The sequence below is a fragment of the Rutidosis leptorrhynchoides genome, chromosome 11, assembly GCF_046630445.1.
Source record: "Rutidosis leptorrhynchoides isolate AG116_Rl617_1_P2 chromosome 11, CSIRO_AGI_Rlap_v1, whole genome shotgun sequence".
In the NCBI taxonomy this organism is placed as follows: domain Eukaryota; kingdom Viridiplantae; phylum Streptophyta; class Magnoliopsida; order Asterales; family Asteraceae; genus Rutidosis; species Rutidosis leptorrhynchoides.
Window position 1 is genome coordinate 332,837,253 of NC_092343.1, and position 72,089 is coordinate 332,909,341.

A 72,089-nucleotide genomic window follows, 5' to 3' on the forward strand; every position below is an offset into this window, starting at 1 on the left:
AAAGTGATGATCCCCCCATGATCTTAAAAACGTGAACCATGGGGTATCATGACAAGATTTTAAGTTGTTCTTTTGTGTAATTAGTCAATAAGCTTCCAAATATTAATTACCTTATACATAAGGCATTGAACAAGGGCTGGTTGGTGGTGATTTGATGTGTATATACCAATAGTAAATACATATAGAAGCTAGGTATGATACGACTACATGTACTCTAGATATACGTATAGAAATTTTGTGAAAAATGGAATGAGAATTCAAATATAGCTATCTTTTGTGAATATACTTATATTGTTTTATGTATTTAAGTCCTTAAAAGTGATTAAATACATTACATATACGATATATGTATAAACATTATAGGTCATAAGTATTTATGTCAAATAACGTTACGTATGGTTATCGTTTTGAAAACTTAAGTTAGTAGTTTCAAAATATACTTATAACTTATTGTTATTAATACAAAATGAGGTATTAAAACATCCTTAGATCAAGTTAAATATGTATATATACATATATATACACAAACGTATAATTATCATATGTTATATAGTTCGTGATATCATCGGTCAAACTAGACGGTCAAACGTTGTGTAAAACTCTTTTCAAAAACATAAGTCTCAACAATTTGGATTGCTTATCATGTTGGTAAGGTAAAATGTATGTAAATATTAATCTTATAAGTATATAATGATCGAAAAAGTACGGGTCATTACAGTACCTACCCGTTAAATAAATTTCGTCCCGAAATTTTAAAATTGTACCTATTTTGCGTCATCGAGAAACAAGTGTGGATACTTTTGTTTCATATGATCCTCTCGTTCCCAAGTAAACTCGGGACCTCTTCGAGCATTCCAACGAACCTTAACGATCGGTATGTTGCTCTGCTTGAGCTGTTTAACTTCACGGTCCATGATTTCGATTGGTTCTTCGATGAATTGTAGTTTCTCGTCGACATGGATTTCTTCAAGAGGAATGGTGAGATCTTCCTTTGTAAGACACTTCTTAAGGTTTGAGACGTGAAAGGTATTATGTACTCCGGCGAGTTGTTGCGGTAACTCGAGTTGATAAGCTACCGGTCCAATGCGTTCGATAATCTTGAACGGGCCTACATACCTTGGGTTTAGTTTACCCCTTTTTCCGAAGCGTATTACACCTTTCCATGGTGACACCTTTAGCATAACCATGTCCCCGATCTGAAACTCTAATGGTTTCATTCGGACATCGGCGTAGCTCTTTTGGCGACTACGGGCTGTTTTCAATCTCTCCTTGATTTGTACTATCTTCTCAGTCGTTTCGTGTATGATCTCGGGACCAGTTAACTGTCGATCTCCTACTTCATTCCAACAGATAGGAGATCTACACTTCCTTCCATACAGTGCTTCGAATGGTGCAGCTTTAATGCTCGCATGGTAACTATTATTATACGAGAATTCTGCTAACGGTAAATACTTATCCCATCCGTTTCCAAAATCGATCACACATGCCCTGAGCATGTCTTCAAGAGTCTGAATTGTTCTTTCACTCTGCCCGTCCGTTTGCGGATGATATGCGGTGCTCATATCCAAACGAGTTCCTAGGGCCTCCTGTAGTGATTGCCAGAACTTTGAGGTAAATCTACTATCACGATCAGATATAATGGAAATAGGTATTCCATGCCTTGAAACAATTTCCTTTATATATAATCGTAATAGTTTCTCCATTCTATCCGTTTCCTTTATAGGCAAGAAATGTGCAGACTTGGTGAGACGATCAACAATCACCCAAATGGTGTCGTAACCCCAGGCAGTCTTTGGTAACTTCGTGATGAAATCCATGGTAATACCATCCCATTTCCATTCTGGGATTTCTGGTTGTTGAAGTAACCCTGACGGCTTTTGGTGTTCTGCTTTGACTTTGGAACAAGTTAAACACTCCCCAACATATGTTGCAACGTCTGTCTTTAAATTAGGCCACCAATAATGTGTCTTAAGATCTTGATACATCTTTCCAACTCCAGGATGTATCGATGATAGTGCTCCAAATGAACATATATTTAGTATCAATATCCCTCCGATATGTAAAGATTTCAGTTGCAATTGTTCCATTTTCATGTAATATTCATTTATATTAAATAAGTGCGAAGACAAAAGGCGAAAATAACGAATTGAAGATGCAAAGGTCCAAAAAGCTCAAAAGTACAAGATACAATTAAAAAGGTTCAATTTATTGATAAGGAACGTCTAAAAATGACAAGAGTACAAGTTACGAAACGCAAAGTACAAAATATCTCAGCGTACGCAAGGACGTTCGAAAATCCGGAACCGGTACATGAACCAACTCTCAACGCTCGACGCAACGGAAAAAAAATTACGAGTCTACTATGTATATAAATATAATATAATATATAAATAATTATAAAAATTATTTATATATTATATATATTTAAATAAAAACCGTCGGCAGCCTTGGATCTTGATCTTGTGGGCTGGTTTTGGAACCTCCGCGACTTGCGGAGCTGGAAGGCCAAAATGGCCGCGACTCGCGGAGCAGTGAATTTCAGTTCTGGCTATAAAAGCTCTCGAGTTCTGCATGTAAAATATAAAAAAAAAAAAAAAAATAAATAATAATAATAATACTCCCTAGTATAATATAAATAAATATATATATGTATATATAGTATAGATTAGTGTTATATTAGATTAGTTTGGGTTATGTAAAAGTTATTTTTACGGGTTTTTAAAGTCGAAGCTCTGTCCGTGTAACACTACGCGATAAATAATCAATGTAAGCTATGTTCTCCTTTTTAAATTAATGTCTCGTAACTAAGTTATTATTATGCTTATTTAAAACGAAGTAATCATGATGTTGGGCTAATTACTAAAATTGGGTAATTGGGTTTTGTACCATAATTGGGGTTTGGACAAAAGAACGACACTTGTGGAAATTAGACTATGGGCTATTAATGGGCTTTATATTTGTTTAACTAAATGATAGTTTGTTAATTTTAATATAAAGATTTACAATTGGGCGTCCCTATAAATTACCATATACACTCGATCGGACACGATGGGCGGGGTATTTATATGTACGAATAATCGTTCATTTAACCGGACACGGGAATGGATTAATAGCCACTAGAATAATTAAAACAGGGGTGAAATTACATTCAAGGGTAATTGGTGTAATTGTTAACAAAGTAGTAAAACCTTGGTTTACACGCAGTCGATAACCTGGTGTATTCATTAAACAAAGTATTAAAACCTTGTTACAATTCGAATCCCCAATTAGTTGGAATATTTAACTTCGGGTATAATAATAATTTGACGAGGACACTCGCACTTTATATTTATGACTGATGGACTGTTATGGACAAAAACCAGACGGACATATTAAATAATCCAGGACAAAGGACAATTAACCCATGGGCATAAAACTAAAATCAACACGTCAAACATCATGATTACGGAAGTTTAAATAAGCATAATATATTTTATTTCATTTTTCCTCGTATTTTTATTTATTGTCATTTTAATTATTGTTATTTAATTTATATTGTTATTTAAATATCGTCATTTACTATACGCTTCGCTTAAAATATAAATCGACAAACCGGTCATTAAACGGTAAACCCCCTTTTATATATTATTATATATAATTATATATATTTTGTACAAATATAGTTGTTTAAAAATATAGTGTGCAATAAGCCCGCTCCCTGTGGAACGAACCGGACTTACTAAAAACTATACTACTCTACGATTAGGTACACTGCCTATAGTGTTGTAGCAAGGTTTAGGTATATCCCATTTGTAAATAAATAATTAATATCTTGTGTAAAATTGTATCGTATTTAATAGTATTTTCTGCTAAAATTTAATAGTATTTTATACCCCTCTGCTTTGACATCAAGTTTTTGGCGCCGCTGCCGGGGAACTTGGCGAAACGCTATATTTTTAATATATATTTGTATAAATATATTTTTAGAAAAACAATATCAAATTAAAAAAATAAAAAAATAAAAAAAAAAAAAACCGAAAAAAAAATAAAAAATAAAATATATATATAAATCTAGTTTTACGATTTTTATTTATAAAATTATAAAGTAGTTCTATTTTTATTTTAGTTTTTAAATATAAGTTTTTATTATATAAATATTTAGATTTTAAAACAGAAAACAGAAAATAAAATAAAATAAAAAAAAAAATAAATAAAGAAAAAACGCGTCGAATATTGCAAGCTGTCAACTGAATTTCTGAACCCCGCGACTCGCGGGGTTTAAAGCTTTAATTGCCGCGACTCGCGGAGCCTCTCTGACACGCGACAGAAACCCTAATCCTGCATTAATTACGGGATTTAATTAATTATTATTATTATTTAACCTAATAATTATTATTATTATTATTATTAGTTTTATTTTTACTTTTACTTTTTATTTAATTTATGTATTTAGTATTAATTAGTTTTATTATATGTAAAATTAATAGTTTTAATAAATAAATAATATAAAAATAATATTTTTATAAAAATTGTACTTTTTACAACTTTTTGTATATTTTTATATTTTGTCCCTTTTTAATCGTTTTAGCGTAATATTTCTATTTTTAGCTCATATTTAGTTTTAAACTTAGTTTTTGCCATAGTTATTTTTACTTCTAGATTTTTAGGCTTTGCCGTAAAATCCCTTAAGTGCTTTTTCTTTAGACTGAGATTTAGGTGCTTTAGAATTTTGCGACGCCGTTTTTATATTTTAGTACCTTTTTAAGTTATTACCATTTGGGATATAGTTTTTCTTTTAAGCTTTAATATTTTTAGACGCAACTTTTAATTCTTAGTTTTTAATTCCTTTTTAAGTTACGACGCGCTATTTTCTTATTTTTATTTTTCGACGTTTTTCGACGCGCATTTTTTTTTTTTCTTTCTTATTTCTCGACGCTTTAGTTTTTAGGACTTAGAAATTTTCTCTATTTCTTATCTAATATCTCAAACAGAAAGAAAAATTATTTAAGTGGTTAAATTAATGGACGTTGACAATTTTCTGCTTCGTAGTAATAGTTGGATTTGTTAGTGGCTGAGTTGTGAGCTTCCGATTTAAAGGGTTCTGGCTCCCTGCTGCATCTTTTGGCTATTCGAAACGTGGGCAAAAGCAGAAAAGTCTATTAATTGGACAACTTATATAAGTTTTTCTATTTTTATAACTAATAGGATAATTAGTAAATGCACCACATTGTAGCTAAAAATTTGGCCATCGCAATAAAATGGAAAATTTTGAAAACAGGGCCTTGGAAACTCTTTTTGAACTCCAAAATCAATTAAATCAATACCCTCAAACGAGTGTTGATAACAATTCATTCGGTCAATCTTGGATCGCGAACGACGAAACAATAACTGGTTGTGAAATCTGTGGAGATTATCACTCAACATGGGAATGTTACTATTACGTTCCTATGGAAAATTACGCACCCACGGAACCTGAATGGAACGATTACGAAGAACACAATTCAAATTGGGATTATTCCCAAGAATATATCCAAACTCAACAACCAGTAGACGAGGAAAATTACGTGTCTGAAAATTTATTAGACAATATGAAAATCAAACTCGAAGAACTCAATGCTCAAAATGAACAAATGAGAGAGTTTGTAAACCGGCAAGCTGAAACTCTATCAGACTACACACCTGTTGATCTGAGGAGTCGTGTGCAAGAAAATCTCATATCATCGAATTTTGATGAATTCGAGAGCTCCGAAATCACTAACTATCCCGATGATACTTTTTATTCAGTCTTACCAATTTCACAACATATCGACACATTAGCCTCTACCGACGAAATCATCGATCCATCAATGGATAAAGAAGACGTAAGGGTGACAAATTGGTACTCTTGGGAAAACGATAACGTTGAAAATTTTACCCCCGAGACCAAAATGGTGAGAACAATAAGTACCGTTAATGAAGAAGAATCTACTCCAATCCCAAAATTCACCATTCCACAACCTTCCAACCCAATATTCTCAATAGACGAGTCATCCACCGGAAATGAACTACGAGCTGTAATAGATAATGACACCTCGAATTTCATCCAATTGGGTAATAGAGGTGAAAACTTTGATCCTGAGAATAAAAGGAAAGAAATGTTAGGAATTATCCACCCTATAGAAATATGTATGTCGATGTATATCGATCCATTTGACCAAGAACCAGAAAAGAGACATATCCATTTACTAAAAGCTACACTTAAAAAAGAATTAAGTAGTGACGATTGGGTGAGTCTAAACTTTAAACCCATTGATATATTATACACCACCCGAGATATAAATAACTGGCTCACTATTCTAATTCGTGGAACTTATTCTACCGACTTCACATGTCGTCAGCTAAGTGTGGGGAAGTCTAACCCCACTTAACGTTAAAATAGGGGTTCGGGTTAGTGCATAACTCGTTAATAAACATGCATGATAACTTAGGGTAAAATACGCATTTTCAAAAATTAGCAAACAGTTCAGAAAAGCAACCATTTTTAAAGAAAAACATGTGTGATAAAACAAGAAGGAATGAACGGTGAGGCGCGCCATCTATCATTCGACGAGCTTTGTAAGTACAAACTAGGTATTCTTAATCACTTTTCTACACTAATCACCCTCATGAATTTATAATTAGAGTCTGATTTCATGCAAATGAGGGCATTGCATGATCTTAAGTGTGGGGAAGGGTTATAAATTCTCTCGGATTTTACACTTGGTTTATTTGCCAAATTTTGTGAAAATTTTAAAAATTTTCAAATAAATGAATTCAAAATCATATTTATACATATTTATGAACGGTGAAAACTAGGTGTTAATACCGAAATTATCGTTACCTCGGAAAGGACATAAATTGAGAAACACCCTAAAACGATTGAATTCATTTAAAATGGAATAAAGGAGAATAAAAAGGCAAAGAAAGAAACTAAGTGTGGGGAGAATGTGCCAAGTTATTCAATTAAAAACTATCTATCACATGTTTCTGTAAGGTTTATTGCAGGTGCTTTTGTTTTGGACTAAATTAACTATTTTACCCGATGAAAGAAAAGAAAAGATGGATCTACACGATGAATCAATTCCATCATTAAAAGGAAGTAAAGTCTTCCGAAAAAGACACGCGCTTCTTGATTTAGGTCAGGAAGTTGTCGTCCAGACCAGCTGTAGGTTGACGAAAAATCTAGAAAAGTCATCTCTAAAATCAGCAGGAAATCCACGGACCTCAGCATCAAACAGGGTCGCCAAGTGGTCAGATTTATCCTAACCATAAGAAGGATTTATCTCGTACAATGGGGGGGCACCGTGTAAATTAGCTTGATAAGACTAATGAATCAGATCCCCAGAAAGGATAATCTCCTTAAAGATCAAAAATCAGCTTTTAAGCCTGATATTACTCAATCCTTGAGATTGACCTTAAAGATTGAGAATTACAAACTCATGGAATTCAATGATATCTAAACTCGAGCTTGAACGAGAAAATATTTTGATCAAAAATAAAACCGATTTGTTTTCTGAAAACCCATTTTCAATGCGTTCATTGAACGTAAAATCCTAGGAATTCACCTGGAATTCATTAGGTCACCTGAACCAAATCGGGTGTCAACCGTAAGAACGGTGGTTGCATATTGGTCGAAGACAGGACCTTGTGCCAAGACCGAAAAACTATAGGGTGATCTTTACTATTGCTCCTACAAAGGATAGTATTGCATCCGACACATTAAAGACCATAATCAAAAGCATGTCACGGGACATTGCCTTAACAGTTGCTTGTTCATCGCTTTCCTTTACAACCGGACGGTAGTTTACCGAAAGGTAATATACGGGACAAGTAAACTGGACGTGTTGCTTTCCTAATACAACGTTAGCAAGTGGGTGACACAAAACCATAAGTTTTGAGCTAAAATTTTCAAATCTGAAACCCACCAACCCACAAAAATATTTTGCAAACACCGGTGAAGGGTTATTCCGGAAAACTTATCTAGGGTAAAAACTAGATTGAATTTTCAAAAGATCAAATGTTTTCATAAAGATCCAATTTCCTAACGGATCTAAATTTTCATAGTCATGTGGGACTGTAAACCACAAATGCTACTATCATTGTTTATACCGCCGTATCAAAATCACTGATGTACAAAGTGTGAAGAATAAAGAAGTGATTCTAGTGTGTTTTATTTCAAGACTGTATTGCTTGAGGACAAGCAACGTTCAAGTGTGGGGATATTTGATAGTGCTCCAAATGAACATATATTTAGTATCAATATCCCTCCGATATGTAAAGATTTCAGTTGCAATTGTTCCATTTTCATGTAATATTCATTTATATTAAATAAGTGCGAAGACAAAAGGCGAAAATAACGAATTGAAGATGCAAAGGTCCAAAAAGCTCAAAAGTACAAGATACAATTAAAAAGGTTCAATTTATTGATAAGGAACGTCTAAAAATGACAAGAGTACAAGTTACGAAACGCAAAGTACAAAATATCTCAGCGTACGCAAGGACGTTCGAAAATCCGGAACCGGTACATGAACCAACTCTCAACGCTCGACGCAACGGAAAAAAAATTACGAGTCTACTATGTATATAAATATAATATAATATATAAATAATTATAAAAATTATTTATATATTATATATATTTAAATAAAAACCGTCGGCAGCCTTGGATCTTGATCTTGTGGGCTGGTTTTGGAACCTCCGCGACTTGCGGAGCTGGAAGGCCAAAATGGCCGCGACTCGCGGAGCAGTGAATTTCAGTTCTGGCTATAAAAGCTCTCGAGTTCTGCATGTAAAATATAAAAAAAAAAAAAATAAATAATAATAATAATACTCCCTAGTATAATATAAATAAATATATATATGTATATATAGTATAGATTAGTGTTATATTAGATTAGTTTGGGTTATGTAAAAGTTATTTTTACGGGTTTTTAAAGTCGAAGCTCTGTCCGTGTAACACTACGCGATAAATAATCAATGTAAGCTATGTTCTCCTTTTTAAATTAATGTCTCGTAACTAAGTTATTATTATGCTTATTTAAAACGAAGTAATCATGATGTTGGGCTAATTACTAAAATTGGGTAATTGGGTTTTGTACCATAATTGGGGTTTGGACAAAAGAACGACACTTGTGGAAATTAGACTATGGGCTATTAATGGGCTTTATATTTGTTTAACTAAATGATAGTTTGTTAATGTTAATATAAAGATTTACAATTGGGCGTCCCTATAAATTACCATATACACTCGATCGGACACGATGGGCGGGGTATTTATATGTACGAATAATCGTTCATTTAACCGGACACGGGAATGGATTAATAGCCACTAGAATAATTAAAACAGGGGTGAAATTACATTCAAGGGTAATTGGTGTAATTATTAACAAAGTAGTAAAACCTTGGTTTACACGCAGTCGATAACCTGGTGTATTCATTAAACAAAGTATTAAAACCTTGTTACAATTCGAATCCCCAATTAGTTGGAATATTTAACTTCGGGTATAATAATAATTTGACGAGGACACTCGCACTTTATATTTATGACTGATGGACTGTTATGGACAAAAACCAGACGGACATATTAAATAATCCAGGACAAAGGACAATTAACCCATGGGCATAAAACTAAAATCAACACGTCAAACATCATGATTACGGAAGTTTAAATAAGCATAATATATTTTATTTCATTTTTCCTCGTATTTTTATTTATTGTCATTTTAATTATTGTTATTTAATTTATATTGTTATTTAAATATCGTCATTTACTATACGCTTCGCTTAAAATATAAATCGACAAACCGGTCATTAAACGGTAAACCCCCTTTTATATATTATTATATATAATTATATATATTTTGTACAAATATAGTTGTTTAAAAATATAGTGTGCAATAAGCCCGCTCCCTGTGGAACGAACCGGACTTACTAAAAACTATACTACTCTACGATTAGGTACACTGCCTATAGTGTTGTAGCAAGGTTTAGGTATATCCCATTTGTAAATAAATAATTAATATCTTGTGTAAAATTGTATCGTATTTAATAGTATTTTCTGCTAAAATTTAATAGTATTTTATACCCCTCTGCTTTGACATCAATCGAGTATCTTGTCTTATGTGCCTCGTTCAATATCAACTTCCTTAATCCACCCAACTTTGGTACCCAAATACGATTTGCAAAATATCTAATTCCATCTTCCCGTATAACGAGTTGCTTCTCATATTTCTTCATTATTTCACTTCTTATGTTTTCTTTAGTAAGTGCTTCTCGTTGAACTTCTTTGATTTGTGAGTTAAGGTTCATGCGAATTTTTATGTTCATTGCTCGTACTCGAATTGGTTCTCGTTCCTTTCTGCTTAAAGCATCGGCCACCACGTTCGCCTTCCCGGGATGATAACGAATTTCACAATCGTAGTCATTTATTAACTCGACCCACCTACGTTGCCTCATGTTCAACTGTTTCTGATAAAAAATATGTTGAAGACTTTTATGATCAGTAAACACAGTGAATTTAACCCCCACACAAGTAGTGTCTCCACATCTTCAATGCAAACACGACTGCTCCCAGTTCTAGATCATGCGTCGTATAATTCCGCTCGTGAATCTTCAATTGTCGAGATGTGTATGCAATAACTTTCTTCCGTTGCATAAGAACGCAACCAAAACCTTGTCGCGAAGCGTCACAATATATTTCAAAATCATCGTTCCCTTCTGGTAACGATAATATAGGCGCCGTAGTTAACTTCTTCTTTAGTATTTGAAATGCATTCTCCTGCTCAGAGGTCCATTCATATTTCTTCCCTTTTTGCGTTAACGCTGTCAATGGCTTAGCTATTCGGGAAAAATCTTGAATAAACCTTCTATAATAACCGGCTAAACCCAAAAATTGGCGTATCTGCGTTGGTGTCTTAGGAGTCTCCCATTTTTCAATGGCTTCAGTTTTTGCTGGATCAACCTGAATTCCTTTGCTACTAACAACGTGGCCAAGAAATTGCACTTCTTTCAACCAGAAAGCACATTTAGAATATTTAGCATATAGCTGTTCTTTTCTCAACAATTCTAATATCAACCTTAAATGCTGCTCATGCTCTTGTTCACTCTTGGAATAGATAAGAATATCATCAATGAAAACGATAACAAACTTATCTAAATATGGACTACAAACTCGATTCATGAGGTCCATGAATACAGCTGGCGCATTCGTCAATCCAAACGGCATGACTAAAAATTCGTAATGACCATAACGTGTCCAAAAAGCAGTTTTCGGAATGTCCTCTTCCTTGACACGTAATTGATGATAACCCGATCTTAGGTCGATTTTCGAATAAACACATGATCCTTGCAATTGATCAAATAAGTCATCAATTCTCGGTAGTGGATACCGATTCTTGATAGTTAACTTATTTAATTCACGATAATCTATACACATCCTAAAAGATCCATCTTTCTTTTTAACAAACAAAATTGGAGCTCCCCACGGTGAAGTACTTGGTCGTATGAATCCATGATCCAGTAATTCTTTTAACTGATCTTGAAGTTCTTTTAATTCGGACGGTGCAAGTCTATATGGCGCACGAGCCACTGGTGCAGCTCCTGGTACTAAATCTATTTGAAATTCTACAGATCTAAATGGAGGTAATCCCGGCAACTCTTCCGGAAAAACTTCAGGAAAATCTCTTGCAACAGGCACGTCGTTGATGCACTTCTCTTTTTCTTTCTTTTCAACTTTATTAACATGTGCTAGAATAGCATAACATCCCTTTTCTAAACATTTCTTGGCTTTCAAACAGCTAATGAGTTTTAGCTTTGAATTACCCTTCTCTCCATAAATCATCACCGGCATTTTATCCTTACCAGGAATGCGAATTGCCTTCTTGGCACACACAACTTCAACTCCTACTTTGGACATCCAGTCCATGCCGACTATTACATCAAAACTTCCTAATTCTACGGGTATTAAGTCAATTTTAAACGTTTCTCCGGCTAAATTTATTTCACAATCACGACAAATTTTATCGGCTTTAATTAGTTTACCATTAGCTAACTCAATCATGTACTTAGCATCTAGAGGTAATGATGAACAATTCAATTTAGTGTAAAAATTTCTACACACGTAACTTCTATCGGCACCAGTATCAAATATAATAGATGCTGATAAGTTATTAATGGTAAACGTACCCGTAACAAGCTCTGGGTCTTCACGTGCCTCTCTAGCATTAATAATAAATGCTCTCCCACGTGCAGGTCCGACATTCTTCTCTGGATTTGGGCACTGGCTCTTATAGTGACCTTGTTTTCCACACCCAAAACAAGTAACGGTAGCCAAAGCAGTTCTATTTGCATTGGTGGCAGGAGTCTTGGTACCATTTGTATTTGTAACGAGAGCCCTACAATCTTCAGCAAGATGACCCCGTCGATTACATTTGTTGCATACCACACTACAGTAACCAAAGTGATGTTTGTGGCATCGGTTGCATAAAGGACTTTGTCCTTTGTAACCAAAACCTGAACCACTACCCGCACCTTTCGTGGTTTCTTGTTTCTTAAAAGATTGTTGTTGGTTACCTCGATCATAATTTCCATTCCACTTTCTTTTGTTACCCAATACCTTCACATCAGTATTGAATGCTTTCTTATCCAAGATGACCTGATCCATTAGCTCGTTCACCATGGTTATAGCTTCATGAATTGTCTTAGGTCTTGATGCTGTAACGTTTGCCTTAACCTTTGTGGGCAAACCATCTTTGTACATTTCAATCTTCCGTTCTTCGGTTGGAACCAATTCAGAACATAGCAAAACTAATTCCATGAATCGCTGATTGTAGTTGGTGATTTCAGTACCAACAACCTTCAGATTTCGTAATTCATCTTCCAACTTCCTAACCTCATTCCTTGGACAATATTCGTTGATTAACATTGTTTTGAATTCTTCCCATGGAGTATCATAAGCTACATCTCCTCCTACAGCCTTCACATAATTTTTCCACCACGTGAGTGCACTATCTTGTAAAGTGCACGATGCATACTTGGTCATGTCCTTTTCAACACAACCACTGATTTTAAACACAGTCTCCATTTTTTCTATCCACCGGGTTAAACCGATCGGTCCTTCCGTTCCACTGAATGATGAGGGCTTGCAAGCTTGAAACGTCTTGTAGGTGCATCCTACACGAGGATTTGGGTTAACTGCAGCAGCTCTTGCAGCTTCGACCCATAACATTCTGTCGTTGACTCGCTGGTTGATGAATTCCTCGACTTCTTGTTCCGTCATTCGATTTAATCGCGCCATTTCCTAATGAAAGAAAATAATTATTCACATGGAATATTATAGATGTAGTGTGTATTTATAGTACATTATAGCTTGTTAATAATATGAACCAGGTATTATTATAAAAGCCTTTTCTTCTTATTAGCGTTTTATAATTATATCTAGGGTAGTACCTACCCGTTAATGTTCATACTTAATAGCTTAGTACAGAACCAATTACTACAATCTAAATAATACTTAACCATGGAAAATTATTGCATTTCATACTTCACTATTTTACATATGCTTATCTTACATCGAACATTAAGCAAACCACACAAATAATATTATACAAAACATTATATGATCCCATGGTTTAATACGGCAGCGCATCGTTTGGTCTATTTTCTAGGACGTTTAGGTTCAAGGAATGGCCTAACGCTTATTCTAGTTGTCTGCCTATATTTTGGCGGTGGGGCTGAAGAACTGGATGCCGGGATAGCACTAATAGGAATAGTGGGAATAGGGGTGGTAGTGTTTAGTGGAGTTGGTGCCACATCATCATTACTAAACTCGGGATTTGAATTTTCTAATTCATTAGCCTTTCGTTTCTTTCCTTGTTCGAACTTATCTTTTGTAATTTCCTGTATTTCTTCCTCGGGTTCACTTTCCTCCTCGGGTTCACTTTCCTCCTCGGGTTCACTTTCCGGGTTCCCTATAGTTGGTTCATCCGGAATTTGTGAGTCTTCCCCAAAGATATCATTTTCGTCATCGGATAGGTTAATGACTGGAACACCATCTGAAGATTCTGATTCGGAGTCGCTGAATGTGATAATAAGTTTCGAGCCCGACATCTATCACACAATAACTAACCCATTAGTACTACATAATATTTACATATAAATTTTAACCAACAATGATAAGCAATGGTTTTTAAATCAGACCCGGTCAAAGTCCAGACTTACTAATGTATCCTAACGACTTATCAGTTAGACACACTAATGCAAACCTGGTTCGCTAAGACCACCGCTCTGATACCACATGTAATAACCCGTCCTTAACCATAAGAACGTGTTAGATAACGTATGATTTCATTGCGAGGTATTGACCTCTATATGCGACATTTTTAAAAGATCAACTGCATATATTATACATTACAAACCATGATTCTTATTTTAGTACAAGCTTTAGACAACATAAAGATGATTATCGTTTAGCGATAATCTTAGACTTACAAACTTTACATATGATGATAACAACACGATTTCTAGCATATTTTACAATACAAATCCTTGGATATGCAGTTTTGTTTTTGACACAAATATGAGTACGCAAGATCCTGCTTAAATTCAACATACTGCAGCGGAAGCTTTTAGTAATCACCTGAGAATAGACATGTTTTAAAAGGTCAACATAAAGTTGGTGAGATATTGGTTTAATGCCGGCAGCAATATATATATATATATATAGACCACAAGATTTCATATATAAACGTTTTAATAAAAATATTCTAAGTGGTTGAGCACTTGGTAACCATACTTAACATTTAATCACGTCGCATATTCCCTTTATTATGAAATCTTACTACACCGTACCAAGTGTAGTTACGAAACGAAGTACTGTGCAACCGTTGAATACTGGTCGTCCAGTCCGGTTGGGGTTGTCAGGCCCGATAGATCTATCAACAGGATTCGCGTTTACAATACCGCTGTAAATAACAGTTACCAAGCTACAGGGAAGTATGCCAGTGGTACAACTCAACGTAGAATATATTTTTCAGTTACTTGTGTCCATGACGTAAAACATAAAATACATGTATTCTCATCCCGAAATACTTAGAGTTTAAAAGTGGGACTATATACTCACTTTTGTCTTGAAGATATGTAATTTCGACTTGGTCTCCGATTGATATCACGAACCTATCCATATATAATATATCAATACCTTTTCTTTTTAAACAATCGTCACATATATATACTTGTTATACTTTTAATAATTCCTTAGTCCGTAGTTAGCAGTTCGTTGTTAGTAATTCAATTTTAATGGTTCATATTTAGATTTTTAATAAACCCCCAATGAAATAAATAAAACCCCATCGTATATGTATTGGTCGAGATTAATCTTGACCCACGGTACCGGTGTTGTCAAATGACGTGTTGCGTACATAAAGTACCGGTGTTGTCAAATGACGTGTTGCGTACAATCATGGGATCTTATGATTAATCTTCTCGTGTTGTTTACGGGTGATCCTGAACCATATAAAATTAAATTATGAGTACATATATATAAAATATCATGTTATTTTAGAAAGATGTGATTTATTTAATTTTCTCCAATTATTTTCGTAGCTAAACTAGTCTTAGATATCCGATCTCGTTTTGGTCATAGTTTCTTCGTTACAACTCCGTTTTCGTTGGTTCAACTTGCCATCTCCTTGGATCGAGTTCCTCTTTAAGACTATGAACTGTAAATACCTTAGTTTGTATTCGAAATCACAGGTCATAGGTCAAACTTTAGTGAAACTTATGAAGTTAATCATTTTCCATCATGTAAACAAACTTAAATGATTATTTTTCTAAAAATACTTATACTTTGAGTTAAATCATGAAATTTTTATGTGTTATCATATTCATAGTAAAAATCATTTTTCCAGAAAATAAACCTCCAATTCAAAGTTTAAGATGGTTTTTAATTATCCAACCCAAAACAGCCCCCGGTTGCACTCCGACGTCGTAAAAACAGTTTTTAAGGTGTTCTTTGAAAAACCAAGTTTTACCTTGTTAAGTTAGCATATATTTAAGTTATATTACAGGTCTTGAAGTATTTTAAAAGTTAAGTTAGAAGGATCTATTTAGTTTGCAAACAAGTTTGAAAACATTCAAACTATGTTCTTGTTGTTAAAATTTTATACCACAAAATAAGATAGCTATATATATATGAATCGAATAAGATTATGAACAAAGTTACTACCTCAAGTTACTTGGACAATATTGCTGTAAAAGAGGAGTAAGAACCTAGAACCAAAAGGGTGATGGAATTGGATGAAAGATTGGAAGTAAGTTTGTGTTCTTGGAAGGATTCTTGAAGTGTTTTTGTAAGGTTTTTCTTATGGTGTTTAAGTGATGTTTTTATGGCTAGATCTTCATGGATATTAGCTAAATGGTTATGGAGTTTAAGGCTCTTAAAAGTGTGTGTGTTTTACCTAAGAGAATGGAAGTGAAAATGAAACAAAGTGATGATCCCCCCATGATCTTAAAAACGTGAACCATGGGGTATCATGACAAGATTTTAAGTTGTTCTTTTGTGTAATTAGTCAATAAGCTTCCAAATACCAATTACCTTATACATAAGGCATTGAACAAGGGCTGGTTGGTGGTGATTTGATGTGTATATACCAATAGTAAATACGTATAGAAGCTAGGTATGATACGACTACATGTACTCTAGATATACGTATAGAAATTTTGTGAAAAATGGAATGAGAATTCAAATATAGCTATCTTTTGTGAATATACTTATATTGTTTTATGTATTTAAGTCCTTAAAAGTGATTAAATACATTACATATACGATATATGTATAAACATTATAGGTCATAAGTATTTATGTCAAATAACGTTACGTATGGTTATCGTTTTGAAAACTTAAGTTAGTAGTTTCAAAATATACTTATAACTTATTGTTATTAATACAAAATGAGGTATTAAAACATCCTTAGATCAAGTTAAATATGTATATATACATATATATACACAAACGTATAATTATCATATGTTATATAGTTCGTGATATCATCGGTCAAACTAGACGGTCAAATGTTGTGTAAAACTCTTTTCAAAAACATAAGTCTCAACAATTTGGATTGCTTATCATGTTGGTAAGGTAAAATGTATGTAAATATTAATCTTATAAGTATAGAACGATCGAAAAAGTGCGGGTCATTACAGATTTGATGGCCTCCGTTTGATTGTTAAGTGCAGAGAGTGGGGCAGATGATGAAGTTGTTTCACCACTGTTCCAGTCATGATGATGCATTGTCATGCTCTCGAGAAATTCTCATGCTTCGTCTGCGGTTTGGTTCATCAGATTCCCTTGAGCTGCTGCATCGATCGTCGTCCTATGATTTACCGTAAGACCATTGTAGAAGGTACATATTTGGGCTGACCGTTCTAGCTGGTGTTTAGGGCATTTCTTCAGCAGGGTTTTTTTCATGCCCCGTCCTAATCCATCTGGACGAAGTCCATATTGATTATAAACGAATCACAATAGTTGATTACATCGCGAGGTACTTGACCTCTATATGATACATTTTTACAAACATTGCATTCGTTTTTAAAAGACAACTTTCATTACATCAAAACTTGACAAGTATGCATACCATTTCATAATATCCAACTATAAATGACCTAATCTGTCATATTAATCTTTACTGAACTCAATGACTTGAATGCAATGTCTTTTAAAATATGTCATGAATGACTCCAAGTAATATCCATAAAATGAGCTAATGCACAGCGGCAGATTTCTTTCAACCTGAGAATAAACATGCTTAAAAGTGTCAACCAAAAGGTTGGTGAGTTCATAGGGTTATTGTAAACAATAAAATTCATCATTTTAATAGACCACAAGATTTTCATTTTTCATAACAACTATCTCAAAATCCGGCATTTGCAAATGGCAGAGATAAAAATCATTTTTCATAAACATAATCTCAATTCTGGCATTCGCAAACGGCAGAGATAAAATCATTTTTCATAAACGTAACCTCAAAATCCGGCATTCGCAAACGGCAGAGGTAAAAGTCATTCATACGAACTACAACACCTGGTAATCGAACTTAAAAAGATACATATAGAATATCCCCAATCATTCCGGAACAACCTCGGACCTGATTAAATAACAAGATGCATATAGAATATCCTCAATCATTCCGGAACAACCTCGGACCTGATTAAATAACTCATTCGTAGAATGTTTTTAAGTACTTGTGTCTATTTCGTCAAACATTTATAAAAGTAATTCGTGCATTCGCAGTTCAAAATATATTGCAAAGCATTTAATAAAGCAGTTGTAAAAACAGCGCATGTATTCTCAGTCCCAAAAATGTAAAGAGTGAAAGGGAATCAAATGAACTCACCATACTGTATTTCGTAGTAAAAATACATATAACATCATTGAACAAGTGTAAGGTTGGCCTCGGATTCACGAACCTATATCATTTATATATCTATTAACACATATAATGGAAATCACATAATTTCATTTATTACTATATATTATTTATATATTTGTAGTTATATAGAATTTATACTAAATTCCATTTAAAAACGTATATTTATATTATATCTTAAATTATGTGTTATATATATTTATTTGTTAAAAATGATAGTTTTGATATTAACAGCTCAACTAATAATAACTTTATTAATAACAATAATAATAATAATAATAATAATAATAATAATAATAATAATAATAATAATAATAATAATAATAATAATAGTTTGTGTTATTTTGATAATAATAATAATCCTAATCATAATAATAGTAATAATACATATATTAGTAATAATGATAATGATAAAAAAAATTATAATTTTAGTAACAATAACAATAATAATAATAATAATAATAATTTTGGTAATGAAATCTACCTTCAAAAGCCTTTAAAAAAAAAAAATATGTCCCGAACCAGATTTGAACTCGAGACCTCTCGCTCACCCGCAAACACAATTAACCATTCTTCCATTCAAGTTTTTTTTCTGATTTATATTACAACCCAACTTACTTATCTAGTACTTCTTAATGCCATGTTCATTATCTTCTTCACCATGTCTAACATCAAACGGGGGCAAAAACTTAACAACAATCAAACGGTTTTTCATTTATGACTTATAAACAACATGAAACAAAAAAAATAAAAGTGTTCTTGTGATTAGAAAAATTCAGAAAAAGTTGAAAAAACATACTGCTGAAGCTCGTAACACTTCAAAAAAAAAAAAATTAATGTTTTCAATTTTGAGTTCGTTTTGGACAATCTTTACAACATGAAATATGTTTCAAATCATTCCTAAAAACTATTGGAATCTTCAATTGAACTTAAAACATCAAAACAAGCTCTAATTTCTCGTTGAACAAATTAGTTGACTTTTGACAAAATAACTTTGACTCGCAAATTCGAATTCGTTATTAAGAATTGGAACTTGAGATTTTACAGAAAGTTTAAGTAAATGATTCCTAACAACTCTACATTTTTAGTTTTTGAAATTTGTTTCGAATTCATATTAGTGTATATCCCTGTGAAGAACTCAAGAACTCAAAAATTGATTTTTAGATTAAGAGTGTTATAGATTATGATTACAACATGAATTGTGTTGCAAATCGTTCCTATAATCTTTATGGATCATCAAATTAACTGGAAGCATTAAAAAAAATTCAAATTTGATTCAAGAACACCCAGTTGACTTTTAAAACCAAAACTTTGACTCTCAAATTAGAATTTAATAGAAAGAATTGAGGATTGAAAACTTACAGATACTTTAGATAGACGATTCCTAACAAGACTGCATTATTACATTTTGAAAATTTGTTCTAGATCAAAGTATGGTGAAAAAGATGAATGTACAGAGTGTTGAGCTTATTTTCTGAGTTTTCTTTGTTTTTAACTCAAATTGCAGTTTGTAACTTATATAAAGTGATTAAGTACATGATTAACAGTTAAATTGATTTCTAATTGATTTGTGAAGCAGACTTGTAACAAACTGGAGACATGAAGTACGTAATTCATGTTCATGTGAAGAAAAAGAAAAAAAAAACTTGATAGCTACTTCTAGCAGGGATTCTCTATATTTATTTTTAATAAATATTAATAGTAAATACCCTAATAATATTAATAATAATTATATTAATAATAATTCTAATAAAATAACTAAATAATATCATAAAAATGATAATAAATAAAAATAAGAATTTGCTTAAATCATAAATAAATTTTAATCTTAATTATGTTGTATATTATTTTACATCTTCAATTCAAATGATTATTTTGTATTTTATTAAGTTACCTAACCATTATTCGAACAAATGAACACTACAATCATTTACTTAACTAATTTGTAACAATATTTCTTTAATATACATAAACACATTGTAAAATACACGTTGCAAGTTATTTATATATTTAACAACCAATAATCTGACTCACGTTATTAAATCAAAGACATTTTAAATAAACAAGTTTTATTATATCGAAAAGCGTTTTCGTACGTTTGAAAAATAGATCAATCGAATATTATGAAATTAAATTCTCCACTAACTTTTGTCTAACCCTCGATAAGTGACACTTTGTTCTCATTTGTAAATCACTTTACCAATAATTCCGAATACCGTTAAAAAGAAACGATTTCTCAAATCAACGTGGACCGTATAACAGAGACTCGTAATCATACAATGTATTTGATAAATCAATCATTTGATATTATCTTTTAATCTCGTCGATAACTATAATAACTTATATTGAAACAAAATACGTTCATGTAGAGTATTATATATCTAATACTTGTTAACGTTTTCAACTAATAAGTATATATATATACATATCAATATACACATAAATGTTCGTGAATCGTTAGGCATGGTCAAAGGGTAATTGATTACATGAATATAGTTTTCAAAACTTTTGAGACTCAACATTACTGATTTTTGCTTATCGTGTCAGAAACATATAAAGATTAAAGTTTAAATTTGATCGGAAATTTCCGGGTCATCACAGTACCTACCCGTTAAAAGAAATTTTGTCCCGAAATTTGATCGAGATCGTCATGGCTAACTATAAGAATGTTTTCATGACGAATATGAGTTGATGATTAGAGTTTTATCATGATTAAGAAATACGGATAAAATAATTCAATTTCTCGAAGATTATGAGTGAAGCTATCGTAAAAAAGCGAAATGAGTAAATGCAGAATCATCTTAAATGATGACGTAGTTATGATTAATTTCCGGAATTCATGGAATTTAAAGAAAATCGTCGTAATAAGATTTGTTGTTTTGACGATTTAGGAAATCAGGATCTTCTTTGATTAAATGCAATAATCTGTTCCGATTTCTCTGTCAAATATTTCACTATAAATCTACCCCCTTCGTTTCCTTATTTCCATATCTCACATCTTCTATTCTTTCTCCTTACTTCATACTTTAAAATATTCGTTAATATGCTCCATCCCATCCTGATCCTTGATATCCTCTTAACTTTCATATTTGTCATTCTTCTTTTTAATCTGCCACCGGAAGAATCTATTTACTTCTACTATACTCTTGGTTTTATAGTGTTTTTAGTTCTCCCATGTCTTTATGTTGCTATATGCATCGACATATACGGTTTATAATTTCTGGGTGGTTGTTGGGTTTTATATCCTCCCTTATACTTCGATGTCCCTGCTTCTGTCTTTTATAATCATTGTCATCCACATTTAATGCTCTCTCCTATTTGCTGTGATTTATACCCCAATTTCTATGTTGGAGTTTCATTCTTTCGTTTCCTCTTCATGCAATTAAGCCTCTCTTGTAATGGTCCGGAATTCGTAGGTATGGATTTCAGAATGAATATAGTAATTGTTCTAAGAAGGAAATGGTAATGGTAAAATCCTGATTTGTTAAATTACCAGAATACCCTGGAAAGGACCGAATCATCAAGAAATATTTTCTTGATATATATAGAGATTAGATAGAATGTAAGAGTTGTGTAAATGGTACATGATGACGGTATGTTCTGTGAATCATCACATCCATTAGAAACTCAGCATGAATTACTGTAATATAATCACGTTGATCAAGTGTCATTATATTATACTAACTCATGTATCAGCTCCCAACACTACTTCAAAAACATTCATATTCGAATTTTTCAGAATTTAGAAACTAACACAGTTTCCTTTATGTCGCAGATATTACGGAGAGATAAATGATCTCAGATAAGAATAGTTGTGATAATATCTCCAGAAATATGGAGAATATGTATAATGGAAGATACGAAGATATCTTTTAATATTTAAGATAAGATGATGATGAAGAATATCTGTCTGTGAAGGTTTAGAATAAGAAGTAACGTGTTTGCTAATGATTTTAGCAGACACTGAATCATTTGGATCCTTTGAAGGAAGATTCAGTCCCTGTGATTTGTCCACAGCTTCCTTCATACTTTGCTCAGTCCGTTTTTCACTACTAAATCCTTTCTTTTTCTGAGCTTTACCAACCCACTATCTTTTATCATCAAACTTTTGCCCGTTAAGACCAACTACCATTTTTATGTTTCCTCTGCATTTAATTCTACGATATCTGAATCACTAGTTATCAATTCGAGGTGGGTTCAGAAAAATTGTGTTTTAGATGAGTAAACGCTGATGGTAATATGGTGGAATATGAAAGGTTCCCCAGTAACAATGACGAATGGGCAACGTATCTATCGAGGTTATAATAAGACTAGTCTGACTGAAAAGTCGAAGTTGACTTGCTGGAGCTGTGACAAAATTGGCTACTTTGAAAGGAATCGTAAAGTTGTTTTTGCTAATAAATGATAAAGGATCAAACGTGGTTACATGTTAAACTATAATCTTGGTTTCAAGAGTTTTTCAGGTACAAAACTTCGGGTAACGTGTGGTTGGATCATCATCTCGATTGTTCATTATTTGAAGTGTCTTTCGAAATTTTGAAGGGTTTTAAATGCAAATTGTCATAGTCAATATCCAAATGATGAAATCGTCCTGAATCTCGAATGATTTTATATTCCTCTGAGTGTTACGATTAAAAGTGATGGTCTATCACAATTTTGAAGTCAAAGTATAGCTTTGAAAAATGTAAGGATCTAAGAGTGATGATTTCGGTTGTATCTCGAGTTGAATTCTGAAATTCCCAAAATCAGAATATGTAATTAGATTCAAATGAGTATGATTATTTTGATTTCTATAGAAGAATGTATATTGGTATAGTTGATGATTGTTGAATCAGAATTGAAGAACGTAACATATTAATTGTGATTTTATATATCTCTCGGGTATTACCTACCCGTTAAAAAAAATTCACATATAATATTTTGAACAAGAATTTTTATTACAATCTTTATGAAAATATATGTGGGTATATTTTCTTCAGATGTAATACAGATTCAATGAGTTAATATCATACTAAGCTCATTTGATTTTCGGCTTGAATTAGAAATGAATAATCTCTAATACGTTAGAGATTACATAATCTTTGCGGAGTATTTCACTAATGTAATCAATACTTCAATATTTATAGATATTTCCTTAGTGAATCATGCTGATGCTCATAGAACTCTTGCTAACTTTGCAAGATACGAATGTTGTTTTCCAGTAAGTTTCGAGTGCATCGAAGATGAAAGTGTAAAATCAAACATGTTATTGGATGATACACTTGATTTATTATGAAACCGAATTTATTTAATTGAAACAGAGGTTGTAGTTAACGATGGTTAAGTCTCTAACGAAGAATGTACATCATAGCATATTAGTAATATGAATTAACCAGATAGTTAAGTTTCATACATATAGCTTAGTACAGAAAGATTTATTATGGTTTAAAATTTTATATATATATAGGATATACATATAAATTCTTCGGAGGAACTGAGTTGATGAATCATAACTCATTGATACAATATACGCGTTGTATGATTCGTAATGGTTTCCACAGTGATTCCTGAACTGGCGGAGTTTGTGACGTTAGAGGTGCTGACGATTCTGACGATGTTGACAGCACTGACTGTATTGGTGAGGCTAAGGGTACTGTTGATGCTGTCGGTAAAACAAGTCTAGCTTGTAAATCACGCACCACTCTTGTCAGGGTTTCAATTCTTTTCTCTATCATCTCTGTCCACTTATCTGATCTATGGTTAAGACTGAAATAGATAATCTCTAAGACTTTGGAGATTACATAATCACCACAGGATGATTCTCCGATGAAGTTATGAATCAATACTTCATCGTTTGTTGTTGTTAGTACTCCTTGGTATTTATGGTGCGTGCGATGTTAATATCCGAGGTACAGATTGTGATGTTGAGGAGTGTGATGCGGATGTGATTGTTGGTGGTGGTAATGATACTGTTGATGATGGTGATACTGTTGATGCCGGTGATGCTGCTGGTGCCTAGGATATTGAGGCTTGCGATGTTGATGTTACTGGCGGTACTGGTTATGCTGCTGGTGCTGCTGATGGTGTTTGTAACCTTCGCACCATATTCTCCAAAGTCACTACCCGAGCGCGAAGCTCGTTGACTTCTTCTATCACCCCAGGATGATTGTCGGTTGGGACGAGCGGATAAATAAAATCTAGAATTTGATGTAGTATATAATCGTGACGAGATACTCTGGAAATGAGAGAGAAAATGGTTTCTCGAACAGGTTCGCCGGTAAGTGCTTCAGGTTCATCGCCAAGAGGGCAATTTGGTGGATGGAAGGGATCACCTTCTTCTTGTCGCCAATGATTGAGGAGGCTGCGAACCCATCCCCATTTCATCCAGAATAGATGATGACTGATTGGTTGATCCATTCCAGTCACACTGTTTTCAGAGCTCGAATGGAAATCCATATCGGAATAGCTGTCGTAATCTGAGGAATTCGAACTGGTTGAGGGATCCATCTCGTATGATCAAGGGAATGAATTTTTGATATAAAATAGATTATAGGAGTTATATTTGGTATTCTTTAATACATAATTTACATATTTATATAATACCAAAATCCCATAAATTACGGAGGAATCTTTGAAAAATGTCAGTCAAAGTTCACAGTAACAGACATGCCAAGATAAGATTTCGTCTATACACTATTATGCAATAAATGCAGGAAAACGCGTCTAGACTTTAAGAATAATAAGTAGGTAATTTCCCAAGGATGGTAAGTAGATGATTTCCGACTAAAAATGATAAGCAAAACTTTTGACATGCAGACACGGTCGAAGTCCAGACTCACTAATGCATCCTAACTACTTATTAGTTAGACACACTAATGCAGACCTGGTTCGCTAAGACCACCGCTCTGATACCAACTTTCATGCCCCGTCCTAATCCATCCGGACGAAGTCCATATCGATTATAAACGAATCACAATAGTTGATTACATCGCGAGGTACTTGACCTCTATATGATACATTTTTACAAACATTGCATTCGTTTTTAAAAGACAACTTTCATTACATCAAAACTTGATAAGTATGCATACCATTTCATAATATCCAACTATAAATGACCTAATCTGTCATATTAATCTTTACTGAACTCAATGACTTGAATGCAATGTCTTTTGAAATATGTCATGAATGACTCCAAGTAATATCCATAAAATGAGCTAATGCACAGCGGAAGATTTCTTTCACCCTGAGAATAAACATGCTTAAAAGTGTCAACCAAAAGGTTGGTGAGTTCATAGGGTTATTGTAAACAATAAAATTCATCATTTTAATAGACCACAAGATTTTCATTTTTCATAACAACTATCTCAAAATCCGGCATTCGTAAACGGCAGAGATAAAAATCATTTTTCATAAACATAATCTCAATTCCGGCATTCGCAAACGGCAAAGATAAAATAATTTTTCATAAACGTAACCTCAAAATCCAGCATTCGCAAACGGCAGAGGTAAAAGTCATTCATACGAACTACAACACCTGGTAATCGACCTTAACAAGATACATATAGAATATCCCCAATCATTCCGGAACAACCTCGGACCTGATTAAATAACAAGATGCATATAGAATATCCCCCATCATTCCGGAACAACCTCGGACCTGATTAAATAACTCATTCATAGAATGTTTTTAAGTACTTGTGTCTATTTCGTCAAACATTTATAAAAGTAATTCGTGCATTCGCAGTTCAAAATATATTGCAAAGCATTTAATAAAGCAGTTGTAAAAACAGCGCATGTATTCTCAGTCCCAAAAATGTAAAGAGTAAAAGGGAATCAAATGAACTCACCATACTGTATTTCGTAGTAAAAATACATATAACATCATTGAACAAGTGTATGTCATACCCCTAAATAGGGCCGGGGAAATATGACTTCATAATATCACAACACAAGTATGTATAAACGAGAACGACTCTATATGAGACGTTTTAATTAAAAACCAATATATAGAAAGTAGCAGAATGTATTAAGTCATTACAATTGTAAACTTTAATGTTCTAATGCAATAATATAAATGATAAAATGCGGACTCCAAAAGCAGCAAAGCCCAAATAGCACACAAATCTTTAGCAATCTTCACTTGAGTTATAATATCGAACTAAACATTAACCCCTGACACTGTACGGGTGTCGGCAATCATTATTATGTACCCCCTTGACGATCATGCCAATGGGTAGAGACGTCGCTCTCAGTAGGCTTACTCACAATAATTAAGTTTGCAAAATTTCAATTCCAGCAATTAACGATATTATGGCAGGGATTTGCATGTAACAATAATACATGTTTAACAAAAGTCTCATGAAGTTGCATATCAAATAGTTTTAGGTACTTGTGTCTAAATTGTAAAATAGTTTGAAGCCAAGCATGTGTCTCACCCCAAAGTTTATAAAACAGTTAAGAAATAGTAAAAAGAGGGGCTATTAAGTTCACCTTAATAGCAGATAGATATTCCACGCAAGTTATATGATCGGAGTGTTGAACACGGAGATCTCAACCTAGAGATATTATGTTCGATTAGTTAATGTCTAATAGACATAAAGTTTGTTTATTAATATAGTAAACTATATTAACAGTGACCGTTTTCTTGAGAGAAGTTATATTTATGTAAGTAATAATATACTTAGTATACTTAAGTGTTACTATATAGATATGTGTATAGGTCATACTAATAATAGTATTATTATTTAATTAATCAACTTTTATGTATACTTATCATTATATGTTTCATATATATAAATACTCCTATATGATACATACATATATATTTATAACTAGGTGGTATATATGTATAATATATGTAAGTGTTACATATACTTAGGTGTAAGATGATACATATAAATACATATAACTACTTATCATTAATACTTACTAATCAATACCTATGTACATAAACCATTAACATTATCTTATTAATCATCACTAACTCATTAATATCCCATAATACTTTTAACTTCATGTTACATCATAACTATAACCTTTATCCATTTTTAATCTAGTCCCTAATTCAATACTTCATGTATAACCATAATCCTTAATCAATTCCTTTAAACCTAATCATATTAATCATAATCAATACATGATATTCATTACTAATTCACCATGTTCATAATCTATCCCATGTTCATAACCTTCATCTTCAACTAATATTAACTAGCTTCATGATCATATCTTAATTCAACCTAGTATCTTATTAACATAAAATCATGACTTTTTATCATAATAACTAATCATCTTATTAGCCATAATCAATTCATATTCATAATTTTTATCTATCCCATTAACCTTATTCATACCCTTTTTAACATCATCATTAACTTTATTACTGATAATTATGATCATATAACTATTATTATTAACTAGCTTATTAATCACTAACCCTAATCATTAATCACAATAATTATTCATATTCATATCCTTATTAATCTAGTTTTATGTTCTTAATCCTTAACCTATTAAACTAGTTTTCATGATCATCATATCTTCTTAAACCTTTAATCATCATTCTCCATAATATCCATAATTCATGATCATAATTTATAGCACATCTTATTCATAATCATAATCTTTTATTTATATTAACTTCTTCAAGTTCCTAATCTTTTAGCCATCTTCATCTTATTAAAATCTCAATACTTGATCATATAACCAATAGCTATCATAATAATTAAATCAAAATAAAAGCATGATTAGTTATAGATTTTAGGGATACCTTATGAAGTTAGAGATCAAGAACAAGGTGTTGAATGGGAAACGAAACAGTAGCACATTCAGCTGCAAAATCATGACCAAACAGGTGGTTCCTTGGATTGTTTGGGTTCGACAGAATCAGCAAGACATCAGCAACAATCACGACCCAATCAGGAGGGTTCTTGGGTCTGAATTGTCACAACAGAAACAACAACAACACAGCAGCACTCTTGGGTCGACTTTGGAGCTGATTTGGATAACGAATCGCAGAAGCAAATCAGGAGATTAAAGGGCTGTTTGATGGCGTAATTGCAGTAGCAAAACAGTCGACTATGGGCTGTTTATGTGTCGAATACCACAGCAGAAACAGGAGGCTGAATTTCAGCAGGTTTAGCGATTAAAAGGGCTGTTTTGGGTGCACAAAAGATGGCGAAAAGGAGCTGTTTTGGTGGAGGATTAGATGTCAACTTGCAGCAGGCTATTTTGGGTGCTGCTGTAGTCGACTAGAAAGGATGATGATGGGTTTAAAACTGTCGACTATAAGGGTTGTTTGGAGATAGAAACTGCCGTTTGAAAAGAACAAAGAGGAGAGATTCTTGAGCCTAATTGAACTCGACTGCAGTAGGTTTTGATGATGATAACGTGGGCTGGACTGCAGGCGATTTGATGATGGTAATTTACGACTACAAGATGCTGTGATGGAGGATTATAAAGCGACTGCAGGTGAGGGTTGGATCGACTGAATGCAGATTGTTTGTGTGGTTTTTAGTCGAGAGATGGAGGGAACAAAAACTGGATAATAGTCGACTAAATTTGCAGTTTTAATTAGGGTGAATCACTTGGAAGATCATGAGAGTATTTAAAGTGTAGTTGGTTTCCTAATTGTACTATGATTCAAGAGATTTTCTTGGTGATCAAGCTTTAGTTTCCTATTTCTTTTCTAAATAAAACCGACCCATACATTTATTATTGTTATATTATTTGTTTTTTTATACGGTTCCTTTATATATTTTTATTTATTTTTTATTTTTTTTATTAATAATTTTATTATTGTTATTATTATTAGGGTTATATTATTTAAATACATTCTATTTATTTATTAGACCCTAATCTTTTATTAGTTGATGATTTGGTTCATATTAGTTTATATATAAATTTTTAAAGTTTAAGAAATATCACTTTTAAGTATTAATATATAGTTTATATTATTTATTAAGTACTAAGGTTAGGATTTATTATTTAATATTAAATGGTATTAGGGTTTTGTAATTAATAGGTGAGTTTAGGTTTAGGGTTTTATATCATATTAGGGTTTTATCAATACACGCGATCATTTAATGAAAGCATAAATTTTTAGTTCGTTTGTCGAAATGGATAACAACCCTAGCGATGACGTACAGAATATGACATTGAAACCCTAAGGACAATTTGATTAAATCAGAAGGGAAAAATGAGGGTTGTTATAGTACCTCCCCGTTAATTTAAACTTCGTCCCGAAGTTTCAGGAAGATTTCTCGGATGCATCAACAGATGAGGATAGATGTGGATATTTCCGTTGCATTTGGTCTTCACGTTCCCAGGTATGCTCGGGCCTCTACGTGAATTCCAACGGATCTTAACAACGAGAATAGAGCTTTGTTTCAAACGTTTAACCTCACGATTCATAGCTTCTATAGGTTTTTCAATGAAGTGCAATTAAAGCGAAGATCATTCTAGGGAATAACGAGTATGTCGTCAAGAAGACACTTTTTAAGATTCGAGATTGTGAAATGTATGAACTTTATTTAACAGGAAGTGTTGACTAAAAATTATCATTCGGTCAACGTTTTGTTAAAGCACAGTCTACATTTAATTACAGTGGGGACCTACTTGAATGAGAGTTGATATTGTATGAAATTTCAGCTAAAAGAGTCTAGGTGATTAGAATATCTAGTTTTATGGACTTCATCCATGACTAGTTCACGAAAAACTTTTGAATAGCGGTGATTTTTATAGGATTGACATGTATTCCTTCACTATAAACTACATGTCTAAGAAATTGTATGGTTTGCAGCCAAAGTTCACACTTGGAAAGCTTGGCATACAGTTGTTCGTTCTTTAAGAGCTCTAGAACAATTCGCAGAGGTTGCTCGTGCTTTTTCTCGCTCTTGGAATAGATTAAGATGTCGTCAATGAAGACGATCACAAATTTATCAAGATAAGGTTTGCATGCATGGTTCATAGGATCCATGAATACAGCAGGAGCATTGGTTAAACCAAAAGGCATGACAAGAAACTCATAATGCCCACATAATGGTACGAGTGATTAATGAAAGATATCGTTCAACATATTATAATACATACGAACTTATCCTTGCGGAAAGCACCTTATGATCATGATTTTAGCTATATGTTGTAACAGAGGTTGAAATTTGTTTAGAATCACATCTAGTTGTAACTAGTTTAGAGTAAACACATAAACATCATAAACGTTTAAGGTAACTCCTTTAGAGAGGATAACGAGGATCATAAATCATATTTCTGATAGGAAACCGCAAGAAAATGTGTGATCTCTTAATCAGAATGACGTTCTCGCTCAGATGGCGAGTCGATCTATCATTCACTTATGAGTTTAAATTAGGATGAGAATCAATGTGAATCATTGGCTATAAAAATTATTTCCAACAGGTGAGGAAATCTCCGAAAAATACTTTCTTGTGTCAAAAAGATATTAAATCATAGAATTGACGTTTTACGAGGTTGTTGTGGTTTAGCCGTGAGATGTCAGAAGTAAAATCTTCTCAACGGTCAACCTTACAAAGGGAAAAGTTACTGAGAACATAGAATTTTGAATGATGAACTCAATGGTAAGTTTCGAAGAGCAAGAGGAATTGTGATTACTACGTAGTGTAGAATAATACGAAAATTTTTATATAAACAAGCAATGAAATTTTTTAATGAAGTTCGAGTCGTTTGAGGACACAATTCAAAAAGGAAACGAAGTTCTTAGTAAAACTAGAGTTATGTAAAACATGTACTATTTTAAGTAAAATATCTTTTGATTAAAAGAATTGATTTATAAAAGTCAAAGTATAATTTTATATGTACTAGTCAAAAATAAGTAAAGGTAATTGTTATTTACTTTATTATATAAACATATACGATTTATAAAATTTGCACGAATGATAGTAATAAAATTTCGAGAGGATCGCACAGCAAAATAGTGTATGTAAAATTTTGGCAAACAGAATTTTTATATTTGGAGAAAGACTAAGAAAAATTGAGTAAAAGACCTTGAAAATTCCGGGTGATATTTGAGCAACAATGTTGCGGGGTAATGATAACTATTGAATTTAAGTGTGGTTGATGACTAATATAAGTTCTTGGAATTCAAATGTTCCTGTATGAAGCTATTGCTGTCAAGTGAGATATGAATGGTAGGGTTTGAGAACGTGATAGTGAATGTGGTATTTATAATATCTTCGTTTGAATATTCAAATGAAAATCTTGCTAGTGGTTGTCGCTTATCTTCGACGGGTTTCCTAATAGGTTTATGAAAATCTACACTAGGAGCGTAATTGCAGATAACAGGAGGCATGCTTCGAAGAAGTTTCGGGGATGTCACTTCAGGTCACTTAAGAACATGCATCCTTCCTTTCAGCGGGGATGTGATAATTAAGCGTCAAAGAGATAAGTTGTTTAAGAAAGAAAGAATGCAAAGCTTTACAACTTTTATGGCATAGAAGAATTTGTTAATATACTCATGGGTATGAGATAGATAGTTTGATCGTAACGATCTCTTCGTATATCAGATGATAATTACCCTTCATGTAATAACATTGAGATTTTTGAATGAATGGCTTGGAAATTTTTCTTTGATTCACTTTCGATTCCATATGTCATGATATTGAAATTTCTATATGAATTACCGTAATATAATCACGTCGGCCGCGCGTCATTATATTTCACTAATTCATATTTCCATTTCAATATCACTCCACAAGGTCAGGATATGTGATCAAACTTAGATAGTTAACGTGAGAATGTTGAGTCATGAGTGACATCCCTTCGCGTGAGTCAAGAATACTTTGAATCACAATGGCGAAGTCAGGTCATAAGATATGTATGGATATGATAATAGTCACATACTAACCGATCCTTTAGAGTCGGGATCAGGCAAGATGATAAGGTTTTTGCTTGATATCCTTAGGAAAGGATACAGAATATCAATAGGGGTAAAACCATGTAGTAAGATGAATTAGCAGTATAAAGATTAAAGGAAAGCGCTTAAAACTAAGGCAGGAAAGGTTATAGTCCTAAAGATTGCTAAGGCACCCTAGCTAACACATAAGGCACACATAACATGCAATCCTGGCTCTCTATAACATGCCTGGGCTCTAATACCACTCTGTCATACCCCCAAATAGGGCCGGGGAAATATGACTTCATAATATCACAACACAAGTATGTATAAACGAGAACGACTCTATATGAGACGTTTTAATTAAAAACCAATATATAGAAAGCAGCGGAATGTATTAAGTCATTACAATTGTAAACTTTAATGTTCTAATGCAATAATATAAATGATAAAATGCGGACTCCAAAAGAAGCAAAGCCCAAATAGCACACAAATCTTTAGCAATCTTCACCTGAGACAAACATGCTAAAAATGTCAACACAATGGTTGAGTGAACATCATAGGTTTAATAATCATAATAAGTTTTAGACCACAAGATTTAGTTCAAAACATCAAAATATTCAATATGCCATGAGTTATAATATCGAACTAAACATTAACCCCTGACACTGTACGGGTGTCGGCAATCATTATTATGTACCCCCTTGAAGATCATGCCAATGGGTAGAGACGTCGCTCTCAGTAGGCCTACTCACAATAATTAAGTTTGCAAAATTTCAATTCCAGCAATTAACGATATTATGACGGGGATTTTCATGTAACAATAATACATGTTTAACAAAAGTCTCATGAAGTTGCATATCAAATAGTTTTAGGTACTTGTGTCTAAATTGTAAAATAGTTTGAAACCAAGCATGTGTCTCACCCCAAAGTTTCTAAAACAGTTAAGAAGTAGTAAAAAGAGGGGCTATGAAGTTCACCTTAATAGCAGATAGATATTCCACGCAAGTTATATGATCGGAGTGTTGAACACTGAGATCTCAACCTAGAGATATTATGTTTGATTAGTTAATGTCTAATATACATAAAGTTTGTTTATTAATATAGTAAACTATATTAACAGTGACCGTTTTCTCGAGAGAAGTTATATTTATGTAAGTAATAATATACTTAGTATACTTAAGTGTTACTATATAGATATGTGTATAGGTCATACTAATAATAGTATTATTATTTAATTAATCAACTTTTATGTATACTTATCATTATATGTTTCATATATATAAATACGCCTATATGATACATACATATATATTTATAACTAGGTGGTATATATGTATAATATATGTAAGTGTTACATATACTTAGGTGTAAGATGATACTTATAAATACATATAACTACTTATCATTAATACTTACTAATCAATACCTATGTACATAAACCATTAACATTATCTTATTAATCATCACTAACTCATTAATATCCCATAATACTTTTAACTTCATGTTACATCATAACTATAACCTTTATCCATTTTTAATCTAGTCCCTTATTCAATACTTCATGTATAACCATAATCCTTAATCAATTCCTTTAACCCTAATCATATTAATCATAATCAATACATGATATTCATTACTAGTTCACCATATTCATAATCTATCCCATGTTCATAACCCTCATCTTCAACTAATATTAACTAGCTTCATGATCATATCTTAATTCAACCTAGTATCTTATATTAACATAAAATCATGACTTTTTATCATAATAACTAATCATCTTATTAGCCATAATCAATTCATATTCATAATTTTTATCTATCCCATTAACCTTATTCATACCCTTTTTAACATCATCATTAACTTTATTACTAATAATCATGATCATACAACTATTATTATTAACTAGCTTATTAATCACTAACCCTAATCATTAATCACAATAATTATTCATATTCATATCCTTATTAATCTAGTTTTATGTTCTTAATCCTTAACCTATTAAACTAGTTTTCATGATCATCATATCTTCTTAAACCTTTAATCATCATTCTCCATAATATCCATAATTCATGATCATAATTTATAGCACATCTTATTCATAATCATAATCTTTTATTTATATTAACTTCTTCAAGTTCCTAATCTTTTAGCCATCTTCATCTTATTAAAATCTCAATACTTGATCATATAACCAATAGCTATCATAATAATTAAATCAAAATAAAAGCATGATTAGTTATAGATTTTAGGGATACCTTATGAAGTTAGAGATCAAGAACAAGGTGTTGAATGGGAAACGAAACAGTAGCACATTCAGCTGCAAAATCATGACCAAACAGGTGGTTCCTTGGATTGTTTGGGTTCGACAGAATCAGCAAGACATCAGCAACAATCACGACCCAATCAGGAGGGTTCTTGGGTCTGAATTGTCACGACAGAAACAACAACACAGCAGCACTCTTGGGTCGACTTTGGAGCTGATTTGGATCACGAATCGCAGAAGCAAATCAGGAGATTAAAGGGCTGTTTGATGGCGTAATTGCAGTAGCAAAACAGTCGACTATGGGCTGTTTATGTGTCGAATACCACAGCAGAAATAGGAGGCTGAATTTCAGCAGGTTTAGCGATTAAAAGGGCTGTTTTGGGTGCACAAAAGATGGCGAAAAGGAGCTGTTTTGGTGGAGGATTAGATGTCAACTTGCAGCAGGCTATTTTGGGTGCTGCTGTAGTCGACTAGAAAGGATGATGATGAGTTTAAAACTGTCGACTATAAGGGTTGTTTGGAGATAGAAACTGCCGTTTGAAAAGAACAAAGAGGAGAGATTCTTGAGCCTAATTGAACTCGACTGCAGCAGGTTTTGATGATGATAACGTGGGCTGGACTGCAGGCGATTTGATGATGGTAATTTACAACTACAAGATGCTGTGATGGAGGAGTATAAAGCGACTGCAGGTGAGGGTTGGATCGACTGAATGCAGATTGTTTGTGTGGTTTTTAGTCGAGAGATGGAGGGAACAAAAACTGGATAATAGTCGACTAAATTTGCAGTTTTAATTAGGGTGAATCACTTGGAAGATCATGAGAGTATTTAAAGTGTAGTTGGTTTCCTAATTGTACTATGATTCAAGAGATTTTCTTGGTGATCAAGCTTTAGTTTCCTATTTCTTTTCTAAATAAAACCGACCCATACATTTATTATTGTTATATTATTTGTTTTTTTTATACGGTTCCTTTATATATTTTTATTTATTTATTTATTTATTTTATTAATAATTTTATTATTGTTATTATTATTAGGGTTATATTATTTAAATACATTCTATTTATTTATTAGACCCTAATCTTTTATTAGTTGATGATTTGGTTCATATTAGTTTATATATAAATTTTTAAAGTTTAAGAAATATCACTTTTAAGTATTAATATATAGTTTATATTATTTATTAAGTACTAAGGTTAGGATTTATTATTTAATATTAAATGGTATTAGGGTTTTGTAATTAATAGGTGAGTTTAGGTTTAGGGTTTTTTATATCATATTAGGGTTTTATCAATACACGCGATCATTTAATGAAAGCATAAATTTTTAGTTCGTTTGTCGAAATGGATAACAACCCTAGCGATGACGTACAGAATATGACATTGAAACCTTAAGGACAATTTGATTAAATCAGAAGGGAAAAATGAGGGTTGTTATAGTATCTCCCCGTTAATTTAAACTTCGTCCCGAAGTTTCAGGAAGATTTCTCGGATGCATCAACAGATGAGGATAGATGTGGATATTTCCATTGCATTTGGTCTTCACGTTCCCAGGTATGCTCGGGCCTCTACGTGAATTCCAACGGATCTTAACAACGAGAATAGAGCTTTGTTTCAAACGTTTAACCTCACGATTCATAACTTCTATAGGTTTTTCAATGAAGTGCAATTAAAGCGAAGATCATTCTAGGGAATAACGAGTATGTCGTCAAGAAGACACTTTTTAAGATTCGAGATTGTGAAATGTATGAACTTTATTTAACAGGAAGTGTTGACTAAAAATTATCATTCGGTCAACGTTTTGTTAAAGCACAGTCTACATTTAATTACAATGGGGACCTACTTGAATGAGAGTTGATATTGTATGAAATTTCAGCTAAAAGAGTCTAGGTGATTAGAATATCTAGTCTTATGGACTTCATCCATGACTAGTTCACGAAAAACTTTTGAATAGCGGTGATTTTTATAGGATTGACATGTATTCCTTCACTATAAACTACATGTCTAAGAAATTGTATGGTTCGCAACCAAAGTTCACACTTGGAAAAATTCAGAAAAAGTTGAAAAAACATACTGCTGAAGCTCGTAACACTTCAAAAAAAAAAAATTAATGTTTTCAATTTTGAGTTCGTTTTGGACAATCTTTAGAACATGAAATATGTTTCAAATCAATCCTAAAAACTATTGGAATCGTCAATTGAACTTAAAACATCAAAACAAGCTCTAATTTCTCGTTGAACAAATTAGTTGACTTTTGACAAAATAACTTTGCCTCGCAAATTCGAATTCGTTATTAAGAATTGAACTTGAGATTTTACAGAAAGTTTAAGTAAATGATTCCTAACAACTCTACATTTTTAGTTTTTGAAATTTGTTTCGAATTCATATTTGTGTATATCCCTGTGAAGAACTCAAGAACTCAAAAATTGATTTTTAGATTAAGAGTGTTATAGGTTATGATTACAACATGAATTGTGTTGCAAATCATTCCTATAATCTTTATGGATCATCAAATTAACTGGAAGCATCAAAACAAATTCGAATTTGATTCAAGAACACCCAGTTGACTTTTAAAACCAAAACTTTGACTCTCAAATTAGAATTTAATAGAAAGAATTGAGGATTGAAAACTTACAGATACTTTAGATAGACGATTCCTAACATAACTGCATTATTACATTTTGAAAATTTGTTCTAGATCAAAGTATGGTGAAAAAGATGAATGTACAGAGTGTTGAGCTTATTTTCTGGGTTTTCTTTGTTTTTAACTCAAATTGCAGTTTGTAACTTATATAAAGTGATTAAGTACATGATTTAATAGTTAAATTGATTTCTAATTGATTTGTGAAGTAGACTTGTAACAAACTGGAGACATGAAGTACGTAATTCCTGTTCATGTGAAGAAAAAAAAAAACTTGATAGCTACTTCTAGCAGGGATTCCCTATATTTATTTTTAATAAATATTAATAGTAAATACCCTAATAATATTAATAATAATTATATTAATAATAATTCTAATAAAATAACTAAATAATATCATAAAAATGATAATAAATAAAAATAAGAATTTGCTTAAATCATAAATAAATTTTAATCTTAATTATGTTGTATATTATTTTACATCTTCAATTCAAATGATTATTTTGTATTTTATTAAGTTACCTAACCATTATTCGAACAAATGAACACTACAATCATTTACTTAACTAATTTGTAACAATATTTCTTTAATATACATAAACACGTTGTAAAATACACGTTGCAAGTTATTTATATATTTAACAACCAATAATCCGACTCACGTTATTAAATCAAAGACATTTTAAATAAACAAGTTTTATTATATCGAAAAGCGTTTTCGCACGTTTGAAAAATAGATCAATCGAATATTATGAAATTCAATTCTCCACTAACTTTTGTCTAACCCTCGATAAGTGACACTTTGTTCTCATTTGTAAATCACTTTACCAATAATTATGAATACCGTTAAAAAGAAACGATTTCTCAAATCAACGTGGACCTTATAACAGAGACTCGTAATCATACAATGTATCTGATAAATCAATCATTTGATATTATCTTTTAATCTCGTCGATAACTATAATAACTTATATTGAAACAAAATACGTTCATGTAGAGTATTATATATCTAATACTTGTTAATGTTTTCAACTAATAAGTATATATTATATATACATATCAATATACACATAAATGTTCGTGAATCGTTAGGCATGGTCAAAGGGTAATTGATTACATGAATATAGATTTCAAAACTTTTGAGACTCAACATTACTAATTTTTGCTTATCGTGTCGAAAACATATAAAGATTAAAGTTTAAATTTGATCGGAAATTTCCGGGTCATCACAGTTTTGAATCGCTCCCATGCTGTGTAAAGAGATTCATCATAACTTTGTTTGAAGTTAATGATGTCATTCTTCAGTTTGGTTTGTTTAGAAGGAGGGAAATATTTGGTTAGGAATTTAGTAGCCATCTCCGTCCATGACGTGATGGAATCTTTTTCCAGTCCTTCGAACCAAGTTTGAGCATGATGAGTGAGAGAATAAGGGAAGAAGTATAGCCGGACTATATCTTGTCCTATCCCTGGCTGTTTGTAGGAGTTCGAAAGAGATATGAATTTATCAAAGTGAGAATTTGGATCGTCATTCGGTAATCCATGAAACTGTCAGCTATTCTGACTGAGCTACATGATGTGTTGTTTTAACTCGAACGAGTGTCCTTGAATCTCTGGAAATCTGATTGGTCCTCATCGACCTTCAATCGAGGGTTTGGTATTTTCTGCTAAAGTAACGCGTAACGCCATTTGATTTCTGATTCGTGCTTCCATGCGTGCTTTAGAGATTATTGCGTCTGGATCAGGTACGAATAACAACGGCCCTGGTCTAGATCGGGTTTGGGTCATACACTGGGTATGCCTTTTTGTTTTTAATTTTTCGCAAATAAACTAAAATTATCTAAAGTAATCTAAACTAGTCCAAGGTAATCTAATTCTAATTTAATCTAATCTAATCTAATCTAAGATAGTCTAAGGTAATCTAATTTAATTAACTAACTATCCTACGGTTGAATATGTTTTTGGTTCTGACTACCGATTCCCTGGTATTTCGGTAACAGAGCTCCGCACAAACTATTCAACAAACCAACTGGCCAGGCCGACTACGGAGAGGCAGGATCCTTTTGGCCCCAATATAATTGGCGACTATTTAGAAAATCCAACAACCAAATCCATGTATAATTGTCTTTCTTAGGCACCACTAAATGCTTGTGAATAAGTTTGATAGAGAGCAGTATTGCCTGATACCATTTCCCCGACAGCGGCGCCAAAAACTATACTTCTCCCGTGATATGGCCGAAACGGACGGTTTTTATTCGCGTGGTGTCGTCGGGCCGCGGCTCGCCAGGATCAGCCACTCGTGGGAGAGGGTACTGTTTTAAATTTATATTTAGAGGGGCCTAAATCTTACTACTCCTTATAAGTAAGGGAAGTATGACCTAGAGTCGTATTTTTGAGATATCAGTAGAATCGAACCTATATTTAAGCCTAAGACAGTTAGGGAGTAGTGGATATTTATTTTGGGATTTTCTAATTTAATAAGACAGGTAAAGTAAATGAGATAAAATTTGTAATTCAGATAAGGTTAAAGTGAGTGCATACTATGACTTCATCAGTTATTCTACCGAGATTATGGAATGCTGGCTCATGAACGGGCAGAGGCCTTGCATTCATTACACTGGTCCTAAATGCCCCTGTCATAAGACATGTCACTGGGTACTGCGTTAGGCTTGAAGATTCTGAATAGACAGCAACGTCCCTTACCCCCGACGCCCGTGCAGTCTGACTACAGGCATACACGTTCAGACGGCTCATCCAATTGAGCGACTCGGTTGGATGACGTATTAACATTCCAAAATGGTCTAAAATTTCTTAATCGTAATAGAATACATGGTTTACCATATCCGAGAGACGTGATGTGCTTCAATGCTTTCGTTAATGATTGGTAAAAGATAGTTAGGCCCTTAAAAAGAGTTCAACCATAAAGAACACCATGGCCAAGTCAAGCTGACTTCCATGAACACGTTCGGTTATCCTAACGGTCAAATCCTTTATGTGTCTAAACAAACAGTTCCTTAATTAACTAAGAATCCTTCAAGCGGGGTGCAATGCTTGAGACCGCGTTATGGTGCAGTGTACTGGTCAACACTAACCGTGTTCCATGGTCTTACTTAGCAGAGGTACAGCTTAAAACAACCGTTGTGCTTCAGCATGCACGTACGAAGTTTATATGCTTGGTGACTACACTATCATGGTCTAGGACCAATAATGTACTAAGGGTCTAGTCAGATGTTTCACTACGAAAGAGTCCTCAGTCGGAATTCAAAGCTTGATAGACTTACTACAACCGGTGTGCCTCAGTCGATCATTTGTTGTATCCGATAGACTTCTCTTACCAAGGGGTGACACAGATAGTGTACTCTGAATCGGGGTTCGCGACTTCCCAATAACAGAGCCTATAACTACGTTCTATTAGTTGGAAAAGCGATTGAGTTTAAAGCATAATCGGAAAGCATTTCAACAGCATACACAAACCATAATATTATTTCGGCATTATAACTGCTTACATCATAGCATACACTAAAGATAACTACTCGCTAATCATGGCAACAATATCATAAAACATTATATAAGATAAAGGATAGAAGTACCAGTAGATTAAACGAGTTCTGAATACAAAAGTGACAACTTCAAGACTCCATACCGCTCCTAATACAATCTTCAGCGTTCTTCTCCGGGTACTAGGTTTCTCGCACGGAGTCGAAGGCCTTGAGAGTATGACTAATATTGTACAAGAGAGAGAAAGAAGTGAATTGAAGTGTGTGTGGGTGTAACAACCCAAACCAAACCACGACCAATCCCCGTGAAAACACGAATAAAAAAACTTTGGTGGACTGACATCTGCGCGGCGCGCCACCAGAAGTGCGCGGCGCGCCACCAGGAGTGCGCGACGCGCAAAAGGCTGCTGTTCCCGGAAGCTTTAAATGCGAAAATGTTTGACCCGTTCCCGACATATTTAGGAAAAACGCTTTCAACCACATGTTCAATATATAAAAACTAGCACGTTCCATTAATAAAATTAGGTTTACGAAGTGGGCCCCACATCGACCCAAATTACCCTTTAAGTACCAAAATACAATTTTCGACCATAAGACTTTTAATACAAAACCAAGCCGAGCATAGCGATTGGGGATAAGCTACCCAATCCTAATTAATCCAAAACCAAGCCTTCTAAAGCAAACTATGCAAGTCCTCTAGTCCCCGCACTTACCCGAGCCACCGTCCTCATGCAATCTATAAAAAAAGTCAACAACGAGAGGGTAAGCTAATGCTTAGTGAGTGATAATATACTACATACATATATATGTATAAAATGGACACGCCAAACAATTATCAAATACCTCATACCTAACATCCAAGCATAAAGGCAAGCTAGACTAGGCATACCGTACGAACACTAAGCACGAACTAAAGATACATCAACAAAATATAAGTCACCAACGACGATGTGAACAACGCCAAATAGCTACACCCGGAGGGTTAGCTACATCACAACAACACATTAATATAATACAATATATAAACGCCCAAGGTTAACCCCTTAAGCCAAATACCGAGAACCGAATACCATAATGAAGATTGGCCGAACTACACGAGCCTTAGTAATCCGAAACCACACGAGATTACTATCTTCACAACATCGAGGTTGGCCGAACTACACAAGCCTTAGTAATCCGAAACCACACGAGATTACTACCTCCACAAGATGACCGAACTACACGAGTCACCATGAATCCGAACTACACGAGATTCATTTCCACAATACAATAAGATGACCGAAACCACACGCGTCATCGTGAATCCGAATACACACACGATTCACTTCTCAACATCAAACCCTTCGCCATTGGGGTTATATAAACCACATCACAACCACGTGTGATAATGTACACGCGAACGTGTACTTCGCCAAAGGTGGTCAACCAAAACGCACAACCGTTCCAATTGGACTCATACAAAAGTCCATCAAATCCACCTATATGTGAAGTGAGCTCTATAATCGAGAATCACTTCACCCGACCCGCACCCATCCTACGCATACATATGCACATAGGATATTAACACTCACCTTGAAGTCTTGAAGAATGCTTCCATGTAATCCGCAACTCGTCAATGGAAAGTACCTAATCCATTATCACAAATTCAACAACACATTTAGATTGGATTTACAAACCAACCCAAATTGACACTTAGTGCAAATTCGACCCAAATGCACTTCCAAGTACAAACCGCGCCCAAACTAACCAATAATCACTAACACGAGTGAAAATGGTCCTAATATGCCAATTAAACCCGATTACTAGCATCACTAAACCCATCTCATCATCTAAAAGGGTTTTACAACAAACTAACTCAGAACCCTAACTTGAATATCAAATCAAATAAATGAAATTCGGAGTTTGCGCTTACCAATACCACCACAACGTAGCTAGGAATGAAAGGAACAACTTTAAAACCCGAGCTTTTGATCAATTCGACCTCCTTCTTCACCAAAACCCCAAATCTCTCTCTAGAATCTCCCTCTCTCTCTCTCTAGAATAGTTTGAGAGTGTTAGTGGATGTGTAATGTGATCTAAAACTGATCCAAACCAGCTAAAATGGCTTCACATCCGGCCTTAAATGAAATTACCCAAATACCCCTCTTTAAAACAATTAAAAGGACAAGGGAGTCTGCCAGCGCGTTCTGCGCGGCGTGCCAATGGGCTGCGCGGTGCGCATTTTGCTCAGGCCAGATTCTTTTGCATTTACTTATATACAACGAAACCCCACCCCTTGAATACTTATATACACAAGTGTACAAGATAAATATTCGGGTCTTACAACTCTCCCCCACTTAAAATAGATCACGTCCTCGTGATCCTCGTCACTTGACCAAACGGACCCCACTCTACGGTCCTCAACATAAGTCCCAATCCGACTTTCCTAAGCAATTCTTCACTTAAAGTCTCTCTTAACAACTAAATCGTCATCCACGACTTATCAAATCCGCAATTCCGAGCACTAAAACCATGTTCATTCCCTAACATCGGGAAAACTTAACCAATCTCGTACCGGGATATCAATCCCTTAGCGCACCATTACCATGTGCAATGCTAAAAGAAACCAAGTCTCAACCTAAGGTCAACAACCCGAAATGACGAAGACCGAACCAAACGAATCCTTATGGGTAACACCAATCAATAAACATCCCTTGTAGTGCGCTATACGACCAATACGCAACTAACGTAACATCATAATCCAACGGTTAAAACCGATAGCGCCCAACATGATCATGGCAACGCTAGTTCCCAAGGCGTACAAAATTGACTATCATCACACTCGTAACAACAACATGTGAGCGAAACACGGCTATCGCATCATTATGCACACAACATGGTCCTCACGACCCCACCTTCGGTGTATAAAACAATCGATAGTTCCTGCAACATGGTCCTTACGACCCCACCATTGGTGTATCAAACAACCAATAGATCCTACAACACGAAGGCTGGCCGAAAACACACGCGCCTTTGTGAATCCAAAATACACGCGACTCACTACCTTCACCACAACAACAATCGGGAATGGCCGAACTACACGCGCCATAGTGAATCCGAACTACACGAGAGTCACTATCCCGAAGGAATGATCGAACTACACGAGTCATTTGTGAATTCGAACTACACGAGACTCACTCCTCAACACAATGACCGAGACCACACGAGTCATTCGTGAATCTGAAACCACACGCGATCCACTACCATGATGAAGTCAGCGGACCCGAAGATCATGCTTCACCAATCTCAACACCGGATGAAGTCAGCGGACCCGAAGATCATGCTTCACTGATATAACACCACGCTCATGATGAAGTCAGCGGACCCCGAAAGTCATGCTCCACCAATCACGTACTCCCTTGATGAAGTCAGCGGACCCTAAAGGTCATGCTTCGTCACTCAACCATACCATAATAAAGTCAGCGGACCCCGAAGGTCATGCTTCATTAATCACAATACCATGATGAAGTCAGCGGACCCCGAAAGTCATGCTTCATCAATCAACGCCCTTTTGGCCTCGAACGACGAGTAGCGTAACATCGCGCTCTGCTACGCCATAGTGAATCCTAACGGATACCACTAACCATCCCCACAATCGAGCAAGAACCACCTATATCAAACATAGGTATCAAACAATAATTCTCCAAAAGAGAATTCGACACACACCTCCCTTAACCGAAGGATTTCACCTTGCTCGCCAAACACGTCCATTATCTCTCAACGAGATTTACCACGTTACCACCTCGGTGATAATTCAAATCCAAACCATATGTACAATTTATCCGAATTTGTACTCTACCACATATCGGCCAAAAATTTCCGGATCTACCAAAAACATCATCCGAAATCTCACACCAAAACCTCCTCGTGCGGGAGTGTAACTCCCCCACTTGGAACTACGTTCCAACATCACAACTTGTACACCCGTACGATGCTACCAAAGGTAGACTTTACCAACAATTGGGTACACACAACCCATCACCACATCTTGCTCCAACCTTGAGCACACGATGGATTTCAAACCATCCTTAAACACTTCGAACGAAAAGTGTACTACGATTTCACAAACCATACCCTCGCAATCATCCAATTGCTTTAGTTTGTCAAATTTCACCTAGTCACTCATGTACCTAAGGGTTTCTCCCGGTACCTTAAGTACAATGTAACCACAACCCAATCGGAGTCGAACACCACGCTAGTAGGTATAAAAGAGGCACCTAATGTCGCGTCATGTAGACTCCTTTACCAACATACATCGAGATCCAATCACTCGATCTCAAGGGTTTCAATCACCAGACGAACCTCACGGTTTATCAATTTCAACACGAGAGCGAACACGCTCTATCACCCGAACATCAAAGTCCATACCAATGGCTTGGTATAACGTTCTACAAATATCAAGGAATGCTTGGTTGCACCAAGTCTTACGCCCTTTGCCCGACAATCAATGTCACCATAGGGTACTTCCATTAGGAACGTCACCCATAACAACACAAGGCATCTAATCAACTCAAATTCAAACGGCACTTAATAAATAATCAAAAGGCATATTTTTTAAAACGAAACGTACCTTAACGTCTCCTTGCCGCACCCGTCCCCGCTAACTTGGGACATTCCGACTTATGATGTCCTTCTTCTTGGCAATTGAAGCACACCATACCATCACCCTTTGGTACCGAACATTCCCAAGACTTGTGACCCCTCACACCACAATTGTAACATCTAGCCGCACTAGAATCCGATATACCCGTTCGTGTACCACCCGTGCCCACACTCGGACCCTTAGTCCTCTTACTCGGAGCACCATAAGAAACAACCCTTCTCTCACTTGAAGGTTCACCATTCTTCGATCGTGAATACGACTCGAAACCTCTAGCCGAGTCGAATAATTCCGAAAACGATTTCGCTTGACCCCGACTAATTTTACTTTTCAAGTCATCATTCAAGGTCCGGTAGAAATCCCTCATCAACAAACGATCATTCCCCAAATACTCCGGGTAAAAACGAGCCTTCGCCATAAAGGTCACTCAAATCCATTGATCCTTGTCGTAAATTTCGCAACTCATTACGCAATTCTCACAAATCGGCCGAAGTCCGAAACTCCTCGAAAAATTCCTTCTTAAACTCATCCCACGATAAAGCCATAAACGTTTCGCCACCGACAAGATCAATCTTACCATCCTACCAATCCCTTGCCCTACCCCGCAACAAACTCGTAGCGAGCCTCGTCTTTTTCTCGGAAGGGCAATCAATAGTACGAAAGCACCCTTCGACATCTGAAATCCAAGTTGTGCTCACCAAAGGATCCGGTTTCCCATCATACATCGGGGGTTTAGTCCTCATGAAGCTCTTAAGATAACGCTCCATTTCACCACTAGCTTGAAGTTCGGAATACTTCCTATCCATTTCTTCTCGAAACGCACTCATTTGCTCCGCAACGGCGGCTGCAACTCTAGCGTTAAATTCCGCGTCATTCGTCTCGATCTCGTTTCGCGTCGTCATTCTAAAGAATGCAAAATGATTAGATCACGAACGTATAAAGCACACACACAACTCCGCCCCATCTTGCTAAACACTCGTCGTACATCACTTGATAGACACGATTTGCACCCGTAATAAGGTTTGCAAGTCCTTATTACGCACACACGCCGTATCAACTCGCTAGTACAACAACCGCCTTGCTCGATGATATAAACAAACACAAACAAAATTCTACGCGATATAAACACACGCGAGAATTATTATCACAACACAATAGCATATTAATAATATCCGCATTATTAATATAAACGTTAGTCAACCTATAAACAAGGCACTAACTATAACCCATTCGGACCCGTAATCCTACAAGTCCCGCAACAATTAAGCACACACAAAAGTCTAAGTCTAGGCACCTATCTCAAGTCACCTAAATCCCTTAGACCATGCTCTGATACCACTTGTAACAACCCAAACCAAACCACGACCAATCCCCGTGAAAATACGAATAAAAAAAAATTTGGTGGACTGACATCTGCACGGCGCGCCACCAGGGGTGCGCGGCGCGCAAAAGGCTGCTGTTCCCGGAAGCTTTAAATGCGAAAATGTTTGACCCGTTCCCAACATATTTAGGCAAAACGCTTTCAACCACATGTTCAATATATAAAAACTAGCACGTTCCATTAATAAAATTAGGTTTACAAAGCGGGGCCCACATCGACCCAAATTACCCTTTAAGTACCAAAATACAATTTTAGACCATAAGACTTTTAATACAAAACAAAGCCGAGCATGGCGATTGGGGATAAGCTACCCAATCCTAATCAATCTAAAAGCAAGCCTTCTAAAGCAAACTATGCAAGTCCTCTAGTCCCCGCGCTTACTCGAGCCACCGTCCTCATGCAATCTATAAAAAAAGTTAACAACGAGAGGGTAAGCTAATGCTTAGTGAGTGATAATATACTACATACATATATATGTATAAAATGGACACGCCAAACAATTATCAAATACCGCATACCGAACATCCAAGCATAAAGGCAAGCTATACTAGGCATACCGTACGAACACTAAGCACGAACTAAAGATACATCAACAAAATATAAGTCACCAACGACGATGTGAACAACGCCAAATAGCTACACCCGGAGGGTTAGCTACATCACAACAACACATTAATATAATACAATATATAAACGCCCAAGGTTAACCCCTTAACCCAAATACCGAGAACCGAATACCACAATGAAGATTGGCCGAACTACACGAGCCTTAGTAATCCGAAACCACACGAGATTACTATCTTCACAACATCGAGGTTGGCCGAACTACACAAGCCTTAGTAATCCGAAACCTCACGAGATTACTACCTCCACAAGATGACCGAACTACACGAGTCACCATGAATCCGAACTACACGAGATTCATTTCCACAATACAATAAGATGACCGAAACCACACGCGTCATCGTGAATCCAAATACACACGCGATTCACTTCTCAACATCAAACCCTTCGCCATTGGGGTTATATCAACCACATCACAACCACGTGTGATAATGTACACACGAACGTGTACTTCGCCAAAGGTGGTCAACCAAAACGCACAACCGTGCCAATTGGACTCATACAAAAGTCCATCAAATCCACCTATATGTGAAGTGAGCTCTATAATCGAGAATCACTTCACCCGACCCGCACCCATCCTACGCATACATATGCACATAGGATATTAACACTCACCTTGAAGTCTTGAAGAATGCTTCCAAGTAATCTGCAACTCGTCAATGGAAAGTACCTAATCCATTATCACAAATTCAACAACACATTTAGATTGGATTTACAAACCAACACAATTCGACAGTTAGTGCAAATTCGACCCAAATGCACTTCCAAGTATAAACCGCGCCCAAACTAACCAATAATCACTAACACGAGTGAAAATGGTCCTAATATGCCAATTAAACCCGATTAATAGCATCACTAAACCCATTTCATCATCTAAAAGGGTTTTACAACAAACTAACTCAAAACCCTAACTTGAATATCAAATCAAATAAATGAAATTCGGAGTTTGAGCTTACCAATACCACCACAACGTAGATAGGAATGAAAGAAACAACTTTAAAACCCAAGCTTTTGATCAATTCGACCTTCTTCTTCACCAAAACCCCAAATCTCTCTCTAGAATCTCCCCCTCTCTCTAGAATAGTTTGAGAGTGTTAGTGGATGTGAAATATGATCCAAAACTGATCCAAACCAGCTAAAATGGCTTCACATCCGGCCTTAAGTGAAATTACCCAAATACCCCTCTTTAAAACAATTAAAAGGACAAGGGAGTCTGCCAGCGCGTTCTGCGCAGCCCGCATTTTTCCCAGGCCAGATTCTTTTGCATTTTACTTATATACAACGAAACCCCACCCCTTGAATACTTATATACACAAGTGTACAAGATAAATATTCGGGTCTTACAGTTGGAATGAATGACAAAGACCCTTTAAATAGACTAGAATGTTTCCCGAAAATGGCTGGCAGGCCGTTTGGCAGGCCCTATTTGGCAGGCCGTTTGCTTGGCAGCCCGTTTCTTGGGGCCGTTTGTTGGGCCATTTGGCAGGTCGTACCCCATACTGGAAGGCCGTATGGCAGGCCGTATGGCAGGCCATTTTTGGTGCTGGTCAGCCTTGATTCACTGGATCGTAACTTGATTTCATGTCTTTCATCGTTTTCGCTCTAGAATCTTCGTTTCAGCTCCGATTCTCTTGATTCTTTTTGCACCGCCTTCGTAATTACTTGTTTTTCAATTATAACCGACGAAGTGGGTATTTTGCCGATAAATTTCGAATCTTTCTTATTTTTGGGCCTTAATACCGGGGTGAAAACGTGACTTTTTAGCCGATATCACACACCGGTTGTAGTAAGTCTATCAAGATTTGGGTTTCGACTGAGGAATCTTTCGTAGTGAAACATCTGACTTGAACCTTAGTACTTTGTCGGTCGTAAACCATGCTAGTGTAGTCACCAAGCATATAAACTTCGTACGTGCATGCTGAAGCACAACGGTTTTTGTAAGCTGTACCTCTGCTAAGTAAGGCCATGGAACCCGGTTAATGTTGACTAGTACACTGCACCATAACGCGGTCTCAAGCATTGCACCTTGCTTGAGGGATTCTTAGTTAATTAATGAACTATTTGTTTAGACACATAAAGGATTAGACTGTTAGGATAACCGAACGTGTTCATGGAAGTCGGCTTGACTTGGCCATGGTGTTCTTTATGGTTGAACTCTTTTTAAAGGGCCTAACTATCTTTTAAAACCAATCATTAACGAAAGCATTGAAACACATCACGTCTCTCGGATATGGTAAACCATGTATTCTATTATGCTTAAGAAAGTTTAGACCATTGTGGAATGCTAATACGTCACCCAACCGAGTCGCTCAATTGGATGAGCCGTCTGCACGTGTATGCCTGTAGTCAGACTGCACGGGCGTCGGGGGTAAGGGACGTTGCTGTCTACTCAGAATCTTCAAGCCTAACGTAGTACCCAGTGACATGTCTTATGACAGGGGCGTTTAGGACCAGTGTAATGAATACAAGACCTCTTCCTATTCATGAGCCAGCATTCCATAATCTCGGAAGAATAACCTGGTAAAGTCATAGTAAGCACTCAATTTAACCTTATCTGAATTACGAACTTTATCACATTTACTTTATCTATCTTATAAATTAGAAAATCCCAAAATTAGGTAACCACTACTCCTTTCTAACTATCTTAGGCTTAAATATAGGTTCGATTCTACTGATATCTCAAAAATACGACTCTAGGTCATACTTCCCTTACTCATACTAAGGAGTAGTACGATTTAGGCCCCGCTAAATATAAGTTTAAAACAGTACCCTCCCCCTGAGTGGCTGATCCTGGCGCGCCGCGGCCCGACGACACCGCGCAAATAAAAACAGTTCGTTTCGGCCATATCACGGGGGAGTAGTAGTTTTTGGCGCTGCTTCCGGGGAACTGGTATCAGGCAATACTGCTCTCTATCAAACTTATTCACAAGCATTTAGTGGTGTCTTAGAAAGACAATTATACACGGACTTGGTTGTTGGATTTTTCGAACAGTCGCCAATTATATTGGGACCAAAAGGATCATGCCTCTCCGTAGTCGGCCTGGCCACTTGGTTTTTTGAATAGTTCGTGCGAAGCTCTGTTACCGAAATACCAGGGAATCAGTAGCCAGAACCAAAAACATATTCAACCATAGGATAGTTAGTTAATTAAATTAGATAACCTTACCTTAGATTAAATTAGATTACATTAGATATTAGACTACCTTAGACTAGTTTAGCTTACTTTAGATTACTTTAGAAATTTAGTTTATTTGATAAAAATTAAAAACAAATTGGCATACCCAGTGTATGACCCAAAACCGACCAGGGCCGTTGTTATTCGTACTTGATCCAGACGCAATAATCTCTAAAGCACGCAAGGAAACACGAATTAGAAATCGAATGGCGTTACGCGTTTTTTTAGCGGAAAATACCAAACCCTCGATTGAAGGTCAAGGAGGAACGATCAGATTTCCAGAGATTCAAGGACACTCATTCGAGTTAAAACATCACATCATCCAGCTCATTCAGAATAGCTGTCAGTTTCATGGATTACCGAATGACGATCCTAATTCTCACCTTGATAAATTCATATCTCTTTCGAACTCCTACAAATAGCCAGGGATAGGACAAGATATTGTCTGGCTATACTTGTTCCCCTATTCTCTCACTCATCATGCTCAAACTTGGTTCGAAGGACTGGAAAAAGATTCCATCAAGTCATGGACGGAGATGTCCACTAAATTCCTAACCAAATTATTCCCTCCTTCTAAACAAACCAAACTAAAGAATGACATCATTAACTTCAAACAAAGTTATGATGAATCCCTGTACACTGCATGGGAGCGATTCAAAACCCTGCTGAAGAAATACCCTAATCATCATCTAGAACGGTCAGCCCAAATATGTACCTTCTACAATGGTCTTACGGTAAATCATAGGACGACGATCGATGTAGCAGCTCAAGGGAATCTGATGAACCAAACCGCAGACGAAGCATGGGAATTTCTCGAGAACATGACGATGCATCATCATGACTGGAACAGTTGTGAAACAACTTCATCATCTGCCCCACTCTCTGCACTTAACAATCAAACGGAGGCCATCAAATCCCTCACGGATAAGATGGAATCTCTTGCTAAACAACTCGGAGAATTGAAGACGCAGCCGCAGCAGGTCAACCAAGCTCAGGCTTGTGTTAATTGTACCAACCCGCAACCCACTGAAGAATATCAAGTTGAGTACGAAAACCCTGACGGTTCAGTCTGTTACGTCCAATACCCAGCTCGTCCACCAAATCCCGGATTCAATCAACCACCTAGGGTAAATCAATTTCAGCGAAGCAATCAACCTTTTCGCTATCGCTATCCACTTTATCCAACCCAACAATCTCAATTGACCTACGATCAACCGCTTCCACTCACTGGTTCCCCAGTTGAGGAAAATTCCCATACCACCCAGATTACAAAAGCAACTAACCCCACTCTCGGAGCTGATGATCAATTGACTCAATTCATTCAAGGACAACAACAGCTAAATCAGAGAACTGCAGTCAGGCAAGATCAGACAGAGATACTAATGAGAAATCAATTGGCTCTGCTTAAAAGTCTAAAAACGTAGCTCGGACAGTTATCACAACGCCTTGTGATGTGCAGCGGGGTGTATACAAAATAGTATTAATTTTGGTACTAAATACTATTAAATAGGCTACAATTTTACACAAGTTATTTATTTATTTATCGAGTGGATATACTTAAACCTTGCTACAACACCTTATAGGCAGAGCACCTAATCGTATTATAGTATAGTTTTTAGTAAGTCCGGTTCGTTCCACAGGAAAAGCTCGAGAAGTTTAACGCACACTATATTTTAAAAATATAAAAATATATAAAGTAGTAGTATTATAATTATATAAAGGGGGGTTTTTACCGTTTAATGACCGGTTTGTCGATTTTTGAAACTTAAAACACAATTAAAACCTAATGTAAAATATTAAAAATAAATAAAACTTAATTTAAAGAGTAAAGTAAATGACGATAATTTAAATAACAGAAATTAAAATGCGATAATTAGAAGTGCAATTAAATATGAAATAAAAGGGATTATGCTTATTTAAACCTCCATAATCATGATGTTTGGTGTGTTAATTTTAGTTTTAGTCCGATGGGTTAATTGTCCTTTGTCCTGGATTATTCTAGATGTCCATACGGTTTTGTCCATAATGGTCCAACGGGCATAATTATAAATGCGAAGTTCTTCGTCAAATAGTCCTTATGTCCGAAGTCAAATATTCCAACTAATTGGGGACTTAAACTGTAACAAGGTATTAATTCTTTGTTTAATGAATACACCAGGTTATCGACTGCGTGTATTCCAAGGTTTTATTACTTTGTTAACAATTACACCCAAGTTTCCTTAAATGTAATCCACCCCTACTTCAACGAGTCTAGTGGCCAATAATTCACCCCCGTGTCCGGTCAAATGAACAATAATATGTACTTATAAATATCCCGCCCACCGTGTCCGTTTAAGCGTATATGGATATTTATAGATACACAAAATTATAACCTTTATATAAAATTAACGAGGTATCGTTAATTAAATATAAAGCCCATTAAAAGCCCATAGTCTAATTTCCACAAGTGTCGTTCTTTTGTCCAAACCCCAATTATGGTCCAAAGCCCAATTACCCCAATTTTAGTTATTTTAGCCTTACATCATGATTACTTCGGTATTAAATAAGCATAATAACGGCTTAGCTACTAGACATTAATGAAAATAATATAGACATAACTTACAGTGATTAATAATATCGTAGTATTACACGGGCAGAATTTTGATTTATACACTCATAAGATTTTACAACATAATCTTAATATTATTATTAAAATTAAAATTAAAATTAAAATTATAATTATATTTATTTATTTTATACGTTAGAGACAGAGAGATAGATTGATGGATAGGATGATGAAAAACAGAAAAATTCGTTGCCTTTTATAGGACCACTTCTGACACTGTGTTCTCCGCGATCGCGAAGGCTTTGGGCATGGGAGCTCCGAGATCGCGAAGCCATCGAGGACAGCTCATCAGCTTTGGATTCTTTTTCTGCCGACATATTTATTTATATAATTATAATATTTAAATAATTAATATAATTATTTAAATATTATATTATATTCTCGTGCATAGTTGTCTTGTAATTTTTATACCGTTGCGTCGCGCGTTTCTTCTTGGCTCAGGTCCCGGTTCCAGATTTTCGAACGTCCTTGCGTATTATTTTATATCGTGTACTTTGCGTTGTGTAACTTGTACTCTTGTCGTTTTTAGACGATCTTCATCAATAATTTGAACCTTTTTGATTGCATCTTGTACTTTTGAGCTTTTTGGACCTTTTTGTCTTTAATTTGTTGAATCTGCCTTTTGTCTTCACTCTTTAATATTTAAACGAATATCACTTGTAAGTCGAACAATTGCAACTAAAATCTTGTCTTTCTTGAGGAATAATGTTATAAAATATATGTTCATTTTTGGCATTATCAATATTCCCACACTTAAGCGTTGCTTGTCCTCAAGCAATATAGTCTTGAAAAACACTTGAATCACTTCTTTATTCTTCACACTTTGTACATCAGTGACTTCAATACGGCGGTATAAACAATGGTAGTAACAATGTAGTTAAAGGTGGGTGTGTCTTTTATAGTTGCCTCGGGTTTAGGTCAACGACACTGGCAATCAAATAGCCGATTTACTTTCGGTTTCCAAAGCAAAGTGCACATTTGAAAGGCGGTTTACAGTCCCACATGACTATAAAAATTTAGATCCTTTAGGAAATTAGATCTTTATGAAAACATTTGATCTTTTGAAAATTCAAGCTAGATTACCCTAGACAAGTTTTCTTATTTGATCCACCATTCGGTGTTGCAAAATATATTTGTGGATCAATATTTTGGCTAAAACTTTTAGGTTCGTGTAATCCACTGCTATCCCGGTATCGAATAGCACACATCCAGTTTACTTGTTCCGTATATTACCTTTCGGTAAACTACCGTCCGGTTGTAAAGGAAAGCGATGAACAAGAAACTGTTAAGGCAAGGTCCCGTGACATGCAGATGATTATGGTCTTATTAACGTGTCGGATGCTAGAACTATCCTTGGTAGGAGCAATAGTAAAGATCATCCTTTGATTTTTCGGTCTGACACAAGGTCCTGTCTCTGACCATGCTATGCAACCACCGTTCTTACGGCTGACACCCGATTTGGTTCAGGTGACCTAATGAATTCCAGGTGAATTCCTAGGATTTTACGTTCAATGGTAATGAACGCATTGAAAATGGGTTTTCAGAAAACAAATCGTTTTGTAATTTTGATCAAAATATTTTCTCGTTCAAGCTCGAGTTTAGATATCATTGAATTCCATGAGTTTGAATTCTCAATCTTTAAGGTCAATCTCAAGGATTGAGTAATATCAGTCTTAAAAGCTGATTTTTAATCTTTTAAGGAGATTATCCTTTCTGGGGATCTGATTCATTAGTCTTATCCAGCTAATTTGCACGGTGCCCCCCATTGTACGAGATAAATCCTTCTCATGGTTAGGATAAATCTGACCACCTGGCGACCCTGTTTGATGCTGAGGTCCGTGGATTTCCAGCTGATTTTAGAGATGACTTTTCTAGATTTTTCGTCAACCTACAGCTGGTCTGGACGACAACTTCATGACCTAAATCAAGAAGCGCGTGTCTTTTTCGGAAGACTTTACTTACTTTAAATGATGGAATTGATTCATCGTGTAGATCCATATCTTCTTTTCTTTCATCGGGTAAAACAGTTTATTATTGTTCAAAACAAAAGTATTTTCAATTGTTTGTACAAAAATTTGTGATATATGTTTTGAATAGTTTGGTAAACTTTTCCTACACTTTGCTTTTATTTATGTTTTTCTTTGCCTTTTTCTCCTCTATTCCATTCTTAAATGAATTCTAACGTTTTGGTTGTTTCTCAATTTATGTTCTTTCCGAGGTAACGATAATTTCGGCTCAATGACCTAGTTTTCATCGTTCATAAATATATATAAACATGATTTTGAATCCATTTAGTTGAAAATTTTGAAAAATTTACTAGAAGTGGGTAGTCAGTATATAAGACTAGGGTTGTTCCTTGTTATCGGAGAGCACTAGATTCTAATACACCTACTGCGTTACTAGCATTTTTAATGGTAACCAAGTGTTTAAAATAAAAAAATTTTTAAATCCGAAAGAATTTAACCCCTTCCCACACTTAAGATCTTGCAATGCCCTCATTTGCAAGAAATCAGAAACAATTTAAATTATTGAGGGTGATTAGCGTAGAAAAGATTAAATTTTACCAACGTTTTCAAACATATTGTCGTTTGTTTGTTGAATGATAAATGGTGCACTTCATTTGTTCATTCCGTCTTGTTGTTATTTCACAAATATTTTGCATCTTTGTCGTCAAAATTACTTGCTTTTGCTGAACTTAATGCCAGTATTTGAAAACGCATTGTTTTACCCTGTTTTGTGCATAAAATAAACTACATACAATACAAATATCATTATACATGCAATTTGAAATGGAACTTTGGTATCCCACTTTCAAACTATAAGGAAGAAATATTAGTACACAATAATAATAAAAATATCAAACATTACATAAACGTATTAAAGTATTAATTGTTTAAAATAATAAAAATAAAAATTACCAACTTATCTCTACTGATTAGGAGGAGGGTTAGGAGGGTAATTAGGATAGGGATCCCAACTCATACTCTCGTCCGGGTTCCATGGCTGGTTATAGGTGAACTGGTATGCTGCGTTATAATCATATAAGTCATAGGGTGGTCTCATTTCTGGCTGGTGTGCAGGATAGAATGCGGGTCGGGTCGGATAATAAACCTCATTAGGCTGCAGTCGGCTTAGGATCTGGCGCTGATGATAATCTCATTTATGATGCTCTCTTTGCCTGGAATGCTCGTAATCATTCCGGCATTGCCATGCCTCGTACTGCCTATGCCTATCCTCGTTCGTCATGTATTCCTCCTCCATACGAACGTGTAAATCAAAAGCAGTCTCCCGAATGACTTCCCTAATGTCATTCGCCTCTTCCATTTCATCATCCGAACCCCTTTCTACCTGTGGCTGAGGTCCTTCGTATCGTACTACATGACCACATCTCATTAACAACACCTTTGCACCCTGATAAAGGTGTGAACTTATAGTTTCACCTTGGTCCATTATTTCGAACATTGGACCCCCTCGGTTCTTGTCAACACCTAAATACTCTCCAATGAGAGTAATGAAAATACCACCACCTATTATACTCCCCGTTTTCATACCCCCAACTACATTAGAGAGATAATAACCAACACAATAGGGAATATTAACGAAACTCCTCGGGTCTCTAATACACTTAAGGTAGAATAAATCGTTTAAGGTCAATTTCTCTTTATTCCTACCCCGTTGTGTAATAGTGTTTGCTAAGAATCTGTGTATCAGCCGGAGTTCAGCTCTATCAATATCTAAGTAAGTATGTGCCCCACCAGCTTGAAACTCATTAAAATGGGACATACGCCTCAAGACGGCGTTAACATTATATTCCCTATCTACCCTTTCTCCTTCAGCAATCAGGCCATTACAGTTAGGACTCAAAAGCTCAGCAGGGGTGTAAATCTGTAAAGCCCTGGCCAAATCTATCATGGACATTCTATACATGCGTCCACCTAATAGAAATCTAATAAAGTTTCTATCATCTAACCTCCTAACATCACTATCCAATTTGATAGTACTGAGCAACTCGATACACCATTCCCTGTATATAGTTCTACGTATGGAAAATAAGCGCATCCAATCGGTAAACTCAGAATTACCATACCTTTGCACTAATAGTTCTCTAATAGGATCCGCGAGGTCGACTGCTTCTAAAGGTTCCCAGTCGATTGCCCTTGGCATTTCTACATTTTTAAAGTAGAGAACGTGCATGTTTCTTTGATATGTTGGATACTCTATCCAACCTCGATCAAATCTAAGATTCAGGTGTAACTGATCTTCATTAATGTCTGGGTGCAGAATCATTTGATGTGGAGGGAATTGACGAAACTGAGTGACGAATAATTGATCTTGATCGTGATATGGAATATGTTGATCCTCATGTTGTTCTTCTTCTTGTTGTTCTTGCTGTTCTTGTTCATAAAACATTTCCGGTTCAGGCTCTGGTTGCCTGGACGATGATGCACCGTCCGTATCTGTATATTTCTGCAAAACACATTAAACACAAAAATTGTGCATCCAAATATGCATTAGTGTTAGCAAAATAATAACTTGAAACAATTATGATGACATGTTCAATTCATAACACATTTTATACACATTTTCCTAACAATAACAATTCTACTCTTTTATATACGAAAATGTATACAATGTTTTATCACATTTAACTTCTTAAACATGTCAAAAATAATCATTATAACAATTAAACACTTTTTACATGGCATTCAAATCAAACTCATACTCATTTTCATATTTTTGTCAAGTCTACACTTTTTCAAATAAGTATATACGAAAATGTTCATCAAGTTCATAAGCATTCATCTCAAATTATATGCAAAATAATCACTACTAACAATTAAACAAGTTTAAAATGGCCTTTACATCAAATTAACCAAGTTCATGAATTTTTAGACTTAAAAAGTCCACTTTAATTCGCAAAATCATGTTTAGGCTCAAAGTTTGGATCAATTAACTACCTAAACATGTTACACTACTTAATTTAGCAACAATTCATGACAAAAATCGGCCATAACCTGTTTATATCAAAAAGGCCCAAATTGCTCAAGAACACCAACCCTAGATTCCTAAAAATTTGAAGTTTAAGGCTTCTAATCATGTTAAATAGCTTCATTCTAGGATATACATGCATAATATAACAACAATTTAAGTCTAATTACACTAGAAATTAACAAAATCAAAATATGAAATTTATAGCTCAAGAACAATAAAATCCGAATTTAAAGAGATTTAGTGGTGAAATCTTTACCTTCCTTCCGAAAATGTTGAACCCACTGAACCTAGGCATGATTATAGCGGATTTTTGCAAGAAATTTGGTGAAATTTGGTGAAAAATTGAGAGATTTATGTGTGTGTTCGTGCGTATGTATGTGTGTGTTGTGAGAAAGAAACAGATCGACTGAAAGTTTTGTACCTGGCCAGTTTCCTTTATCCATGCGAGTCGCATGGTATTTTGCCTATCCCCCATGCGAGTCGCATGGGGTGTAATTTCTGGTATTTTTTTTTTTATAAATATTATACTTTTAAAACATAAAATTAAATAAAATTTTGTTTCTTTTTAAGATGAGGTCGTTTCGGGACGATGCCCTAGTCCGTCCTTCGACAAAATTTTAAAATTTGTCATTTTCAAGCGATTGTTTTAAAAGCTTAGATTTTTAGGTTTTTCAATTTTTTTGGTATACTTTAAATCAATAAGATTAAAAATAATGATAATAAAAATTCTCGTCCCGCCCTCGGGTAAAGCAATTTCGACTCAACGGTCTAGTTTTCAACTCACGACGAATTTTAAAAATCTTATTTTTAACTTAAAGAGATAAAGTAAATTTTTGTTTTTAAATTCACACAACTTAAATTTAAAATGCATAAAATTATAAATTCATATTTTAAAAATTAAAGAGGCAATATATCATTAATATTTTTATATATTGATTTATAAGCTTATATTGAATATTAATTTGTAAAATATTTAAAAACTTAAAGATATTTATATTATAAGATTTATAATATTAATATTTATATATATAGTTTTAAAACAAAGTAAAAATAAAATTGAAAATCTTTTTTTTTCTTTTATCCCACTTTAACCAATCAAATATTATCAAAAATATACGCCCCTCTTTTTGGGTAAAGTAATTTCAGTTCCCTAACCTAATTTTACTCATGACGAATTTTTGAAATATTTTGGTTTGATTGATTAAAGATATTTATACCTTATGAATAAACGGTAAGCTTCGTAGTGATGTAATAAATTTTTGTACGATATCAATAATTTCGGCTTATGCCTAATTTTATTTAATATCAATTTAATACTTTATAGCGAACGATTTAGCGTTTAATTTCAAAAGGTTAAAAACAATAAAAATAAAAATAAAAACTGTACATACTTACCTAATAGATGGAATTCTTAGTAACCTGCTTTAGTTGACTCATAGGAGAGTCTTTCGATTTCGTTCTCCATTGCTACATAAGCGTATCCACGAGTGTTTAATAACTTTTCTTCTAAACATACGTACGGTCCTTCTCTGCATAAGGTAACGAACTCGGTATTGGAATGTGTTTGATTATTCGAACATTTCCCTTCATGTGACCATTTTCCGCATTTGTAACATTTTTCCAGGTGTCTTGCTCTTCTTTTTGCTGCGGATTTTGATGTTCCTCTACCAAAGTGCATTTTATTATAATCGTTCCTGAGTTCTTTTCTTTCTATGTCCATTCTTCCTCTTATTAAGGATACTAGTTCACTCGGGAGTTCGTCATTATTACGTTTAGTGATCATAGCATGTAGCAGTAAACCATGGTTCTGATCAAATGAATTCTTCATCTTGTAAAACCTAAAAGAAATAAAAATTCAGAATTGGGGGAGAAGACTAGTTCTTTAGGGTCTGCTAGGGAAAGACCAATCGGGTTCCATTTTCGAAATGTATACGAAAACAGACAATCTAACTCTAACAGATATTCATATTATCCTTAAAAATACTCGGCTCTCCCCACACTTAGTTAGCTGTGGTATTGAAATTGTGATTAACTTAATTATCAACTTCCATCGGATCATGTATGTAGTGTTTAACTCTGTGACCATTAACCTTAAATTCAACTCCATTTGAATTTATTAACTCTATTCTTCCGTATGGGAAAACTCTTTTGACTGTGAATGGTCCAGACCATCTTGATTTCAATTTTCCAGGAAATAGCTTGAATCGTGAATTGAAAAGAAGAACTCTGTCTCCTTCTTTAAAATCTTTTGAACTTCTGATTCTTTTATCATGCCATTTCTTCGTTCTTTCTTTATAGATTAACGAATTTTCATAAGCTTCATTCCTTAATTCTTCTAATTCGTTAAGTTGACTTAATCGTAAACGTCCGGCTTCATGTAAATCAAGATTACATGTTTTCAAAGCCCAAAATGCTTTGTGCTCAATTTCTACTGGAAGATGACATGCTTTTCCGTAAACGAGTTTAAAAGGTGTGGTTCCAATTGGAGTTTTGTAGGCTGTTCTAAAAGCCCGGAGTGCATCCTCCAATTTCATGGACCATTCCTTCGGATTTGATCCTACGGTTTTCTCTAAAATTCTTTTTAATGCTCGGTTAGTATTTTCAACTTGTCCACTTGTTTGTGGATGATAAGCGGTTGAGATTTTATGAGTTACTCCATAACGTTTGAGAACTTTTTCAAGTTGATTATTACAGAAATGAGTTCCCCGATCACTTATTAAAGCTTTCGGTGCTCCAAACCTTGCAAAAAGACGTTTTAAGAAATTGACTACAACTCGTGCATCGTTAGTTGGGAGAGCTTGTGCTTCCGCCCATTTAGATACATAATCAATGACAACGAGAATGTAGCGATTATTATGAGATTTTGGAAATGGACCCATAAAGTCAATACCCCAAATGTCAAATACTTCACATACTTGAATGACATTTTGTGGCATTTCATCACGTTGACTTATCTTTCCGGCCCTTTGACATGCATCAAAGGATTTGCAAAGAAGGTGTGCATCTTTGAAAATTGTAGGCCAATAGAATCCAGCATCGTAGACTTTTCTTGCTGTAAGTTGAGGCCCATAATGCCCTCCTGTTGGTCCTGTGTGACAATGGTTTAAGATTTGATTGGCCTCTTCTCCAAATACGCATCGGCGTATTATTCCATCGGGACATCTTTTGAACAAATGTGGATCTTCCCAAAAATAATGTTTTATATCACTAAAGAATTTCTTTCGTTTTTGGTACGACAACCCTTTTTCAAGGAATCCACATACTAAGTAGTTTGCAAAGTCAGCAAACCATGGAATTTCACTATAATCTATCTTCAATAGATATTCATTGGGAAAGTTATCTTGAATAGCCGATTCATTTAGAACTTCTAAATCGGGATTTTCAAGACGAGAAAGATGATCAGCTGCGAGATTTTCTGCTCCCTTCTTGTCTCTGATTTCAATATCGAACTCTTGTAAAAGTAAGATCCAACGAATTAATCGTGGTTTGGCATCTTGTTTCGAAAATAAGTATCTAAGAGCAGAATGATCGGTATAGACTATTGTTTTGGATAGAACGAGATATGAACGAAATTTATCAAAAGCAAAGACAATTGCTAGGAGTTCTTTTTCAGTAGTTGTGTAGTTCGTCTGTGCTCCTTGTAACGTCTTACTAGCGTAGTAGATAGGTTGAAATCGTTTTTCAATCCTTTGACCTAAAACAGCTCCCATTGCAAAATCACTTGCATCGCACATGAGTTCAAATGGTAGATTCCAATTTAGCGTTATCATGATTGGCGCATTAGTGAGTTTCTCTTTAAGAATATTAAAAGATTTGATGCATTCATCCGAAAAGATGAATGGAGCATCCTTCTCTAGGAGTTTATTCAAAGGAGTGGCAATCTTAGAAAAATCTTTTATAAAACGTCGGTAAAAACCGGCATGCCCTAGAAAACTCCTAACTCCTCTAACATTGGTGGGATGTGGAAGTTTAGCAATTACATCTACTTTAGCTCTATCCACTTCAATTCCTTTCTTTGAAATTTTATGACCAAGAACGATGCCTTCTTTAACCATGAAATGGCATTTTTCCCAATTAAGTACTAGATTTGACTGCTCGCATCTAATAAGCATTCGTTCAAGATTAACTAGACATGATTCAAAAGTATCACCGAAGACTGAAAAGTCATCCATGAAAACTTCCATGCATTCTTCTATCATGTCGTGAAAAATCGCCATCATGCACCTCTAAAAGGTTGCAGGGGCGTTGCAAAGTCCAAATGGCATTCGTTTGTAAGCAAAAGTACCATAAGGGCATGTGAATGTGGTTTTCTCTTGATCTTCGGGTGCTATTGGAATTTGAAAGTATCCGGAAAAACCATCTAGAAAACAATAGTAACTGTTTCCGGCTAACCTTTCTAACATTTGATCAATGAAAGGTAAGGGAAAGTGATCTTTTCTGGTGGCGTCATTTAATTTTCTATAATCAATACAAACACGCCATCCTGTTACAGTCCTAGTAGGAATAAACTCATCTTTTTCATTTATTATGACAGTCATGCCACCCTTCTTAGGTACGCATTGAACTGGGCTCACCCATGGACTATCAGAAATTGGATAAATTAAACCTGCATCTAGCGGTTTAATTATTTCCTTCTTAACAACATCTTGCATATTAGGATTTAGTCTTCGTTGGCGTTGCACATACGTTTTATGACCTTCTTCCATAAGGATTTTATGAGTGCAATACGAAGGACTTATGCCTTTGATGTCATGAATCTTCCATGCAATGGCTGGTTTATGAGCTTTTAGCACAGAAATGAGTCGAGATTTTTCATCATTTGTGAGAGAAGACGATATTATTACAGGTAATTCAGATTCACCATGTTAATAAGCATATTCCAAATGGGTTGGAAGTGGCTTTAACTCTAATATTGGTGGTTCTTCTATCGATGATTTGTATCGATATCGGTCTTCCTCTTTTAACATTTGAATTTCTTCTTTTGTTGGTTCGTACTCATTATCTAGAAGTGTAGCTAACATTTCAGCTTCATCAATTGGTTCAGTTCCTTTTCCTACAGAACATTCTCCCGTTCCTTGTAATTCTGGAAATTCTTCTAACAATTCAGCATATGAATCTACAGTTTGAATATAATAGCATGTATCATCTGCAGATTGCGGTTGTTGCATGGCTCTATCAACTGAAAAGGTAACACTCTCGTCCTCTATACTTAGGGTCAGTTTCTTATTGAACACGTCTATTATTGCTTTAGCCGTGTTTAAAAATGGTCTTCCTAATATGAGAGGAACTCGAGAATCTTCTTCCATGTCCAGAATAACAAAATCTACTGGAAATACTAAATTACCAACTTTAACTAGCATATTCTCCATTATCCCTCTAGGATATTTTACTGATCGATCGGCTAGTTGTATACTTATTCTTGTTGGTTTCAATTCTCCAAGGTCTAGTTTAGCGTATAGTGAATACGGCATTAAATTTATACTAGCACCTAAGTCTGCCAATGCTTCTATTGAACTAAGACTACCCAGAAAATATGGAATTGTGAAACTTCCTGGATCAGAGAGTTTTTCGGGTATCTTATTCAACAGCACTGCTGAACAATTTGCATTCATAGTGACAGCCGAGAGTTCTTCCATTTTCTTTCTATTTGTGATTAGATCTTTCAAAAATTTAGCATACCTTGGCATTCCTGAAATCACATCAATGAAAGGAAGATTTACATTTATTTGTTTAAACATATCCAAGAATTTGGATTGCTCAGCTTCAAGTCTTTCTTTTCTCATTTTACTTGGGTAAGGAAGTGGTGGTTGGTACGGTTTAACATAAGGTTTAGCCTTAACTGTGTTATCTTCATTAACCTTTTCAACTACCGGTTCTTTTTCCTTATCTTTATCGGATTGTGGTTCTTGTGGAGTAGGAATAGAATCATCTGAAATTACAGGTATTTCAGGTGGTTTAAGTGTAATACCACTTCTTGTGGTAATGGCTTTAGCTGTTTCACTCCTGGGGTTAGCATTTGTATCACTCGGTAGACTTCCCGGTTTTCTTTCACCTATCAACCTTGCTAGGTTGCTCACTTCTTGTTCCAAATTTTGAATAGAAGCTTGTTGATTCCTAAATGCTTGAGCATTTTGTTCATTGGTTTGTTTTTGAGATGTGAAAAACTGAGTTTGAGATTCAACTAGCTTTGACATCATGTCTTCAAAATTCGGCTTTTTATCATCGGTTTGTGGTGGTTTAATTGGAAAAATAGGTCTTTGCTGATTGTAAGTATTATTGGATACTTGTTGATTGCTAGGACCTTGTTGGTTGTTGTATGAAACATTTCGGTTATAGTTTTGGTTTTGATTGTAGTTTGGTCTTGGCGGTTGATAATTATTCTGATAATTATTTCCAAGCCTTTGATTCATGTATGAAACATTCTCTCTTTGTTCCATTGTTTGTTCAATACTGAGACAATCTTTTGTCAAATGTGGTCCTCCACACTGCTCACAACTAATTCATATAGCGTGAATATCTTTAGTCATCTTTTCCATTCGTCTTTCGAAAGCATCTATCTTTGCAGAAATGGAATCTAAGTCATGGCTAGAATCGGCTCTAGCTGCTTTAGATGATCTAACGATATCTTTTTCTTGGTGCCACTCATGTGAGTGGGAAGCAGTGTTGTCAATAATTTTGTAAGCTTCAGTTGCGGTTTTCTTCATTATGGAACCACCGGCTGCTATGTCGATGTCTTTCATTGTAGTGATGTCACAACCTTGGTAGAATATTTGCACTATTTGATAAGTATCTAAACCATGTTGCGGACATCCTCTTAACAACTTTCCAAATCTTGTCCATGCCTCATATAGAGTTTCATTTGGCTTTTGTTTGAACGTAACAATTTCTCCTTGAAGTCTTACGGCTTTGGATGCCGGAAAGAATTGTTTAAGAAATTTTTCAACTAAATCATCCCATGTAGTAATCGCCCCTTCAGGTAACGATTCCAACCAATCTTTGGCTTCTCCCTTTAAAGTCCAGGGAAATAACATGAGATAGATTTGTTCATCTTCCACTTCTCGAATTTTGAATAGTGTACAAATTCTATTAAATGTACGAAGGTGTTCGTTTGGATCTTCATTTGGCGCACCACTAAATTGGCATTGGTTAGTCACCATGTGTAGAATTTGTCCTTTGATTTCATAGTCTGGTGCATTAACGTTTGGTTGAGTAATTGCATGACCTTGGCCAGTGCGTTTAGCTCTCATTCGGTCTTCCATACTTAGAGGTTCTAGATTTTCCATGATTGGAAGTGTTGTATCCGAATCACTAGAGGTTTCTGATTTAATGTTTTCTTCCTCAACAATCTCTGTTTGAACGATTGGAGGTTCCGGAGGAATAATTAGTGGATCAGGGTCTCAGAATTGTCCCCGAGTATTCTCCGGATTCTCAATTGTGATATTGGTTTCTAAAACTGGATTATCGGAAATTTGAGTTTGAGTATTCGGTCGACTGGATGAAGAGTCTAAAGAAAAATCAACGGCGGCGATATTTGTTAAACGATGTCTTGATCGAGTTACAGGTGGTGAACGTATGACCGGCGGTGAACGTCTTGCTCGGTGCATTCACAGAATATCCTATTAGTTATAAAAATAATAAGAAAAACTTATATAAGCTATCCAATTAATAGACTTTTCTGATTTTTGCCCACGTTTCGAATAGCCAAAAGATGCAGCAGAGGGGCAGGATTCGTTTGGTCTCAATATAATTGAGGACTGTTTGGCTCCAACAACCCGTTCCACGTACAAATCCAACTATTACTACGAACCAGAAAAATGTCAACGTCTATTAACTTAACCACTTAGATAATTTTTCTTTCCGTTTAAGAAATATTAGATAAGAAGTAGATAAAATTCTATGTCCTATAACTAGAATGACGAGAAATAAAGAAGAAATAGATTGCGCGTCGAAAAGTGTCGAAAAATAAAAAAGGCGAAGAGTGGCTTAAAAGTCTTTAAAAACACGAGACTAATCGATCCTTATAATGACTACTAGCTTAAAATTAAAATTACAAATTGAGAGTACAATTTGGAATTGTAATTGATACATAGGAAAAAGCGTCGAAAAATAAAAATAAGAAAATAGTACGAAAAAAAAATGGCGTCGTAAAATTCTAAAGCGCCTAAAACTTAGTCTAAGGAATAAGCACTTAAGGGATTTTACGGCAATCCTAAATAAATCTAGAAGTAAAAATAAAAACTACGGCAAGAAACTAGACTTAAAACTAAGTACGAATGAAGAAAATACAAAAATTACGCTAAAACGATTAAAAGATACAAAATATAAAAGTAAATAAAAAGATAATAAAATTTTTAATTTTTATAAAAATTTTATTTTTATATTATATATTATAAAAGTATTAAGTTTTAAATATAATAAAACTTAAATAAAAGTAATAAAAACTAAATAAATAAATTAAAACTGAATATAATAATAATTAAGAAAATAGGGTTTTAATAATAATAGTATATTACTCCGTAATTAATGCAGTTTTAGGGTTGACCAGTTCTGTCAAAGTCGGCTTCGCGATCGCGAAGGCAACTAACCTTTTTACTTCGAGATCGCGGAGGGTGCAGGTTCAAATAAGGTGCAGTTCAAAAACGTGTGACAGGTTCAAGTTTGTATATTTTTTTATTATATATTATTTGTTTTAATATTTTTTGTTTTAATAAATAAGATATTTATATATATATAATTTAAATAAAAACTTAATTTCAAAAACTTAAAAAAAAAATATTATATAAATTGATAAAATTCTTAAAATAGATTAAAATATATATATATATATATATTTTTTTTCGGTTTTTAGATTTTTAATTTTTTATATTTTTTTAAAATTTAAACAAAAATATATTTAATATAAAAACTAATTAAGACTTGAAATTTTTTTTTTTTCTGTGGCGTTTCGCTTCGGCGTTCCCCGGCAGCGGCGCCAAAAATATACTTGATGTGCAGCGGGGTGTATACAAAATAGTATTAATTTTGGTACGAAATACTATTAAATAGGCTACAATTTTACACAAGTTATTTATTTATTTATCGAGTGGATATACTTAAACCTTGCTACAACACCTTATAGGCAGAGCTCCTAATCGTATTATAGTATAGTTTTTAGTAAGTCCGGTTCGTTCCACAGGGAAAGCTCGAGAAGTTTACCGCACACTATATTTTAAAAATATAAAATTATATAAAGTAGTAGTATTATAATTATATAAATGGGGGGTTTTTACCGTTTAATGACCGGTTTGTCGATTTTTGAAACTTAAAACACAATTAAAACCTAATGTAAAATATTAAAAATAAATAAAACTTAATTTAAAGAGTAAAGTAAATGACGATAATTTAAATAACAGAAATTAAAATGCGATAATTAGAAGTGCAATTAAATATGAAATAAAAGGGATTATGCTTATTTAAACCTCCATAATCATGATGTTTGGTGTGTTAATTTTAGTTTTAGTCCGATGGGTTAATTGTCCTTTGTCCTGGATTATTCTAGATGTCCATACGGTTTTGTCCATAATGGTCCAACGGGCATAATTATAAATGCGAAGTTCTTCGTCAAATAGTCCTTATGTCCGAAGTCAAATATTCCAACTAATTGGGGACTTAAACTGTAACAAGGTATTAATTCTTTGTTTAATGAATACACCAGGTTATCGACTGCGTGTATTCCAAGGTTTTATTACTTTGTTAACAATTACACCCAAGTTTCCTTAAATGTAATCCACCCCTACTTCAACGAGTCTAGTGGCCAATAATTCACCCCCGTGTCCGGTCAAATGAACAATAATATGTACTTATAAATATCCCGCCCACCGTGTCCGATTAAGCGTATATGGATATTTATAGATACACAAAATTATAACCTTTATATAAAATTAACGAGGTATCGTTAATTAAATATAAAGCCCATTAAAAGCCCATGGTCTAATTTTCACAAGTGTCGTTCTTTTGTCCAAACCCCAATTATGGTCCAAAGCCCAATTACCCCAATTTTAGTTATTTTAGCCTTACATCATGATTACTTCGGTATTAAATAAGCATAATAACGGCTTAGCTACTAGACATTAATGAAAATAATATAGACATAACTTACAGTGATTAATAATATCGTAGTATTACACGGGCAGAATTTTGATTTATACACTCATAAGATTTTACAACATAATCTTAATATTATTATTAAAATTAAAATTAAAATTATAATTATATTTATTTATTTTATACGTTAGAGACAGAGAGATAGATTGATGGATAGGATGATGAAAAACAGAAAAATTCGTTGCCTTTTATAGGCCCACTTCTGACACTGTGTTCTCCGCGATCGCGAAGGCTTTGGGCATGGGAGCTCCGAGATCGCGAAGCCATCGAGGACAGCTCATCAGCTTTGGATTCTTCTTCTGCCGACATATTTATTTATATAATTATAATATTTAAATAATTAATATAATTATTTATATATTATATTATATTCTCGTGCATAGTTGTCTTGTAATTTTTATACCGTTGCGTCGCGCGTTTCTTCTTGGCTCAGGTCCCGGTTCCGGATTTTCGAACGTCCTTGCGTATTATTTTATATCGTGTACTTTGCGTTGTGTAACTTGTACTCTTGTCGTTTTTAGACGATCTTCATCAATAATTTGAACCTTTTTGATTGCATCTTGTACTTTTGAGCTTTTTGGACCCTTTTGTCTTTAATTTGTCGAATCTGCCTTTTGTCTTCACTCTTTAATATTTAAACGAATATCACTTGTAAATCGAACAATTGCAACTAAAATCTTGTCTTTCTTGAGGAATAATGCTATAAAATATATGTTCATTTTTGGCATTATCACCTTGAAACCCAACCGCAGGGAAGATTGCCAAGTAATACTATCCAAAACCCCCACATAGAAGAAGCAAAGCAAATGGATTCTGTAATCCCAGAGTAAGAACCACGGAAAAGGTCAGCTAGGCTCAAGAACAAATCAACATATACTCAGAAGCTAACCCCTGAAACTCCAGTTCGTGTACCATATCCTGGAAGGCTACAAGAAGAACCATCCAAGTTTGATTCCTTCAAACTTGATGGAAGATTCCTGGACACTATGTCCAAAGTTCCCAACCAGAAGAGATACATCCGAAGGCTTCTTTCTACAAAGGAAAGGATACCAGATTCTAACAAAATTCCACTGAGTGAAGAATGCTCTGCATTACTCAGGAACTCTCTACCACCAAAGCTAGGAGATACGGGCTGATTCGTTTTCCCGTGTTCAATCTACCAATATGGAACCATTCATGCGCTAGCAGATTTAGGAGTAAGTATCAACCTAATCCCCTACTCTCTCTATAAGAGATTAGAGTTAGGAGGCTTGTCACCAACTAAAATGACAAACTAACTTGCCGATCACACAATTCGATATCCTAAGGGCATAGTTGAGAACCCTCTTGGTGAAAGTCGACAAATTCTTGTATCCTATGAATTTTGTAGTAATTGATATTAAGGAAGACCCACACACACCAGTAGTGTTAGGAAGACCTTTCATGAATACGGCTAGGACTGTCATTGATGTGTACAATCAAACCTTGATCTTATGATCACATGGGGAGAGCGTTACCTTCAAAATTGACCGACCAACCGATCTTTCTGGACAGGCAGAGATGTTTTCTATTTCCACTAGAAGAATCACTTCTGATGATGAGTCTTCACCACGAGCCGATGATATCGAGATGGGTGTCGAATCACAGTCTGTAGACGACCCAGAAATGGAAGAAGAGGATCCCAGCGAAGAAATGGAGGAAGAGGAGGAATCTGAAGAGGAAGAGGAAATGGAAGACGTAAAAGAAACTGCGACAGTACCTGCTCCAAGCATTGAGAATCATGAAGAAATAATGAGGCTTGAGACGGAAGATCACAGTTTAATCATTCGCTTCAAGAAGAAGACCGACAAGGCTGAGGTCAAGGATATAGAAATTGATCCTGCAAGTCTCAAAGTGGAGAATCAGAATACTAAAGAAACCCGCTCATCAGAAGAACAAGATACCGATGATGACGACAGAGAGCAATATGAAGACATTATGAATAACTCACACTCTCCAACCGAACCAGATCAAGGGGAGCCGGACTCTTCTTCAGCTCGGATTCCGGTTATATCCACACACGCAGACATGATAACCTTCATCAATGATACCGATGAATTTGAAGATATTCTCAAAGCCATCCGTAAATCAATAATTGATTTTTCGCTACGCTTCACAAAACGAATTATGGCTATCCAAGAAGAACACAACCTCTAACTCCGAAGAGAAGACAATGATGTTGAAATCCTAGAAGAACGCATTCAAGACTTTATCAATTCTCTTCACGATCATATCTACCAAGAAGAAAGGCAACGAGAGCATAATTCAGTGGTTCACACTATTCTTGAGACAAGATCCTGTCGAGATCATAAGATCATTTACTCTAAGGTTTATTACGCCCTAGCCTGATCTGCACTTCCGTTCTCACGAAACCAACGAGCACTACTGACTCTCATCCGGAAGCATATAGATATTTCTATCGGACGCCTGACTTATCACTCTGATTTGCAAATGATCGAGGATATTCGCATCTTTTTCACTCTCTTGGAAAGAGATAATTTCGAAAGCACACCAGACAGACTAGTGATTTACATAACAATTGATCACCATGCTGATCTGATTATCAAAGAGTTACGAGATGCTGTTACGGAGGAAGTAAGGCAAAATAATTCGTTCTCTCATCTTGAACCAGATCGAGTCAACATTGCCACCTATGTTACAAAGCAAATATCACGTATCTTCCACGAATCCACAGATCCAAGTTTCACATTTAAAGCTGGATGTCGGTAGATATACTCAAAGACGGTGAAATTAATGCTCGGGTCAGGATTGCTATTCACTTCTTTTCAGCTTTGTCTTTTAACAAATCTGTGCAAAGCTACAGACTCTTACTGCAGAGATCACCATTCCGAAGACTTCGAGATTCTAAAGATACAGTTTCTAACATTGTTTGAAGACCTCCGAAATGAGCATCTCATCAGAGAAACAATCACCACTAGCACTACTTCTATGATTGACATTCATGGGTCAACCAGCAGAGCCATGAATCATATTCTCATCGGACTTCAAGACTTATCAAGAGCCAAAACTGCTCACTACTTATCTTTCATAAGATCTTCAAGAGAAGTACCGGATCTTCTACCACTATTGGTCTGGCACTTTCTCAGGACTTACCCGCCAAGACTCACATTCCCTCGAGAAGACCAAGATCACAACCATCAGCGAAGAATGTTTGCTTTTTAAAGCATCACTAAGGTTGAGCCAGCGAACTTAAATAAAAGGGCTTCTCGGGAGGAAACCCGTGCAATAAAGTAGAGTAGAAGAATAAAGGATGACAAATGAGCCAATAAAGACGCAAGGATTGGAAGCCAGCCGCATCTGCTAGGGTTATTTCTTTCTTTTCGCTACTAGCTCAAGTTTCAAAGTATGCTACATCCTAGCTTATCACTAAGTGTGGGATAACACCCACATAAAACACTAGACAAATACTCTCAAATCTTCAACTAAAACTCCTAAGTGTGGGATACACTAGGAACATTGAGGACAATGTTCGTCTAAGTGTGGGATGTTGGTATAATATTTTTATGCTGTATTAAAATAACCCATTACGAAGATTCCAAGTTCTTAAGCCAAATTTCAAAATTTTTGCAAAAGAAAGCCTTTTCGAAAAAGTATTTTTGAAAACCTAAAACGTTTGTCAATAAAAATAAGGCTTAAGTAAGGTGGAAATCTTGTTAGGTTGAACCAAATCTCTAATAGAGCATTGCATGACTAAGGCATTATCGACGTAAATTGATTATGGTGAGGCACCCCAAATAAGACCAGCATTCATCTTTAATGCTTCACTATTTTCCGTTGAGAGTGCCGATGTCTGTGCTCAGAATCAGAACTTGCTTTAGATCTACA